Source organism: Ahaetulla prasina, chromosome 9, assembly GCF_028640845.1.
Source record: "Ahaetulla prasina isolate Xishuangbanna chromosome 9, ASM2864084v1, whole genome shotgun sequence".
NCBI lineage: Eukaryota > Metazoa > Chordata > Lepidosauria > Squamata > Colubridae > Ahaetulla > Ahaetulla prasina.
Genome location: NC_080547.1, coordinates 30274948 through 30347036, shown reverse-complemented (window position 1 = coordinate 30347036; position 72089 = coordinate 30274948). Strand labels below are relative to the sequence as shown.

General features: G+C 43.8%; 1 long non-coding RNA gene across 1 annotated transcript; it reads left to right on the top strand.

The window, feature by feature from the left end:
• The first annotated feature begins 12632 nt into the window (after positions 1–12632).
• Positions 12633–39149, top strand: LOC131203884 (uncharacterized). Its single transcript, XR_009156496.1, has 3 exons — positions 12633–12730; positions 13157–13258; positions 38581–39149. It is a non-coding gene; the product is annotated as an uncharacterized LOC131203884 (long non-coding RNA).
• The last annotated feature ends 32940 nt before the right edge of the window (positions 39150–72089 follow it).

The following is a 72089-nucleotide window of genomic DNA, read 5'->3' as shown; positions in this document are numbered from 1 at the left end:
GCACGACCATGAACACGAAGCCAAACAACAGAAATGCAGCTCACCAGCTCAAATCCCCCTGCAACTCAGACTAATCTGAGCACAACCAAGCCCCCACCCAAACAGGACATACCCCCAGCCAATCAGAGCACAAAAAAACCCCATCCAATCAGAGCACAGCCAAGCTCCCACCCAACCAGTTCAAACCCCCACTAGCAGTTAAAAAGGAAGAAACAGCTGCAATCACACATTGCTCCCAGAAGCACGAAGATGACGAATGAGACTTCGTCGAAACGTCGGCAAGACACTTCCAATTTTACGCGGGAGAAAACCCGAATAACCAAAGACCTACACACACACACACACACACACACACACACACACACACACACATATAGAAATGTTTTCTGAGGTTTTCGCGGGTGTTTGTATGTAGGTCTTTGGTTATTCGGGTTTTCTCCCGCGTAAAATTGGAAGTGTCTTGTGACGCTGACAGTCTCATTCATCATCTTCAGGCTTCAGCTTCATGCTTCTGGGAGCAATGTGATTGCTGGAGCTTCTGGGAGCAATCACACATTGCTCCCAGAAGCACGAAGCTGAAGCCTGAAGATGACGAATGAGACTTCGTCGAAACGTCGCCAAGACACTTCCAATTTTACGTGGGAGAAAACCCGAATAACCAAAGATCTACATATATAGATATATAGATAGATATATATGTGTGTGTGTGTGTCTGTGTGTGTGTGTGTACGTGTCACCAAGATACTCTCAACTTTACACGGGAAAAGACCCGAATATGCCAAGACCTACATACATATTTATGTATATATATGTATATGTATTTGTTTTCTGAGGTTTTCATGGGTGTTTGTATATAGGTCTTTGGTTGTTCGGGTTTTCTCCCGTGTAAAATTGGAAGTGTCTTGGCGACGTTTCGACGAAGTCTCATTCGTCATCTTCAGGCTTCAGCTTCATGCTTCTGGGAGCAATGTGTGATCGCAGCTGTTTCTTCCTTTTAACTGCTAGTGGGGGTTTGAACTGATTGGGTGGGAGCTTGGCTGTGCTCTGATTGGATGGGGTTTTTCTGTGCTCTGATTGGCTGGGGTGTGTCCTGTGTTGGTGGGGGCTTGGTTGTGCTCAGTCTAGTCTGTGCTGCAGGGGATTTGAGCTGGTGAGCTGCATAGCTGTTGTTTGGCTTTGTGGTGGTGCTACATCTTCATAGTGGGTGTCAGTCTGCTGCATGAATGGATTGGAGGGGTTTGAAATGGCTAATGTTGCAGCTGCGGTCTGGCTTCTGGTCCTTGGTCGTGCTTATGATCATTGTGGGTTTGGGTCTGCTTTCTGGGTGGATGTCGGTGGTGACATCCTGTGTGGACCTTGTGAGTGTGGGTCTGGTGTCATTCCTCGTGTTAGGGACTCGTTTGTCAATCAGGCGGGTTTCCAAATGGCTGGTAGGCGGAGGTGTCATCTCGTTTGTTCATGCTGTGTGGGCGTTTATCTCAATGGCTTCTCTGATTATTCTGTTGTTAAAGTGTTCAGTTTTGGCGATAGTTCTGGTCTTTTTAAAGTCAATATCATGTCCTGTGACTTTAAAGTGTTGGACCAGGGAAGAAGTTGGTTCCTCTTTTTTGAATGAGTTCTTGTGTTCTTCAATGCGTGCACTTATTCTTCTGTTGGTTTGTCCAATGTATGTGGTGGGGCAGGCGGTGCATGGGATTTCATATACTCCTTGATTTTCTAACTCAATTTTGTCTTTGGGGTTTCTTAGGATGGTGGATATTTTTCTGTTTGTGCAGAATGCTGTCTTGATGTTGTGTTTGTGGAGGATCTTGCTGATTCTGTCTGTGGTGCCTTTTATATATGGGAGGAGGGCTGTGCCGTTTTCTTGTTCTCTGTCTTGGATTTTAGTGGGGGGTTCTTTTTGGATTAGCTTGGTAATCTTATTTCTTTGGAATCCATTGGATGTTAGTACGTTAGTGAGAGTGTCTAGTTCGGGTTTTAGGTGTTGTTCATCAGCTAAGCATTTTGTTCTGGAGATGAGTGTCTTGGCTATGGAGTTGATCTGTGCTGGGTGGTGGAACCGAACTAGACACTCTCACTAACGTACTAACATCCAATGGATTCCAAAGAAATAAGATTACCAAGCTAATCCAAAAAGAACCCCCCACTAAAATCCAAGACAGAGAACAAGAAAACGGCACAGCCCTCCTCCCATATATAAAAGGCACCACAGACAGAATCAGCAAGATCCTCCACAAACACAACATCAAGACAGCATTCTGCACAAACAGAAAAATATCCACCATCCTAAGAAACCCCAAAGACAAAATTGAGTTAGAAAATCAAGGAGTATATGAAATCCCATGCACCGCCTGCCCCACCACATACATTGGACAAACCAACAGAAGAATAAGTGCACGCATTGAAGAACACAAGAACTCATTCAAAAAGAGGAACTAACTTCTTCCTGGTCCAACACTTTAAAGTCACAGGACATGATATTGACTTTAAAAGACCAGAACTATCGCCAAAACTGAACACTTTAACAACAGAATAATCAGAGAAGCCATTGAGATAGAAAACGCCCACACAGCATGAACAAACGAGATGACACCTCCCGCCTACCAGCCATTTGAAACCCGCCTTATTGACAAACGAGTCCCTAACACGAGGAATGACACCAGACCCACACTCACAAGGTCCACACAGGATGTCACCACCGCACATCCACCCAGAAAGCAGACCCAAACCCACACTGATCATGAAGCACGACCAAGGACCAGAAGCCAGACCGCAGCTGCAACATTAGCCATTTCAAACCCCTCCAATCCATTCATGCAGCAGACTGACACCCACTATGAAGATGTAGCACGACCACAAAGCCAAACAACAGCTATGCAGCTCACCAGCTCAAATCCCCCTGCAGCACAGACTAGATTGAGCACAACCAAACCCCCACCAACACAGCACACAACCCCAGCCAATCAGAGCACAGAAAAACCCCCATCCAATCAGAGCACAGCCAAGCTCCCACCCAATCAGTTCAAACCCCCACTAGCAGTTAAAAGGAAGAAACAGCTGCGATCACACATTGCTCCCAGAAGCACGAAGCTGAAGCCTGAAGATGACGAATGAGACTTCGTCGAAACGTCGCCAAGACACTTCCAATTTTACACGGGAGAAAACCCGAACAACCAAAGACCTGTATATGTATTTATATATATTTGTAAAAAGGGAGGAAAATTTATTGCTTTTTCTTTTCTTTTAGCATCCAGCCAGGGTGGATCCTACATGTTAAATGTTAAATTTAATTGATCACTTTTTTCTCTCTTTTTTTTGCACTAGTTTTTTCTTTTTTTGTTGTTAGAGTTGAATGTTTGCTTTTGTATGGTTTTACTTTATTTTTCTGTTTTATATTTTATTGTTTATGATAAAACAATAAATAATATTTAAAAGTGTTATAAAAAATAAAAATCTTGCTACATATTTTCAGTCAACTTAAAAAAATAGTTGTAAATATTGTGGTGGACTGCAGTGAGAAGGTGGAGGGGATGCATTCCAGAGGAGTAAGAGGCAACACTTCAGATAAGATATGTGAGAGAAAGAATGTGAAGACACCCCCTTCCTAATAGTTCATAGAATATATTGTATGGTAGATGCAGAGAGTAGAATCTTCAGTTCAGCAAGATCTTGTACAGGAGTGTGAAACAATAAAAAAATCTGAGCTTGGAAGTATTGCCACATGTAATTCTTGGTTTTGGGCCTGACAATATTTTTTTAAAAAAAACAAACAATAAAACCAGGCATTATGGATTTCTCCACAGCATTAATGCATATGTTGATAAGGGAATTTCAGCCTATCATAAATCCATCTGAGATGGAACAAGAGATTTCACTTGTCAGTTGGCTTACAAGTGAGAAGTTGGCTTATTTGCACAGGCATAAGAACAATGCAAAGCTTTTCTTGCCCATAGAGGCTGGAGGTTCACTTCTATACTTGCTAAATTTCATACAATTTGAATCCCACCCGCAATCCTACACATTCAGAATAGAAAGAAACCAGAGTGAAAGATTTTCAAATTAAGTTAGCAGTACTTACATAATGGTAACATTAGCAATGAAAAGTTTAATATTGTGTGCAAAGAATTGGGACTACACATCAAGTTCCAGTTAAGATTTATTGATCAGGCCTATTCACAAGAATCTAGTCAAGTAATAGTCATGCTATAATGGGGCTAGATAAGTGTCAATGCAATTCAACAGGAGCTGGACTTAGATTGTTTGTGGGAACATAATGACTCTAGGTTGATAACTCATTTGGCTGCACTTTGGGCCCTGTCTGCTCTTCTCCTACATTTAAGTCTATATTAATTTGCTTACATTTAACATACTACACCATGGAACAGTGATCAAATCCTGTTAAATACAAAGGCACAAAGACTCATAATCTTGTAAGATTGTGTCAGATTTACTGACACATACATTTACTCCTACAGGTTGGTACTTGATGCACAAAGCAATTTTTGATCCAATATGCAAATAATAAATAATCTGCTTCACCCCCCTTCTTCGCCCTTAATAATAATAACACATAAAGGAGCAAATGAAGTTTCCTAATACAGTACATCTCTTTGGAGACAAGAACAAGTTGTTGCTTGTTTTAATATTGTATTATTTTATATTTCAGTTTATTATAGTTCTCATTATTTCATTTGGTATTAATTTTAATTATAACTTTAGTTGTAAATTTTTACAGAGTGATTTTATGTCTCTATAACTCAATTTGTATTTTTAGATATTATTCCATAGATTGTATGTATTAACATTTATACTCTACAATTTTATAATGCTATACTATAGTTACCAAAACCCTAATATTTTAGTGGGAGCAAGATTTTATTTTGTGTTAGTAATTTTAACTTTCAGTTATTTTGCTGCAGTGTATAAGCTAGGCTGTCATGATTTACAATGAAATGTAAATTTCGTTGGTTAATATTACTTTATGTGAGTTAATGACTGAAAATAAAATTAGTACTCTTACGGCAAATTTGTTAAGAACTTCAACATTCTTGGAGAAATTTAGGGAATTTGGGAAGATTATTTTAGAGGCATTCACACAAAATATAGTTTATACCTACTATTTTAAAGATGGGCCAAATTAGGGATTAGGGAAAGAAGATTCTTTTTCAATCTCAAAGCTCAGAGAACCGCAGATGCACAAATGATTGTAACACATAGAGGGGCATTTAAATGCCGCTGGCTGAAATTTGGTGTCAGCGTGGCACCAGGACTATTTCAAAGCATAATGGAATGTGTTAGATTCGGGCAATAACGAGGCAGGAGACCAGGATAGTGACAACAGCTCTTTACTATATGGTGAACCCAGCGGCCAGGGCTGGGAAAAACCTCTCTTTATATACAGTTTAGCAGGCTTCAACCAATCAGCAACGTGCTATTTTCCAAAACTTTTAAAGATACATTACACTCCTTCCTCCCAGAAAACACTTTACCAATATTTACATGAAATTAACATCTTATTTGTCAACGTAATCACGCAAGTAGACTGGGCGTCTCCTGACTCTTCGGACCTGCAATGCATTTTCTGGGAGTGAGTCGAGCTGACCGGAGGGACTGTTTGTTCCTCTCAGCTCCTCCTCTAGCCATCCGGCCCTGGATTATTTGCAGAGTCGCCCCTGCTGTTTTCAGGAGGAACCGGTTGGCGTCGCTGGACCTCCTGCAACTCAGATAAGTCCTGCGCTTTGCCCGGGTTTGAGTCAGCTGTGGATTTATGCATTGAATAGTCAGGTCTGTTTCATCTGATTCTGCTTTACCGGTTATGCTTTCCTTATTTGATCTATGTGGGCGTTTCCATACCCGGCCATCCTCTATCTCTACTAGATATGATTTTGGTCCTGTTATTTCTAGGATTTTCCTGCTAACCAGGTCGGGCCCTCGCTGTAGTTGTGTGCCCACACTAGGTAGCCTACTGCCATCTCTCTTGTTTTACCGTGTGCCTTTGTAACCTGGTGTGTAGTTTGGGTTTAAACGGTCTAGTGGGCACCTAAGCTTCCGACCCATTAATAGCTCGGCTGGGCTGTGGCCAGTTGTTACACAGGGGGTTCTGTGTTGGACTGCTAGATGTGTATCAATTTTTGTTTGCCAATCGCCTGGCCTGATTCTGGACAATGCTTCCTTTGCGCTCCGAACGAAACGTTCTGCAAGGCCGTTCGTCGCAGGGTGGAAAGGCGCCGAGAGGACATGTCGGATGCCCTCCTCTGCCAAGTACCCCTCAAACTGGGTTGCCGTGAATTGCGGGCCGTTATCGGAGACTAAAGTGTCGGGCAACCCGTGGGTTACAAATAGGTGCCGTAGGACTGAAATCATGGCATCAGCTGTCATGGATCTCATGAGGATGATTTCCAGCCATTTGGAGTAGGCATCGATTACTACCAGAAAGGTTTGGCCGTGGAAGGGGCCGGCAAAATCGATATGGATCCTAGACCAGGGGCCCTGGGGTCTCTCCCATTCCCGAATCGGGGCCGTTTGGGGTAGCGGTCTGGATTCCTGGCATGCCTGGCATTTCCCTACCCTTTCAGCAATTTCTGAGTCCATTAGGGGCCACCACACATAGCTTCTCGCTAGACCCTTCATTCTCACAATCCCTGGGTGACCTTCGTGAAGGAGATCCAATACCTTTTTCCTCAATTTCTCCGGGATCATCACTCGATCCCCCCATAGCAGGCACCCCCCTTGAGCCGAGAGTTCCCCACGTTTTTTTACAAACTCTTTAAAACGCTCGCCCGGCGCAGCGGGCCAACCTCTTTGTACCCAACCAATTACAGTTCTAATTGTAATGTCCTTATACGAAGCCCGAGCCACCTCTTTGGACTCCAAAGAGTCAATTAGCAGAACTGGTATCCCCGGAGTGGGGTCTTCGATAGTCTCTGGTAACGGGCATCTGCTCAGGCGTCTGCATGCCTAATTCCTTTCCTGGCGGTGTAGTAATTTGTAAGAATCGCTGCCAGGAAGAAAGTCCATCGGCTCAGTCTTGCCGAAAGTGCCACGGCCGTTGGGCGCTCGCCTGCCAACAGACCTAGCAAAGGTCTATGGTCCGTGATGATTTCAAAATCACGACCAAATACATATTCATGGAATTTCGTTACTCCGGAGACTATAGCCAAGGCTTCCTTATCAAGCTGGCTATAATTCCTTTCAGTTGATGACATGGTTCGGGAGTAATATGCAATAGGGGCATCTGTGCCATTTGGTAACCTGTGGCTGAGCACAGCCCCACCCCATAGGGAGATGCATCGCAGCTTAACACTAATGGCAGCGTGCCATTGTATTGGATAAGGAGGCTATCACTCGATAGGAGATTCTTTACCCTTGAATGCCCTAGCTTCCGCCTTTCCCCAAGACCATGCAGCCGTCTTTGCTAGTAATTTATGCAGCGGCTCGGCTACTGTTGCCTTATTCCTTAAGAATACCGTAGAAATTGACCAGACCTAAGAATGCCTGTAACTCCGTTTTGTTCTTTGGAACCGGGGCCTTCCTGATGGCCCGTACCTTGCTCTCAGTGGGTGAATCCTTCCCTGTCTATCCGGTAGCCCAGGAATTCCACAGACTCAACCCCGATCTGGCATTTGTTCAGTTTAACTGTGAGACCGGCAGACGGAAAATGCCCAAAACTTTTCGCAGCCTTACCCTAATTCCTCTAGATTCTCAGCGGATACCAGTACATCGTCAAAGTATGGTACCACCCTGGTAGGCCCTGCAATAGCCGCTCCATTAGGTTCTGAAATAACCCTGGAGCCACACTAACCCCAAACTGTAACCGGGTACACTTAAAAGCCCCTCTGTGAGTCACAATTGTTCTGCGCTTGGCTGTGCTGCTATCTACGGGCAGCTGTTGATAGGCTTGGGCCAAGTCTAGCTTGGCAAAACTTGCCCTTGCCCCATTGAGTGCAGTAAGTGCTGTACCACCGGGACAGGGTAAGCACTCTTTGCAACGCTTTGTTGCGTTGCCTTGTAGTCAGCGCAATCCGGACCGACCCGTCCGGTTTGACTGGGGTGACTATAGGGTCTCCCACTTAGCATGGTCAACTGGCACTAGAATTCCCTGGTTTACTAGCTTGTCCAGTTCGGTCAATCCTGGGCTTTAGGGCGAACGGGACCCTCCTAGCCTTTAGACGGATAGGGGCAACTTGGGGGTCTAAGTTAAAAGAGATAGGGGTCCCCGTGTACTTGCCCAGGCAGTCTCTGAAAACGTCCCCAAATTCTTTCACGAGTGCGTCTTTGAGGTTGACTTCGTTTCTGAAGATTCCAGTCACTCCCATGCCCAATGCTCGGAACCAGTCCAGTCCCAACAAGCTTGGCAGGGTCCCATCGACTATGGTGATGGGCAGAGTTTTCTTGTATTGTCCATACTCGACGTGGACGGACGTTACCCCTCGAACAGGGATGCGATTCCCTTGGTAGTCTTGTACCTTTAATTTCTGTGGTTGCAGCTTGCGCTTTGCGATGGCGGGTAAGGCTCTCACGAGATTGTCCCAGGACATGATCGTGATCGATGAGCCGGTGTCCACCTCCAATCGGCACGGCACCCCCTCAATCTTTGCCTTTGTAAAGATTTTTTTCTCTAGGCGTGTTGATGCGTGACCCACTCTCACGACAGTCTGATTCAACTTCGCGCCTTTTTTAAACTGACCACTCGCGGGCCGCTTCGCCGTTCCCGCGCTCTGATTGGCCGGTTTGAATTTTTGGCGGGAAGGTTGGGGTGCTCGACAGGCCTGTGCTATGTGCCCTTCCCTTTCGCACCGCCGACACACCGCATCCTTAAATTTGCATTGTTGTCGTTGGTGTTGCCCTCCGCAACTTGCGCAGTCACCCGGTCTTCTTTCTCCGGCCTCCCGGTGTGGAAGACTCCTTCCTCTTCCTCACCGTCCGACTCAGCCTGGACCTCTTCATTGTGGACGGGGTTGATTTCGCACCAGCCGTTGGTGCGGCGGCTTTTTGTAGGGTTTCCGCCGCTTGGGTAGACATCTCGTGAGCCCTGGCCGTCCAAGGCGTTTGCCAGCGTTAGGTTGCTTTTAGACAGCAGCCGCCTCGCAAACGGATGTCCCTGACCCCCGGATGAGTTGCTCCAGCAATGCCTCATCCAAGTCTCGGTACTCGCAATGTTTTGAGGCTTTCCTCAGGGCAGCCATGTATGCGCTGATGGACTCGCCTCTTGCTGTCTGCGCTCCCGAATTCGAACCGTTGCACATACTTGGGCGTTGGTGCATAATGGGCTTTCAATAAAGTCTGCAGAGTTTGCCACGGTACCAACTGTACCGGCGTAGGCTCCGCCAGGGGTTCTGCGGGGTCGGAAACTTCTGGACCGCAGTGGCTCAGGAAATACGCTCGCTTCCTGTTGTCGGAGACTCCTTGAAGTTCGTTCGCCTCGAGGAAACACTCGAAACGAGCCATGTATGACCCCCATTTTTCCTTAGCTGGGTCGAATGGCGCTGGCGGTGTGTAGCCGGACATCGCTGCTTTCCGCCCCTTGTTTGCTGGGTTCGCGTCTTCCTGGTGAGTTCAGCTCTTTTCCTGGCGCTCTTAGCCTCGAGATCCCACCTTCGTCGCCAGTGTTAGATTCAGGCAATAACGAGGCAGGAGACCAGGATAGTGACAACAGCTCTTTACTATATGGTGAACCCAGCGGCCAGGGCTGGGAAAAACCTCTCTTTATATACAGTTTAGCCGGAGGCTTCAACCAATCAGCAACGTGCTATTTTCCCGCCAAAACTTTTAAAGATACATTACAGAATGCCTTCTACAGGACATTCTGGAGGTGGTACCATACTTTGATGATGTTCTAGTGTCAGCAGCCAATAAGGAAGAACTCATTGACCAGCTATGAATAGTTCTGAGTTGGTTTCAAGAGGCTGGGCTTAAAGTAAAAAAGGAAAAATGTCAGATAGCTGTACCAAGAGTCGAATTTTTAGGATATTTAATTGACGGCTTTGAAATACACCCTACCAAAAACAAAGTCAAGGCTATTAAGGAAGCCCCCACACCAAAAAATCAGACAAAACTCCAGGCATTCCTGGGCCTCTTAAACTTTTATAGTATTTTTCTGCCACAGAAGACGACAGTGGCTGAACCGTTACATCGATTATTGGACAAGAAGGCAAAATGGACTTGGGGACGCAAGGAAGCTGCTGCCTTCACTGAAGTCAAAAGACTGTTGTCCTCTGATAGCATCCTAATTAAATTTAATGAGACTATGCCGCTCATCCTGACTTGTGATGCCTCTCCATTTGGCGTTGGGGCTGTCCTTAGCCACTGGATGCCAAATGGAACTGAGATCCCAATTACATTCTACTCCAAAACTCTATCAACGCAGAATGGAACCACAGCCTGCTGGACAAGGAGGTGCTGGCTGCTGTAGTGGAGGGTCAAGAGATTCCATGAATATCTATATGAGAGAGGTTTTGAACTAAATACTGACTACAAACCGTTTCTGGGTCTCCTTGCAAGAGACTGGCTCACTCTGAACATTTGATCGTTGCAAATGATGAGATGGAAGATTTGCATGGTGGCATACAAATACTGGCTGATCCATTGGCTGAGCAAAGCCCTGGACCACGCCGACACCCTTAGCCGGTGCCCACTTCCAGAAATCATGGAAGACCCAGCCCTCATCACACCCATACTACTTATCAAGGATTTTGTGTCCGGCCCTATCACAGCAGCCAAAATAGCTAAATATTCTGCCAAAGACACAACTTTCGCACAAGTTCTAAACTGGGGGTGGAGGATGTGACCTATCGAGCCAGTGGAGGGTGACCTAAACCATTTCAAATGTGATAACATGAATTGTTGGCCCAAAAGGGGTGTCTACTATGGGGGGACTGAGTCATTGTACCTTATAAATTAAGGAAACAAGTGCTGGGAACTCTACACATGGGGCTCTACACATGGGGCATTGTCAGGATGAAAGCACTGGCCAGGAACTATGTATGGTGGCCTCACATGAACAGGGACATTACCGAATGGGGGGCTACCTGTACACCTTGTCAGGAATGCAGACCAGCACCCCACTCTGCACCAGCGCATGAATGGGAGACTCCCAGAGTACCCTGGTCATGGATGCACATTGATTTTGCAGGGACAGTCCAAGGCCAAACATTCTTAATAATCGTGGACACATAGTCAAAATGACTAGAAGTAATACTTATAACCTCTACAACAGCAGAAGCAGTCATTAAAGTATTATAGAAACTCTTCTCCACCCACGGAGTACCAGACATTTTGGTATCGGACAATGGGTCCCAATTTGCTGCAATTCAATTCGAAACATTCTTAGCAGAGTTAGGGATCCGACATGCTTTGGTCACATCATTCCATCCATTGAGCAATAGTCAAGTGGAGAGAACGGTGCGGTCAACTAAAGAAGCCCTTGCAAGAATGGGCCCAGGGGAAGGGTGAAATGCTACCGGTTCAGGCTGGTTTTGATGATCGTGCAGCACAGCTGATTGTTGCACAGCTGATCATTAGAACTTTTTTTTAAGCATTTTTTTTTACTACAGGTTCACCGGAACTGGTAGAAAAAAAATTCTAAAAAAAGAAAAAAAAAAGTTCTGTTGATCAGCTGTGCAACAATCAGCTGTGCTGCATGATTTAAATTCACTAGAAAGCAGGAAATCCTGCTTTCTAATGAATCTAAATCACGTGGCACACTGCTCTTCCCCTCGCTGTTCTACTTATCTTTGCAGACACAGAAAAGGCTTCTTAGCACTTATGGTGCACCTACAGTGCACATGTGTGCGAAGCGAACCGGTAGCATACTTCAGAGCATTTCACCCCTGGCCCGGGGGACTGGCAAGCAAAAACAGATAAATGTCTTCTGGTACAGCACAGCACACCTAGCACCACCATAAACTGAAGCCTGGCAGAACTACTAATGGGGCAAAAGCAGTCTGAATCACTGCTATAGGTCTAGCAGTGGGGGGCATGTCTAACATAACCTGTGATGTATAAACTTGCAAGTAGTTTGTTTGTTTGTTTATTTTGCCAAACAGAAATGAAAACAGGAATAATATAAAAATAAAATGACAAGGATGATAGGAACTTATGCACACCCTCTCTACGGACCTCTTAAATATGAAGTGAGGTCCACGGAAGTCAATTTGTGACTAAAACATAGTAGACATCATCACACATGTATCATCCAGGCTTTCTTCTAAAGCTAGGTGGGGTATTCTCCAAATCTCCAAAGGTTGTTGAAGTACATTTTCCAGCAGCTTTAGTCAGCCTGGCCAATTGTGAGGGAGCTGGAAGATACAACCCAGAAACAACTGGAGGGTCACAAATCATTCTGTCTGTTTTTAACCTATTGATAGTATACCTCCACTCAGACATCATTATTTCAAAACTCTACTTAGAGATACCTTGAACTAAGCCTTAATATACATTTTTATAAACATCTAAAGTGCTTTCCATTTTATTTGGTGGTATACAACCTGACATGAACCTAACTTGGCCAGCAGAACCCTATCTTGTAGATGGTGTTGAAACTCTTTCCCTTTTCCCCTGTTGCCACAATGCAAACTATCTGGAGCTGAGTGAGGGAACTCCAGATCTTCCTTGTCTCCTGTCAACAGAAAATATAAGGGTGTGGTAGCAGCCCGGAGGAAAACTTTGTCAAGTTGGTGATGAGGAAATACGGCTGCTCCTGAAAACAGTTTGGCCTACAGAAGAGAGACAGGTGAGATTAGCTTTCATTGTCTCAATTGTCAGCAGCCTCTTAAACCTGTTCTTTTTGACAAGGTGGAGGTGTGAGAAGGATTTTCTCTGATCCCACCCAGGTTTATGAGGAGAGTTTGGTTAGAACAGCTGGGAAGATCCTTCTGTTCTTGGAGAAGGATATGCTAGGCGTTGGCACAGCTTAGAGAGAAGCCCTGCTGCCTTAAACCAAAACTTCTTTCCTAGTCTAAAGTATAAAAGCACTGTGTTGCCTTATCTTACTAACGGTTGAAATCTGCCTTCCTATTTCCCCAAGAAATCCCTTTCAATTTTATTTAAACTCCATTTCTGTGTATGTGTGTTTAAAGGCATTTTTGTTGTTGGAAAATGGTGGAGGTGTTTTGTTTATTTTTTATGTATTAACCTGAATACCTTTGTTATTCTACAGCTTCTTGGTCCTCAGGAGATAGCCCTTCTCACGTGCTTCACAGTTACTCAGGAGCTTCTTTCTGTGCAAAAGAGACTGCTGACTTTCTATTTTATTTCTGAGGTACTTAATAATTTATTTTGGCAATGTTCTCTCTTTCCTTCCCAAATGCATTTTGATAACTGCGAAGCTTTCTAACTGCTCATTTCTAGTTGCTCAAGACTGCATACACAGGTAGGCACATTGACCACAACTGAGACTATGATTCAAACTTGGATCCAGTACCCTATCCTTCAGATTTTTACTAGACTCTAACATTACCAGAGTATTTCTTTTTTGAAACAGGAAAATGTTGAAAGCAAAATTTTTCCATAAATTCCAGTTTTAAGGAAACCTCTGGGGAGAAAAATACATGTGAATTGAGTGACATACTTGGAAGTTACTGGAAATTAACTGGCTAGTGTGCAATTTCAGATTATGCTTCTTGAATTGAATCACGCCATTGATAGTATCTGATGGCCCTAACTTTGAACTAGATAAATTTAAAGAGTGAAAGAGTAACCTCAAAACAACTGGATGTACCTCTCTCTCTTAACTCTCTTAACTCAAGCCAGTGTAACAGAAGGAACAGAACGAGCTGGCCTTCAGCCAGTGGATTCACGGCTCTTATCAGTCCTGGCAGAGAAATCGCAGCTGCCTGCCAAAGTTCAAACAAATGACTCACGTAGCAAGACTTTCAGCAAGACTTTCAGCTGTTTTTGAAACTGTTCAGCTAAACTTTTGCTTCCCATGGAGTGAGAGCAGTCCCAAAGCTCCTTATATATCCTGTGGATCCCTTTGATGATGTCGCCTTTCTAATCTTCTGAAGCGTGGGTCAATCCAAGCTTGATTATTATTATTGTCAGCTGGGTCTGAAGGCGTAGCCTGAGGAAGGGAGGAATCAGGGGATGACGGCCTCATTACGTCCTCTGACTGGCCTGGTTCTGGCTCCTAGAGCGGGGCCAAAGGAATTGGTAAGGTAAGCCTTACCGGCCCTTCCCCCTCACTCTTGGAGTCACTTTCGGGCATGGGGCCAGGTTTGGGGGCTGGAAACACAACAGTGAAGTTGGAGAAAGCACTGTATGTTTAATTTGAGAATTTCTATTAAACCCAAAAATGTAACTTTCATCCAACTAACCACATAATGTCTGAACAGAGAACCATCTAGATGCCTTATTTGGTTTAGTGGTTTGATTGGAACCACCAAGACAATTTTATATCTTTGGTATGGAGTCACTTGTTCAATATAGGTAGTTGTCAAGTTACAAGCACAATTGAGACTAGAATTTCCATCGTTAAACTAAGCAAGGTGGTTGTTAATTGAGCCACGCCTGATTTTATAACCTATTTTGGTTGTTAGATGAATTAATGCAGTTGTTAAGTTAGTCACATGGTCATTTGGTGAATGCAGCTTATTGCATTGACTTTGCTTGTCAGAAACTGGCTGGGGAAGTCACAAATGGGGCAACAGGACATGAGGACATGGCAACTGTCATGAATACATGCTAGTTGCCAAGCGCCTCAACTTTGATCATGTGACTGTCGGGATGTTGTGTCACGGAGGGTCATGTGAGGTTTGGTTGTAAGTCATTTTTTTCAGTGTTGTTGCTAAATGAGTGGTTGTAAGTTGAGGACCACCGGTATGAGCAACAAGCAACTCCTGTTATGCTGGCTAGCAATTTGACATATCAAAGGAATTGACTAGTTCAAGAATGAAGAAAGAAGAGCCGACTTTCCTTTATATTTCATTAATCTTGAAAAAAACCTGGCTTCAGCTTGACATGAGTTTTCAGTACAGAGAGAATCCTCAGCAAGCTTATAATTCATCTTCTGCCCCTTCACTGAAACTTTTGAACAGGAGGGACCACCCAACAGAATCTTCAAAGAAGAATGGTATTTATAAAGTGGGGGGGGGAGGGAACCAGAAGACGGAAAGTACTTTGCTATCCCTTGCTGTCCAACTCCTTTACTCTTCTGCTGCTGGGAAGAGGCTGATAAGCAACTGATGAGTCTACAGGTCTCTGCATGCTCCCGTGTCTTATACCTGTCTAAAGAGAAGATGGGTAGAGGGAAGGAGAAAGGAAGGTGTGCCTGACAGCCAAAGAAAAGGGTGCGACAACTAGAGCTGCGATCACTCAAGAGAACAGGCTGTCAGCTTCCTTTATTGAGTCGTATTTGAAGGACTGAATAGGAAACAGGTTGGGATGCTTTTGAAGTCAAATTTCTTTGTTGTGTTGCAAAGCTGAAGGAAATCTGGCAGAGCAATTATTGTTGGCGCAATGCTTTTTATGCAGATACATTGCTGGGCATCAGGAGAAGACTGGAAGGCAGACTAGAAACCTTAAAAAGTTCCAACGTTTTTCTCAATAATAATGCTAAGGTTTAACTGAATTGTGTCCATAGATGAATATAGACAGCATTCACAGAACACATCACACCATCATTAAAGACCCAGTGGCTGCCTCTGCACAGAGGCAAAGTTGGTTAGTTTGAACCTTGTTGAATCTTTTTCTCTTATGGGTATTATATAAGTTGAAAAAAATGGCCAGGTCGGGTTTCTGATAGGCAAATGTATTGCTAAAGTGAGAAAATCCATTAAAAAAGAATTCTAGCGATTGTCAAATATAAAATGCAAAGTTTATTTATTGCAAATTTAAAATCCAGCCTGTTATAGAATAGAATTTTATTGGTCAAGTGTGATTGGACACACAAGGAATTTGTCTTGGTGCATATGCTGTAAGTGTACATAAAAGAAAAGATACGTTCATCAAGGTACAACACAATTGATGGTCAATATATCAATATAAATCATAAGGATTGCCAGCAACAAAGTTACAGTCATACAGTCATAAGTGGAAAGAGATTGGTGATGGGAACTATGAGAAGATTAATAGTAGTGCAGATTTAGTAAATAGTTTTACAGTGTTGAAGGAATTATTTGTTTAGCAGAGTGATGGCCTTCGGGAAAAAACTGTTCTTGTGTCTAGTTGTTCTGTTGTGCAGTGCTCTATAGCGTCGTTTTGAGGGTAGGAGTTGAAAGAGTTTATGTCCAGGATGTGAGGGATCTGTAAATATTTTCACGGCCCTCTTCTTGATTTGTGCAGTATACAGGTCCTCAGTGGAAGGCAGGTTGGTAGCAATTATTTTTTCTGAAGTTCTAATTATCCTGCCCACATTGTGCAATGGGCTTGAGGTTTCCTACTTACATTGCCCTTTGCCATTATAATGAACTAATCTGAATTCAGGCCATTGGCTTCTGATGTTATCTGAACTAGTTTTCCAAGTTAATTCAATGACCCGGTCGAGAAGGTTGAATGCAATCAGACACAGAGGGATCTTCCAGATTTGGACACTGCATGCCTTGGCACTCGGTGGGAAACTTGAAATATTAATTCTGCATCCACCCAATGTAGGACATGGCTGAGATGCTGCTAGATGAGTTATGAGTTGTTTCCCTGTGCAAATTTTCCAGACATATGTGAACAAGATGGTTGAATCTAGTAAACATTTTTTTTAAATTTCAACTCACAGTTCTCTACCTTGCTTGCTAGAAGTCTAGACTCAAAGCTAAAACACCAGAGCTTATTATAATAAGTGGCTTGATCAGCACAGTGGTTGGAGGGTTGTCACATTTCTTTGTTGTGTTGCAAAGCTGAAGGAAATCTGGCAGAGCAATTATTGTTGGCGCAATGCTTTTTATGCAGATACATTGCTGGGCATCAGGAGAAGACTGGAAGGCAGACTAGAAACCTTAAAAAGTTCCAACGTTTTTCTCAATAATAATGCTAAGGTTTAACTGAATTGTGTCCATAGATGAATATAGACAGCATTCACAGAACACATCACACCATCATTAAAGACCCAGTGGCTGCCTCTGCACAGAGGCAAAGTTGGTTAGTTTGAACCTTGTTGAATCTTTTTCTCTTATGGGTATTATATAAGTTGAAAAAAATGGCCAGGTCGGGTCTCTGATAGGCAAATGTATTGCTTAAGTGAGAAAATCCATTAAAAAAGAATTCTAGCGATTGTCAAATATAAAATGCAAAGTTTATTTATTGCAAATTTAAAATCCAGCCTGTTATAGAATAGAATTTTATTGGTCAAGTGTGATTGGACACACAAGGAATTTGTCTTGGTGCATATGCTGTAAGTGTACATAAAAGAAAAGAAAAGGAAAGAACAACAAAGAAAAGGGTGCGACAACTAGAGCTGCGATCACTCAAGAGAACAGGCTGTCGGCTTCCTTTATTGAGTTGTATTTGAAGGACTGAATAGGAAACAGGTTGGGATGCTTTTGAAGTCAAATTTCTTTGTTGTGTTGCAAAGCTGAAGGAAATCTGGCAGAGCAATTATTGTTGGCGCAATGCTTTTTATGCAGATACATTGCTGGGCATCAGGAGAAGACTGGAAGGCAGACTAGAAACCTTAAAAAGTTCCAACGTTTTTCTCAATAATAATGCTAAGGTTTAACTGAATTGTGTCCATAGATGAATATAGACAGCATTCACAGAACACATCACACCATCATTAAAGACCCAGTGGCTGCCTCTGCACAGAGGCAAAGTTGGTTAGTTTGAACCTTGTTGAATCTTTTTCTCTTATGGGTATTATATAAGTTGAAAAAAATGGCCAGGTCGGGTCTCTGATAGGCAAATGTATTGCTTAAGTGAGAAAATCCATTAAAAAAGAATTCTAGCGATTGTCAAATATAAAATGCAAAGTTTATTTATTGCAAATTTAAAATCCAGCCTGTTATAGAATAGAATAGAATAGAATTTTATTGGTCAAGTGTGATTGGACACACAAGGAATTTGTCTTGGTGCATATGCTGTAAGTGTACATAAAAGAAAAGAAAAGGGAAAGAACAACAAAGAAAAGGTCAAAAGTACAAAAGTAAATGAAAAGAAATTAAAAGTAGTTGCTTCCAATTTCTTTTAGAACAAGTATAATTACAAATCTCAAGTACCTCTTATTCTGTGATTACAAAAACAAACACTTTTTTCTATTAGCTATTTTTTCTAATCATCAATACTATAAGCTATAAATTCATATTCTGCTCTTTTATTCAAAAGGTCTATAAAGGGCTTCCAGTCAGCAATGGACATAGATATTGTCTAATCAAGAAAGTCATTTAGCCATCTCTACAGATCATCTTCACCAGCCCATTTCTCCTTTGTGGGTAATGTTGAGTCTTTCCACTTTTGTGCATATACCGTATATACTCGAGTATAAGCCGACCCGAATATAAGCCGAGGTACCAAATTTTACCACAAAAAACTGGGAAAAACTATTGACTCGAGTATAAGTCTAGGGTGGGAAATGAGACTCGAGGAAAGCCCAGGGTTGCCCGAGCATGAAAAAGCAAGAGAAGATAGTAAAGCAATAACCCAGTTCTCAAACCGCTTGTTCCAGCCTAAAGTATAGGGTCAACTAGAAGAGCGATCCGGAGAGAGAGCTCTGAGGACTGGGGCAGGGAAAGGCCGCTGAGGAAGGAGGATTCCCAGCTCTAAACAAAGGGAAATCCCGGAATGCCAGCGCGAAAGGCGGTGCTCGGGGTCCTCCTCCTCCAAAGCTGACAAGTCCGGGGTAGTTCATTCCAGAGGGTGGGGGCCCCACAGAGAAGGCCCTTCCCTGGGTGTCGCAGACGACATTGCCGCGCTGACGGCACCCTGAGGAGACCCTCCTGTGAGAGCGCACGGGTCGGTGAGAGATATTCAGTAGCAGTAGGCGGTCCCGTAAGTAACCCGCCCAATGCCATGGAGCGCTTTAAAGGTGGTCACCAGAACTTGAAGCGCACCCGAAAGCCACAGGTAGCCAGTGCAGCCTGCGAGGATGGGTGTTATACGGGAGCCACGGGGCTCCATCTATCACCAGCAGCCGCATTCTGGACTAACTGCAGCCTCCGGATGCCCTTCAAGGGAGCCCCATGTAGAGAGCATTGCAGTAATCCAGGCGAGACGTCACGAGTGCGTGAGTGACCATGCATAGGGCATCCCGGTCCAGAAAGGCGCAACTGGCGTACCAGGCGAACCTGGTGAACGCTCTCCTGGAGACGCCGTCAGATGATCTTCTAGAGACAGCCGTTCATCCAGGAGGACGCCTGTTGCGGACCCTTTCCATCGGGGCCAATGACTCGCCACCGATGGTCAGCCTGGATTTAGCTGACTGTACCGGGATGCGGCATCCACAGCCACTCTGTCTTGGAGGGATTGAGCTTGAGCCTATTTCTCCCCATCCAGACCCGACGGCCTCCAGGCACCGGGACAGCACTTGATAGCTTGGGGTGGTCCGGTGTAGAAAAGTACAGCTGGGTGTCATCCGCATACAGCTGGTACTTCACACCGAAACCACTGATGAACTCACCCAGCGGCTTCATGTAGATGTTAAACAGGAGGGGCGAGAGGATCGACCTCGGCACCCCACAAGTGAGGCGCCTCGGGCTGACCTCTGCCCCCGTCAACACCGACTGCGACCGGTCGGAGAGATAGGAGGAGAACCACCGATAAACGGTGCCTCCCACTCCCAATCCCTCCAACCGGCGCAGCAGGATACCATGGTCGATGGTATCGAAGGCCGCTGAGAGGTCTAATAGGACCAGGGCAGAGGAGCAACCCCTATCCCTGGCCCTCCAGAGATCATCCACCAACGCGACCAAAGCCGTCTCCGTACTGTAACCGGGCCGAAAACCGGACTGGAACGGGTCTAGATAGACAGTTTCATCCAGGTGCAAGGGAAATCGATATGCCACCATACTCTCTACAACCTTCGCCGCGAAGCGAAGGTTGGAGACCGGACGATAATTACCTAAAACAGCCGGGTCCAAGGACGGCTTCTTAAGGAGGGGCCTCACCACCGCCTCTTTCAACAGAAACAGTCTAAAAGTGCTAATGCTGAGTGCTATTGCTAAAGACATGGAGAGATATGGCAAATAATATGAATGTAAACTAATTTTAAGTATGTTTCCTTTTTCATTTTCATAACTTTGGGTTATTATTTTTATTTCTTTTCTGTGCTCTGCATAACACTGATACTCCAAAAGGGAACATTGTATCTATGAATAATTTTCACAGATAGCATTTGCAAACTTCTTCCCATACAGCAAGGAGAGGGTTGGCCAGTTCACCCAAGGCAGGTGATATTCTTATTTGGAATCACAATTCTCTGACCTTTAAGGTCTGTGGTTATTGACTTCTTGGCTGGCTGAGTCAATATTAACTTTTTAGTCCAATGGATAGCATAAATAGAAGAGGAAAAAACAAGCAATGCATGGTTAGTATTGAGATATCTATATATCTTTATTTACCTCTCTCTCTCTCATCTCTACCCCTATCCCTACCTTTAATACTTATAAACAAAATATAAAAAGTAACAAGAACTAAAACAAAGCAAAAAGAAAAGAAAAGGGAAAGAACAACAAAGAAAAGGTCAAAAGTACAAAAGTAAATGAAAATAAATTAAAAGTAGTTGCTTCCAATTTCTTTTAGAACAAGTATAATTACAAATCTCAAGTACCTCTTATTCTGTGATTACAAAAACAAACACTTTTTTCTATTAGCTATTTTTTCTAATCATCAATACTATAAGCTATAAATTCATATTCTGCTCTTTTATTCAAAAGGTCTATAAAGGGCTTCCAGTCAGCAATGGACATAGATATTGTCTAATCAAGAAAGTCATTTAGCCATCTCTACAGATCATCTTCACCAGCCCATTTCTCCTTTGTGGGTAATGTTGAGTCTTTCCACTTTTGTGCATATAATAATACTGCTACAGTTGTCATACATAAAAACAAAGTTCTGTGACTTTTTCCTCAGCTATTTGAAACCTGTTTCATTCATCAATTCTATTTCATCTTGTATTTTCATATTTCTATTAATATCTTTGTATTTTGATTATTAACCTTAAGACCTAACTGTGCACCAATTGTTTTTTACTTTAACCATTAATTTAAAATCCCTTTAAAAGATCTTCCAAAACCAACACCAAGTCATTTGGCAAAGCCTTTAACTTGTGAGTTTCTTTTTAAATCTTTATTCCTACAATGCTCTCATCTTGTCTGATATCTATATTCAGTATTCCAGGAACCAAAATAAACAGAAAGGACAATGGGCAGCCTTGTCTTGTTCCTTTTTGTATCTCACATGGTTTTGTAAGATCTCCATTTAAAATAATATATGCTTTCTGTGTAGTATAAATGGATTTTATAAAAATTATCTCCCAAATTCATATCTTCCAAAATGTTAAATCTGAAACTATTAAACAAGGTTGATTTATGATTATTTCAGTGTTTTTATTTATTTTTATTTTTATTTTATTTATTTATTTATTTTTGTCACAACATCATATAAAAAGGATTATATATAAACATATATATGAGTAAATATTAGGCGGTATAAGCATCAATATATATATAGGAAGAAGAAAAGAAAAGAAAAACAATAGGACAGGAACGGTAGGCACGTTTGTGTGCTTATGCACGCCCCTTATGGTCCTCTTAGGAATGGGGTGAGGTCAATAGTAGAAAGTTTTTGGTTGAAGCTTTTAGGATTATGGGAAGAGACCACAGAGTCAGGTAAAGTATTCCAAGCACTGATGATTCTGTTACAGAAGTCATATTTTCTGCAATCTAGATTAAAGCGGTTAACATTAAGTTTAAATCTGCTGGTTGCTCTTGTATTGTTGCAATTAAAGCTGAAGTAGTCTTTAACAGGAAGGACATTACAATAGATGATTCTATGAGTTAAACTTAGGTCTTGTCGAAGACGACAGAGTTCCAAGTTTTCTAAGCCTAGGATTTCAAGTCTGGTGGGATAAGGTGTTTTGTTGTTTTCAGAGGAATGGAGAACTCTTCTTGTAAAATATTTCTGGACTCGCTCAATTGTATGATGTGGTGAGGGTTCCAAATAGGCGAGCTGTATTCTAGAATTGGTCTAGCAAATGTTTTATATGCTCTGGTTAGTACTGTAGTGTTTTTGGAAAAGAAGCTACGCAGGATTAGGTTTACAACTCTTAGAGCCTTTTTTGCTATGTAGTTACAGTGGGCTTTGACACTTAGATCATTTGACATGAAAACTCCAAGGTCTTTAACGGGGTGGGGGTCATTTGTAAGGTAATGTCCATCAAGTATGTACTTAGTGTTTGGGTTCTTTTTTCTAATATGTAAGACTGAGCATTTGCTGGTTGAGATCTGGAGTTGCCAAGTTTTAGACCAAGTGGTTAGATGATCAAGGTCTTTTTGGATGATAGATGCATTGTCTGTGGTGTTAAATAGTTTGACATCATCAGCGAAGAGAACACAATTACTTGCGATATGGTCACAAAGATCATTAATGTATAGTATGAAGAGTGTTGGTCCAAGGATGCTGCCTTGAGGAACGCCACTCTTGACAGGAACAGGATTTGATTGAGCATTGCCAATTTTGACCACTTGTTGTCTGTTGGACAGAAATGCAGAAATCCATTTGTGAAGGGGTCCTGAAATGCCATAGGATTTTAGTTTTAGGAGAAGTTATCCTGTACTACTGAGTCAAAAGCTTTGCAGAAGTCTATGTAGATTGCATCTATTGTTTTGCCTTGATCGAGATTTGTAGTCCATATGTTTTTACAGTGAAGAAGTTGTAAGTTGCATGATAATTTTTTCCTGAAACCAAATTGTTTATTGGAAAATAGGTTGTTAGTTTCTAAGTGTGAGGTAATGGATTGGTTGATGATTGATTCCATGACTTTGCATGTGACGCAGCACAGAGAGATCGGTCTGTAATTTTCTACTAAGCTGGGGTCTCCTTTTTTGAAGATAGGGATGACTGTGGCTAGTGACCAAAGTTTGGGAAGGGAACTGGTTGTGAAAGCTTTGTCAAAGATTATGCTTAGGGGTTCTGCTACATTAGTGGAAAGTTTTTTTAAGAAGTATGCGCATAGTCCATCAGGTCCAATAGATAGCGATGGTTTCAAGTTATGAAGAGCTTTTTCAACGTTATCTTCTGTGAAATCTATATGGGTTAAGTCATCATATTCAATGCTAGTGCGTTTATGGAATGTCGGATATGTGTTATTGCTGTTAACAAAAACTGAGCCAAAGAAACTGTTGAAGAGGTTAGCTTTAACAGTTTCGTCATTGTATTCTTTGTTGTTAGAATCTTTTAGTGGTGGGATGGATCTTGAGTCTTTAAGTTTATTGTTCACAAAATTATAAAAGGCACGATTGGAATTTGTGCGCAAAAGGTTCTCTTCTTGCTTGGTGTGATAATTTGTGCATTCAGTTTTTATTTGGTTGCATATATTTTTGTAGCGGTTTTTGAAATTTGCTACACAGCCTTTTTTGTTTCTTTTCGAGAGGGATTTTTTTTTTTTGATTGAAGCTTTTTTATTGATATGGGTAGTTTGCTTTTCCTGGTCATGGTGGTCATTTGTGATACATATAGTTTAATGACTTTATTGATTTCAAGTAGGAAAACTCTATAGTGGTCTTCAGCGGTTGTGCAGGTTGCAAACAGATTTTGCCAGTCCAGAAATGAAAGATCGTTGTTTATAAGATGGTAGTTGGCTTTTTTGAAGTTGTAGCTGGGAATACTATTGTTATTATGATTTAAGTATGGACGTATATTGAGATGAAAATCAATCATGCAGTGGTCACTGTTGGAAAAAGGTTCTTTAATTTGTAGTCCATAAATTGAGTTGGAGTTGTTGCAGAAGATGAGATCAAGGCAGTTGTTGAGTCTTGTGTTGTTAGTTACAAGTTGTTCAAGACCTAGGTTTGTAACAGTGTTGTATAGTGTAGTATGGATTGGATCGGTTGTACATTCATTAGTTATCCAGTTTATGAGAGGTAGATTTAGGTCACTCAGGAAGATGAGAGGATATGGGCAAGAGGTAGCCCATGTTAGCAGTGAGGTTAGCATATTTGCATGGGTAATGTCATAGTCAGGGGTTCTGTAGCATAGTAAGAATCGAAGAGTAGTGTTGAGGGATAGGTCGCATACAATAGTTTCAGGAAGAGAAAGTTTTTGTGCAACTTGGATATTTTTTAGATTCAGTGACTTTTTGTAAAAGATAGCCACTCCACCACCTCTTCGCTTTTCACGATCTGATCGATAAACTTGATATTCTTTGTTTGAGATAATGGAGTCAGGAAGGAATGAGTTCAGCCATGTTTCATAAACAAAAATAATATCTAATGTACCACTGTTTAACAAGAGGATAAATTCAAGTAATTTGTTAACAATGCTTCTTGCATTTATCAATTTGCATTTGAGATCTGTAATAATTGGTTTTGTAGAGGTAAGGGGCGTGCATACCTAGTTTTGGATGTTTGTAGGTTGGGGGATGTGCACAATAGGTGGTTGAATAGATGGTTGGATGGGTGGTTGGATGTTTTGTATTGAGATGTTTGGTTGAATGGTTGGGTGGGTGGCTGGTTGGATGGTAGTTTGGCTGGTTGGGTGGATGGCTGTTTGGATGGCTGGTTGGGTGGATTGTTGGATGGCTGTTTGGATGGCTGTTTGGATGGCTGGTTGAATGGCTGTTTGGATGGCTGTTTGGATGGTTGGCTGAATGGATGGTAGGGTGATGGGCACTTGGTTGAATAATGGGATGACTGGTTGATTGTTATGGGTGATGGGGGGTTTGGAGGTGATTTTTTGATTGAAGGTTTTATTTTTTATGCAATCTGCATGGTAGTCGATGTATAGGTTGGATTCGCCATTGTCTTGTCTTCGTTTAAGTTCTGTGCAAAGTTCACGAGAACGTATCCGTTGTAGAAAAGATAGATCAGGACGTGATCTAAGTTTACTGTAGGCGGGATCGGTTTTAGCAATTGAGTTTATGGAATTTACATTTGCTGTCCTCATTTATACATGTGACTCTACAAAATATTGGTGCTGTTGACCCATCACTGTTTTTATATTCTGGTCCATCTCTGGAAACAGCAATTATTTCATTTGGGAAGATGGTTGATGAGTTATATCCAATGATGTTTTGAATCTTATTGATATCAGGTTCGTTAGTGTTTTCTAGTCCAAATAATATTGCATTGTTTATTTTTTATCCTCTGTCCATAGCATCTCTGATTAGTTGGTTAGTAGTTATTTGTTGTTTAGGTTGTGTTGTATTTATTTGTTGTCTAGGTTGAATTGTAGGTTGTATATTAGGTTGTGAATTGTGTAATGATAGATGAGTTGGGAAGAGATTTAGTTCATTTGAGTTTTCATTTTTTAGTGTTGAAATTTGTTTTATCAAGTTAGTGAAACTTTGTTTTGCATGACTTTCTCACACACAAGCCAATTTTCACAAGCAATTGTGAAATGCTCCTTACAGCCAAGAAGCAAACAGGAAAATAGTTGTGTTCCAAGATTAAAAATACAATCCAGTACTTCATTTACAGAAATTGTTATGGAAAAGTGGGCAAAGATTTATAAGGCAATATTATTTATTGGCCCTGTAATGATTTCACACAATTTGGAAAAGGCTATTGTTCTGTGGTTGAGTAGGTCCTTTGTACAAATATAGCATATATTATAAATATTGCAAATACTGAATATTGCATCCAGTTTTGGTCGCCACAATGTAAAAAAGATGTTGAGACTCTAGAAAGAGTGCAAAGAAGAGCAATAAAGATGATTAAGGGACTGGAGGCTTAAAACATGAAAAACAATTGAAGGAATCGGGTATGGCTAGCTTAATGAAAAGAAGGGCTAGGGTGACATGATAGCAGTAGTCCAATATCTAAGCGGTTGCCACAAAGAAGAAGGAGTCAACCTATCTTTAAAGTACCAAAAGACAAGACAAGAAACAATGGATGATAACAAATCAAGGAAAAAACCAACCTAGAACTAAGGAGAAATTTCCTGATAGTTAAAACAATTAATCAGTGCAACAACTTCCATCCAAAAGTTGTGGATGCTTCAACACTGGAAGTTTTTAAGAAGAGATTGGACAGCCATTTATCTGAAATGGTATAGAGTTTCCTGCTTGAGCATGGGGTTAGACTAGAAGACCTCCAAGGTCTCTTCCTACTCTCTGTTAATAATGGGATAGGCAACCTGTGCCTATAGACTGCAAGCCAAAGGTACCCATGTGAAGAGAGGGGCAAAGGAGAGGAGTAGGCAGCCAATGACATCATCATGCAAATTTTTCAATTTACATCCTCCAATCAAACATCAGGGTGCAGGTCTGCAATGACAGCATTTGGGTGATGATGTCATCATGTCCATGTCATTGATTTGGGGAATTTCAGAATTGCTGTGTAACTTGTTGCTTCAAGCAGCCCTGAACCCCAGCTTTTTGTTTCCTAGACCAGGGGTCTCCAAACTTTGCAACTTTAAGATTTATGGACTTCAACTCCCAGAATTCCTCTGAGAGTTGAAGTCTACATGTCTTAACGTTGCCAAGTTTAAGAGACCATTGCCCTAGACCACAGATGTCAAACTTTCCATGTCACGTGGCCATCATGTGATGTTTCCCCCTTCATGGAGCTGGGTAGGTGTGGCCTGCACGTGATGTATCTGGCCCACAGGCCACCAATTTGATACCCCTACCCTAGACCCTCCCTCCAGCTGAACTTCATACTGCCAAATGTTAGTTTCAGTTGCTAACATTCTATCAAGGATTTTTTCCCTATGCTTTTGAAGAATAAATTGTAAAACAGTTGTATCAAACTTCCAGAGATTTAACATTCCTATTTTGTTTAATCAGTCTTGATTCCCGATTCCCTTAAAAAAGCCAAACGATTTCTTCTCCTTTGATGATGTTATTACATTACTACACATTCCCTGAAGGTTTTGGAGACTGAAAAATAAAATCAAAATGTATGCTCATGGGTATATAAATGGCCACCTGCTTCTGATCTACACATTAAATTAAATTAAAATGTCACTAATAGGAGCAGCAGCAGCAACAACACCTTTAGGGAGATGGCTAGAAAGCCAGCTTGGAGAGGAATAAACTATGATTTGATCTGGTTCTATTTGCAAAGCAAACTGAATACCTTCATCCTTATTGGCTGTAGTTATCCTTTGATTTCTGTACTTCTACAATGTTTGAAATGTTTAACTTTGTCTCAAAAGGCAAAGAGAGTGCTCCTATATTGTGCTTTCTTCAGATATAATTTACAAAATGCTGTATATTGACGCAAAGAATATACAAACAGGTCTATTTTGTGAGGAAAATTCTAAAAATTGTGCATATTTTTGGAAGAAGGCAAGAATATTGGCATTCCTCTGGAGTTTTCGATTGGACCAAAGGCAATGGCCAAGGAAAAAATGGTTAGGGATAGAGTTCCAGATGTGCTTTTTCAAAAGGTAACTGTACTTTCTTTGTTTTTACTTGAAGACATTTTGCTTCACATCAAAGAAGCTTCTTCAGTTCTGAAATTTTGAAAAAGCTGAGAATCTCCATAGACATTTAGGGATAGAGTCCAAAATATGTGGAAGATGTCTCAATGCTTGCCTACTTCTGATATATAGTCACAGAATACTCCCCAATTAAATGCATCATCCCCAATTAAAAAGAATGCACAATCCAGGTGCATCTCTCTTCACTGGGCTGGGAAGAAGGCAAAGGCAATGTTGTAAGGACATAGTCCTTAAAAATGGTTAGAGAGGTGGGATGGGATGAGAAGATGTGCTCTTAACATGTTGTGGGAACCAGACTATCATGCTAAATTATATTGTGGTTTATTTGCTTGGAGACAATGTGATCCAAAAACATAGCAGCTGTAATTTTAGGGTTTGTGCATATTTGTAAATCTAGTTTTATAACATCTTGTTAAATCATGATCCTATTACTCATTAGTGAACTTACATACTCAAAAAAACTCTCTCTCTCTCTCTCATACACACACACACACACACACACACACACACACACACACATGCACACAAACACACAGACTATCCTTCTCTGCCCCCATCTCGATGTTGTTCTTGCAAAACGTCCAGTCAATCCAAAGCCTCCTAGTTCTCAGCCAAGGAAGCCATGTGCTGATAGGGTCAGAAGGCCTGTCGCCAATATGGATCATAGAATGTGACATATTAATTCAAGCTGTCAGAACTAATATGCGTGACTGCATTTTACAGATGCGCAGGCGCTACTTCCTAAAAAGCAGAAAGAAGGGTAACATTTCACAGATTCCTGGGCAACCAACTGGGAGGCATGTGACCTTTGAGTTCTCTTCCTCCTACAGAAAAAGAAAGAGATTGTTGAAATGGTTTATGAAAGTTTGTAAAGGCTGCAAATTAGCTGGATGAATATGATTGGAATTCTCTGCTCTCCTCCCCTCTCCTCCCCTTCCAGTTTCACAAAATTTTTGTACAGATTTAGACAATGCTTATATTCTCCCTAGCTTTTAAATTTCATAGCTCACTGACTGACATATTAGCTAAACTGCAAAATGGCAGGAAATACATTTGTGCATGGGAATCCTTTGATATTCAACAGGCAAACTTTCATCAGGCTGGAGCAGTTCAGCATCTGGCAGGAAATGACCCCAATTCCTGTTTCCTTCAGAGTCACAAAGATGCACATCTAGACAACTAAACCTTTTGTCTCCCCTGTCTTGGTTTGATTTCCCCATCTAGCTTAGATTGTTAAGATTTGGCCATATATGGTATATAATGCCTAAATTTCATTGGCGTCTGTATGTATGTTCAACTATTCAGAGTAGGAAGGGTAGATATTTATATAATTCATAGTTTAATATTTTGATATGCTTTCAAAACAAAATGCCAATTGATACTTGGTTATCTTTTGAAATTTGTACTTCTCTGAAATTTTAAATGGACATCTCCAATAAAATACCTACATAATGTTAGGAGAAATCACTTGCAAAAATTTGCTAGCACTTAAATGGTGTTGAAAAAATAGAGAAATGGCAGAACAATGGCAGAAATAATTGTAAGGCGTGGTGGTTGCTTTATATTATTTAAAATTCAGGTGCAACTATCATTGAAAATATTGTGTAGTACTTGAGCACAGTTAACAAACATTTCCAACAAAACTAGTAATTATCTGAAATTCAATCATGTTTCTTTGTTATTAAACCTGCTAGCTAATTTGTTGTGTTAACGCCTTTAATTTTTAGATAAACTTTTATTTCATTCCTTAGAAATAAAAGTCTATTTCAGAACAATCTGTCCAACTGTCTCTTTGTACCCAATTTGGCACACAATTTTCAGTTCTGGCTTTGCACTACTGCAATATACTTGATCTCTAATAAACTATACCTTTCTCAACAAATGGAGCCAAGGATCATTTTTATTTAGAGATTTAACTTGTGGCAGGTCCAATACTGGATGAGCTTTTCATGTGACCACAGATAGAAATCAACTACATATTTATCACTACATTTTTTCCTGCTTTGTATCCATACCATCATTCTCAGCAACATATCAAACAAGTTGGGGCTATTCATGGTTTGTTAATCTAAGGTTCAAAATAAGTTTTGGATCAGTTTTAAACTGATTGTTTTCCTTTATTCCTCACCTGTTATCTGAGTCCTTTATGCAACATACAATCAGTTTGATGAAACAAAACTAAAAACACAATACAAGTGAGACAATATATTATTATGAAGAAACCATGAACAGGAATGGGTGGGGATGGAGGGAATTACTGGAAAATATATATGCAAATATCTCTACCTGAGAATATCCTTGAAAATTATCCAGAGGCTCCACTTGGTACAAAATACTGTAATTAATTTTCAGACTGGTGCACGTTACTTAGATTTTCATGATACTAATTTTATCTTGGGATGCAGGCTGTCTCTATAAAAATGTCAGGAGAATGGATTTTAACTGTTGTTTGGAATAATGACAGAAAGATCAAGAACAAGGAGTTCCCTATTAAAAAACTCTAATTTGCACGCAACTTTTTTGTAAAAGCAATTTCAGATTGATGCAGAAATGAAATGAATATAAAAGTAGGGAAAGTGAGAGAGGCCGAAATGGATATGACTCATCCATTCCTACCTCCAGGTGAGCACTTTTATTTTGGAACATGTGTTGTGTACACCATTATCTTTGAGAGGCACACATACAATTTCTCCTTCCAGTTTTATTTTCTACAAGTTCAATTTCCTGAATGCTTTTGATTTTTTCTCCCCCAAAGAATAAGAATTGCAGTGCAATTCATATAGGTGCCCTGTGCTATTCTTGCTGTCCTTAAAGTTGCAAGATATCTGAAGAGTTGGTGTAAATGTTCTGTCTTTCATTGTGCAATGAGTTTTCCAGAGGTTTACAGCCTCTCTGATTTCCCACTCATCAATTATATCCCTAGGAAGAGAGCCAGTTTGGTCTAATGCTGAAGGCACCAATCTAGATACTAGGAAACTGAGTTTAGCCCTGCCTTAGGAATGAAATTTGGCTCTCTCCCCCCCTCCTCTTCTCCCTCCTTCCCTCCCCCTCTCCTTCTCCCTCTCTCCCTCCCCACAACCTCTGGCTTGGGCAGCAAACAATTCAGTCAATCACTATTACAGATAATGCCTCAATCTTCAGTTGATCTAAAAAAAAAACCAGTCCTTCCACTAGTAAGAAAATGCTAGGGAGAAAAAGAAAGAAGAAAAAAACAAACAACTCCCTTAGAAAAACACCATAAGATAACTTCAGATGGAGAATGGTAGGTAGACAAGGAGGCTTCAGAGCAATGGAAAGTTGTGTAAGTGAAAAAATAAAACCCACACCATCAGCAGGAACATCTTTCAACCATCAGAAATGCACAAAAGCACCACTCATCTAGAGAAATGGAAAAGGAATTCTCCAGTATCTTGAGAATAATATAGAAAAAAGCAGAAGGCTCTTTTTGCAAGGGAAAACCTACTGAAAAACTGTAAGGCAACTGACTTCAGACCCAAAGACATCCCTTGCCTTTGCCAAGAAAATGTGCACAGACACAGAATCATGACTGAATTATTCTGTGGCAGACAAATCTCAAGATCTGAGCTATCCAGACTCCCTTATCTTTCCCCACTCAAAGAAACATTTCAATAATTAATTAGCCAAATAGAAGCAAAGAAATTGTTCCTCTCTCTCTTAAAAGCTGTGTATTTATAGTTCCTTCTTCCCACAGGGTCCCTGAGTCTGTGGTTGATTAATTTTAATTAATATTTCATCTAATCTGATAATATATCGAAAATGCGCAGTGTAAGTGCACTTCCAAGTGGATATAATTGAAATTTACTCCCACTTTAAGTGCTATTTATGCAGCCAGTTCTGTCTAAGGTGGATTACATATAAGCTGATCTGTGCAGAGGAGCATAAGTTTTCAAGCTAATATAGAGAAGGTGCTATTATTTTTTTTCCAGATAGACCTGACCCTTGGCTGATGATTTACTGTGCCTTGCAGCTGCTTTTATGCTTTTAATACAAATGTTCCTGTGTACAGATTATATTTAAAGGTGATTGGCTTCTTTAGCCAATGAACCAGCACAAAAGTAAACTAACTCAAAGCTGGCCATCCTCACCACCAAGAGGTAATTTTTCTATTCTGTCAATGCTGACATTTCCATCTGCTGAATTTTAAAAGTCTTCCCTGAGTTCTAGCCTATATTCCCTTTTCTCCATTAGAAACTCTAAGAGAGTTTCAAAGATGAGGGCCTAGAATGTGTGGCTTTCCAGATGTTGCTAAAGCACCAGTCCCAGAATGCTCCACTGGCCATGCTGATGGGGCTGCTGGCAGTTGAGGTTTAGCAATACTGGAAGGAGCAGAAGTTGTTCATATTTCTTTTTGGATCAGTCCAGTACACTCAACTCTTTCCATTTCTTTTCCAATCATATTCATACTGAGCCACTGGAGCAGGAATTGGTGGGATTGCCTCTAACCATGTCATTTTACTTCCTTGTAAACCTGATCCATGTTTATTTAAGGAATGACATAGTCTGCTTCTTCATGTCTGCCTTCAATCTTGCTGGAACTCAAATCACGATGCTTTCTTATCCATTCTTTGCAGCAATTGCATTCTGAGCTAATTTTGTTTGTTTTAGCCTCTGCTTCTGAAAACAGAACTGTTGTAAAATGTTGTTATCTAAATTAGGCAGAACCAGGTCAGATGTATTCCACTATCTCCCTGGGATCTTCCTGCCAGACCACCCACTGATTTTCCCAGCATCTTCCCACAGTTGCCGCTGATATTCCTGTTGGTCTGCCTTCCTTTGTATATTCCTTTTCCTCCTGTTGACCTGTCCAACCCCCATCTTCAGATAAATGTTTTACATAAACATTGGAAAAGTCCTACATTTTATTCAATTTCACATGGAATGGAAAACTACGAGATGTATCTTAACATACATTAATGATCCCTTCCCATGACCTGGATTTAAGTATATAAGTAACTCCTCTGGGACAATGGCATGTGCGAATTCAAACCTAACTCCAATTGAACTTGTTAGACATCTTCTTCCAAAGAAAGTCCTTCTGAAAAGGTGTTCTAAACATTGCACTGCTGAAAAATGAAACCTGATTATAAAATCAAAATGGAGATACAGAGATCAAAAGAGCCTTGTCTGAAATTGGTATATAAAAGAAGCTCAAGTCCTCATTTGTTCTGTTTCTCCTGATCTTGTCTTGAGATGCTGCACCCACGGGCTGTTCTCACAGTATTTATTACTTAGCCCAAGGGCTTGGAAGTGCTGAGGTTTCAAGAGAAATCTTGTATTTGGTCTCCTTCCCTTCTGGTTTCCAAGCTTATGTACTAGTGGAACAGCTCTCGGTAACTTGGCAGCAGTTCTGAGGAATGGTGTGCCCATCAGCAGTTTCTTAAGTACAGCTGGCCCACAAACACCAAAACCCAAGCTTCAAACTTGATTTACTTGTTGCTTCCTGTTAAAATCAGTTTTGATTTATGGTTTTAATCAGGCGACTGTCAGTCAGCCTCATTCTGTATCACTCAGCATAAACACAGTGCTTGCCAGGAAAAAAAAAGAAAAGAAATGGCAGTATTAAATGATTTTATTACATTAAACTGAAGAATGAGCAGTGCAAATACAGGTGCTGCAAGAGACAGTTTCCTTTTATCTTCATCCAAGCTCATTGAGACAATGCAGGAGGCAGGACTATGGTCTGTGCATAAGGAGGGAAATGTGCTCTGTCATCAAAGCCAATCCATAAGCTCAGGATAAAGTTGGTTCAGTTTATTCTGCATCTCTTCAGAATGCAAGCCAGTGGTGATGGGGAAATTGCTCCATAACACAAATCATTACACAAGTAAATCCTATTCTCTTTTTCTGAGATAGTTGCTGTTTATAAGACAAAGGAGAACATCAAGGATGGAAACATAGCCTCAGGCTAGGTGGACTCAGCTGTTTCTGCCATCCCCTGATACTCTGAGAATCTCAAGGAGGCCCATTTTTACACCTTCTGGCTGCAAAAAGATGTAATAGCATGATTTGTTCCATCCCCACCAAATAGTAAAGAAGAATTGGTAAGTAGGTCTGTATAAGATGGCTGTGCTTTGCCACGATGTGATGCTTCATGCTACGGAAGTAATGTGATTCTACTCACTAAAATGCTACCTGTTTCTTTAAGGTCTTATCCAGCAGTTCTTATAGCAGTAAGAGATGTCTGAAGATATGCAATGCATACACAACAGTACTTCCAGAAAAATTGTGGCTGAAGGGGACAGAAGTGACCGTTCAAAGTTATAACGGCACTGAAAAAAGTGATTTATGACTTTTGTTCACACTTATAACCATTGCAGCATCCCTAGGGTCATGTGATCAAAATTCAGATGCTTGGCAACTGACTCTATTTATGAAGGTTGTGGTGTTTTGGGGTCATGTGATTATCTTCTGTGACCTTTTGACAAGCGAAGTCAATGGAGAAGACAGATTCACTCAACAATTGTGTTACTAACTTAACAGCTGCAGTGATTCACTTAACAACAGTGGCAAGAAAAGTTGTAAAATGGGGCAAAACTCACTAACAACTGAATCACTTAGCAACATAAATTTTGGGCTCAGTTGTGGTTGTAAGTCAAGGAGGTAAATCCCCTCTGATTGTAGATTGGTACACATGCATAAAACCATGGACACATGAAATGCAAAGCACAATCCAAGGCACAACTTGATTTCAGAATCGTGGGATAAACCTTGATTGAGAATGTCAGATTGCCAAAGTACAGGGTGATTGTTGTTTTTCATCTGTTCAAGGTTGAAGGAAGGGGGAATATGAACAGTGGATATTAGTCAACATGTTGCTCAAGTAACCTTTTTTCACATCCAGTTCTTGGTTTCAGTACCATTAGAAGCATAGAAGATAAGTGTGAGTGATAGAACCTCGTTCTGTGAGGTATTAAAGAATGCTTTGTGGAGTGAAACAGATCTGGCTCCATTTCTCTTCACTTCCCTTCAGGCCATAACAACATACCGGTATCTTTCTACATACCTTCATGGACATCCTTTTTTAACAGCAATGAAGTGATGCTACGATGTGGTTTACATTTCTGTTTGAAGGTATGGGAGCTTTTGTTTGACATAGAGCAGACTTCCTTAACCTTGATCTCTTCCAATCATGGATTCCATTCCCAGAATTCTCCCCCCCAGCATGGCCTTGTTGAGAATTCTGACAGCTGAAGTCTACATGACTGAAGGGTGCTTATACTGGGAAGACCGTCATGCAACACAGTGTACAGAATAGAATGTCTAATTGTGAACGGGGACTCCTATTCAACCACAAAGTGTATGGGATGATTTTTGTCCAGTCAGCCTAATTTACATAATAGTTTTATTATGAATTTATACTACATTTATGTTGGAGGTGGGAGAAAATTATTATTAATTTTCATCCTCTATGGAAAAGAAGAAGGAGGAGGAGGAGAAGGAGGATATTTGAAGAAGAGGAAAAAACAATGTACAGCACTATGGATCTTTCAAAGATTAGTATGCAGTAAAAGAGAGACAAATCACCCCTCCCCAGTGCTGGGGGAGTAGGGGAAAGAGTGAACACAAATTTGATGAGTTCCTGGTACTGTATTCAGAAAACCAGTCAGGAACAGATTCCATCTGTTCAAAAGCCAAATACAGAGGCCCTTTTAAAAATAAATCTTCACTTTTAACTCTGGAGATAAAAATAGTGTAGAAAGGACAGTCCTTCATCTCCGTCTTCTCCTCAAATGCTTGAGAGCAAAAGCTCCCTCCCCCACCATTTTTTATCTCCCTCCCCCCCCCCATTTTTTTTTTTAAAGATTTCATTCTGGCTTTGATTCCTGTGAGTTTACTGAAAGATTACTTCATTTTAACTCAATGGCTTTTCTGTCTTTAGGGAGGCATATTTCTAAGTATCATATTTATCAAAAGAGTGGTGCAAAGGCAAAGTCCAGAACTGGGGCATTTGTTGATTCCCCCAGTAACTAGTACAACAATAAATTTTTCCCAGAACAAAAACACAACTGGGGAGCTTTTATGTTAAACTTTGGAAACAAGGTTCCCCCATTGTCATTTGCAATTCTTTTGCATTGGAGCTCTCTCCCTTCCTCTCCCTTCCTCCCTCTCTCAACTCTGCCACCTCATTCCCCGACCCCACCCTGTGCTGAAATAGCACATCTGGACTCACTTCTAATGCTGGTCTCCCAACTCCCAGGGGTGATATTCTGCTCCCCTCCAGCTCCATAACTTTAAATCAGACCAGTGTTTCAATAAATCACAGGGAACACTTATTTATTGGACACAGTTTTGGGTCTCTTAAAGCACGGAAAATAAATTTAATGGAGCACTTGGAGCATTCCTTCAATCTTTTGAGGGATTACTTGGGGAATTTGTCAATCCCGCCAAGCACAGCAGCTTGATCCAAAGAGATGGGAAAGAAATTATGGGAGATACTCTACAAAGGCCCAGGTGTACCTTAAATCACATCAACAAAGATTAATGTCAAAGGATCACTGCCAGCAGACTTGATTGGCAGCCTTGCTGTTTACTTAATAAACTATCGCTTTAGCCAGAGGGTGACTTTAATCTGAATTACATTTTCTTGTTTTGTCATACACTGTGCCAAGCGATTTATTGAATAGTGTAGCGTACTTCTTAACCTCCAACGTACGAAGCTGGGGATGAGGGGTGGGGTGGGGGATGAGAAAGAATAAAGCAGGACTTCAGATCTCTGGGAAAGCCTTGAGACAGTTAAACCGGCTTTGAGAACAAAGGAGCGGCTTTGCTGCTCAGGCAGAAGGCTGCATGCTTTTTAAGCTCTGGTGGGAACACGTGGGAGTAGAAGCACATTTAATGCATGCAGAGTGCAAGATCCAGATCTTAAGCAATGGACCAGCCACCATTTAAGAGCCATCCCATTTTATCTTGGTTGCTGATTATGTACTTATTGTTGTGATGTTGATTAGGTTGGATTTTAGCCACTGTTAGCCACCCAGAGTTATAATGATGAGAGTGGCAGCTCTTATAAATTGAAATAAATACGTACATACATGCATTCTGACATTAATTTGATTTGGGTAAAAGAGAGGAAATTAAAGTTTAAGGAAGAAAGGTCTTGTTCCACTGTTCAGATTCTCTCTCCCCACCTTGTCCTCCAAGCCTTCACCAACCTTTCTTTGTCTCACCACTAGCAGAAGCACAAATAATAATAAAGTTGGATGGGACCTTGGAGGTCTTCTAGTCCAACTCCCTGCTTGAGCAGGAGATGCTATATCATTTCAGATAAATGATTGTCCAGTCTCTTTTTAAAAGTGTCCAGTGATGGGGCATCCACAACTTCTGAAGGCAAGCTATTCCATTGGTTGATTGTCCTCACTCTTAGGAAATTTCTCCTTAGTTCTATGTTGCTTATCTCCTTAATTAGCTTCCATCCATTGTTTCTTGTCTTGCCTTTTGGTGGTTTGGTTCCATTCTCCTCATTGCTGGGTATGCTCAGAATAGGACTGGCTATGATTTCTACGAGGTAGGTCTGTTCAGATAGGCCACTGCAGCTGCTGTTACCTGGCCTGCCTGCTGGCCTGACCCAGCATCTCCGGAATGACCAAAGTGTGCGCAGCACCAACAAGGGTCAGAAGAAACACCCGCAAGACCTAGCAAGAGATGAGGCATCGTAGTGCTTCCTGGATGTGTGACCTGCTCTTCAGGCTCAGAGCTATAAGCTGTTTCTCTCCACTGCAGTGCTGCCCAGATGCGGCTTACAGTGTTGTGTCTTGCCCGCCCTCAGAGCAGCCGGGGCCTTCTTACCTGCTCCCGAACACTGAGGAATGTATGCCTCCCGGCCCAAGTCCTGGCTCCATGCCCACACAAACTGCAGAAGAAGGAGCATCTCCCTGCCCCAGCCCTGACTCCATGCCCAGGCAAACGGAGCAGCTAGACCCCTCCCCCTCCTCCACAGCATGTGAGCCTGAGGAGGGTTTATTCCCAACAACAGCTGATTGGAGTAATCCTCGCATCAGAAGATTGGAGAGGCGGAGGCAACAGAAGGAAGGGAGGGGCAGGCCTTAATGAGTGCTGAGTCATGGAGCCACACCCCATGGCCTATATAAAGGATCTACTTTCTGGCAGTCTCTGAGTCAGGCAAAAGTCGAACTTATCTTGCTGAAGTCACTTACTGGTCTCCTGCCTGCTCTGAGGACTTTGCTAGGACTTTGGGCAGAGCTGCAGAGGCAAGCCTGATTCGGATTTCCCTGACCCGGCCGTCAGCGGAGGAGTGGGACACGACATACAGCTCCAAGTCCAAAGAGCAGGTCGTGCATCTCCCTGAGCGACTAAGGCACTAACAAAGGCAGGAAGTAGCTGCCCGCCATTTCCTGCTGCACTCTGTTGGGCAGCGAGAGATCCAGCAAGAGATGAGGGAGCCCCGGCTACTTCTCTATGCTGTAGTGCTTCCCGGATGTGGCTTGCAGCTCTGAGCCCAAAGTGGCAGGAGGTGAGGGCTGCCTTGAACGCAAATGTAGTGCAATGAAAGCGGAATGCTGTTGCTGAGACTGAGGCAAATACAAGGGTTCTTCGCTCCCACACTAAAGTTCTGACCATCGCCACCGCCACTTCAGCTGCCTTGCTGCAACAGCATCATTATCCCACTCCAGCCGGTGAAGGTCTGCGCTATTCCTTGCACCACTCCTTGTATCACCCTTTACGGCGGAGATTTCCATCCCCACCCAGAGCGAGTCTCCCTCCCCCACCATCACCCTTATCTTCTCAGACCAGGTGAGGAGTGACTGGGAGGGGAGGGGGGAGGGGCCGGCCAGCATTTTGCTCCCATACTAAGGCTGTGGCCACTGTCTATCTGCGCTGCCCCATCTTGCCGTGAGTGACATTGAGTTGGCCACGCCCACTCAGTCACCTGACCTCCCTAGCCACGCCTGCCCAACCGGAGAACTGGTTGTTAAATTATTTGAATCCCAGCACTACTTATATAAGAAGCATGACAATGTGGTAGGAAAAGTTGCATCTACAATTAGTAATCCTCACCTCTGGATTTATTTTTTTCAGAATGCAGGATTACACTATACTACAGTTTGAAGAAAAACTTGGAAAAAGAAATGTATGCATGGTTAAACATCCCAATACACCTTTTTTATGATTTCTGTACTTTAATGTCCTTTATTCTTTTACTCATTTGGCAAGGACACAGCTAACACAGTCCCACAAGATTGTATATAACCCACCCTGTAATTTATATACGTTAACTACATTATATATTTTATATGTGGACCAAGACAGTTCCCCTTCATTCAGTGCAGCTGAGGCAAGCCAAAAGCTTGGAAACCCATGTTCTAGGAGAAATGTCTACACCCTTTTTTTACTGATATGGAAGAATTTTTACACCAAAAATGATGTCAGAAGGAAAACTGGGTCTATTCCAAACTGTTTGAAAGAACACAGGACACTTGCCTGAAGCAGAGTAGATGTTTGTTTCTGAAGGTACCAAACAAGCAAAATGCAAGATCAACTCTTCAAAGGTGGACACATGTCAATTTCCCAGGATACTTTCTTTTATGGGAAAACCTTTCTATTGTTCCTTGAAACTGGCCCTCTATGATTTCTTGGAAAGTGCAATTAGCCAGCCTGCCAAAAGGGAACACTCTGTGGTCAAGCACCTTGCTGGTTTTGTGGCTTTGTATTATGACTCAAGGTGATGGCCTTGGGGAAAAAAAAACCCTGTTTATGAAATGGGGAAATTAGTACAGTGGTACCTTGGTACTCAACTGCTTTGAAACTCATCAAATTTGGTACTCAGTGCATTTTGACATGAAAATTTTGTCACATGTTTGTTTGGTACTCATTTGCACAAGCTAGAAGTTTCAGTATCAGCTGCCTTATGAGTCACTTTATTATTCCTTATGGGAAAAAAATTGTTTGCTACCCATCATTTCTGGTACTCATTGCACCTCCCCGAACCAATTAACAATGAGTTCCAAGATACCACTGTATAAGTGTAATCTAATCTTTTGTAATTCTAATTGTATAAGTGTAATTCTAATCTTTTGCCCTGAAATTGGCTGAAAGTTTGGATGATGAAAAGTGGTGGAAGACTGAATGGCTGAAGATTGAATGGTTGAGGAGGGGAAGGTTTGACTTCCTTCTGACAGTGAATGAACCATTCCCTGCAAATATATTTGGGAAAATATATTTCTAATATATTTAAAATATATTTTAAGGATCTTGGAGTCCTAGCTGACAATTCACTTAAATATGAGTCAGTAATTTGTGGCAGCTGCCAAAAAGACTAGTGCAGTCCTAGGCTGTGTTAACAGAGGGATGGAATCAAGATCACACGAAGAATTAGTCTTACTTTATAATACCTTGATAAGACCACACTTGGAATACTGCATCCCATTTTAGTCACTGTTAGATTCGGGCAATAAAGAGGCAGGAGACCAGTGAGTGACAACAGCTCTTTAGTTTATAGTGAACCCAGCAACTGCCGTCTGGAAAAACCCATCTTTATATACAGTTTTGGCTGAGGCTTCAACCAATCAACAACGTGCTTGTTCCCGCCCAAGTTTCCCTCCAAAACTTTTAAAGATACATTACACTCCTTCCCTCCCAGAACGCATTGTACCCACATTTACATAAAATTAGCATCTTATTTCTCTACGTAGTCACGTAAGTAGACTGGGCGTCTCCTAATTCTCTCGGACCTGCGCAATCCATTTTCTGGGAGTGAGTCAAGCTGGCCGGAGGGACTGTTTGTTCCTCCTAGCTCCTCCTCTAGGCCATCCGGCCCTGGATTATTGGCAGAGTCGTCCCTGCTGTCTTCAGGAGGAACCGGTTGGTGTCGCTGAACTTCATCGGACTCAGATAAGTCCCCCGTTTGTCCCGGGTTTGAGTCAGCTGTGAATTCAAACATTTGGTAGTCAGGGCCTGGCTGATTTGTTTCTGTTTGACTGGCTATTCATTTTCTTATTTGGTCTATGTGGCGTCTCCAGACCCGGCCATCCTCCATATCTACTAGATATGATTTTGGCCCGGTTATCTCGAGAATTTTTCCTTTTAGCCATGTTGGGCCCTCGCTATAGTTATGTGCCCATACCGGGTCGCCCACTGCCATTTCCCTTGTTTTACCGTGTGCCCCCTTGTACCCATCTGGGGTGTAGGTTGGGTTTAGTCGGTCTAACGGGCACCTGAGCTTCCTTCCCATCAGCAGTTCCGCCGGGCTACGGTCAGTTGTCACACAGGGGGTTCTGTGTTGGACTGCTAGGAAGGTATCGATTTTTGTTTGCCAATTGCCTGGCCTAATCCTAGATAATGCTTCTTTTGCGCTCCGAACGAAACGTTCTGCAAGTCCGTTCGTCGCCGGGTGGAAAGGCGCCGAGAGGGCATGTCTGATGCCCTCCTCTGCCAAGTACCCCTCAAACTGGGTTGCCGTGAATTGCGGGCCGTTGTCGGAAACTAGGGTGTCGGGCAACCCATGGGTTACAAATAGGTGCCTTAAGACTGAGATCACTGACTCAGCCGTCGTGGATCTCATGAGGATGATTTCTAGCCATTTGGAGTAGGCATCTACTACCACTAGAAAGGTTTGCCCATGGAATGGGCCGGCAAAATCGATGTGAATCCTAGACCATGGCCCCTGGGGTTTCTCCCACTCTCTGATTGGGGCTGTAGGGGGTAGTGGACTCTTGGCAGGCTTGGCATTTCCCTACCCTGTCGCTAATTTCCTTGTCCATCAAGGGCCACCACACATAGCTCCTCGCTAAACCCTTCATTCTCACGATCCCCGGGTGGCCCACATGCAGGAGTTCCAATACATTTTTCCATAATTTTTCCGGGATCACCACCCTATCCCCCCATAACAGACACCCCCCTTGAACCGATAGCTCCTCTCGTTTTTTCACAAAATCTTTGAAACGCTCGCCCGGCGCAGCGGGCCATCCCCTTTGAACCCAACCCATTACAGTCCTTATTGTAATGTCCTTGTAAGATGCCCTAGCCACTTCCTTGGACGTGACTGGGCCAGAGTCCAAAGAGTCAATTAGCAGAACGGGTGCCCCCGGGGTAGGGTCTTCGATGGTCTCCGGTAACGGGCATCTGCTCAGGGCGTCCGCATGCCCTAAGTCCTTTCCTGGCCGGTGAAGCAATTTGTAAGAGTATGCCGCCAGGAAAATGGTCCATCGGGTCATTCTGGGCGAGAGGGCCACGGGCGTTGGACGGTCGCCCGCCAATAGGCCTAGCAGGGGTCTATGGTCCGTGACTATCTCGAAGTCACGTCCGAAAACATATTCGTGGAATTTCTTTACTCTGGAGACTATAGCCAAAGCTTCCCTAACTAGCTGACTATAGTTCCTTTCGGCCGAAGACATTGTTCGGGAGTAATACGCTATAGGGGCTTCTGTTCCGTTTGGCAATCTGTGGCTGAGCACAGCCCCCACCCCATAGGGAGATGCATCACAAACTAGCACTAATGGCAACGTGCCATTGTATTGAATTAGGAGGCTATCGCTGGACAAAAGGTTTTTTACCCCTTCAAATGCCTTAGCTTCCGCCTTCCCCCATGACCACACAGTCTTCTTTGCTAGTAATTTGTGTAGCGGTTCGGCTATTGTTGCCTTGTTCCTTAAGAATACCGCATAGAAGTTTACCAGGCCCAAGAATGCCTGTAACTCCATTTTATTTTGTGGGGCTGGGGCCTTCCTGATGGCCCGTACCTTGCTCTCAGTGGGTGGATCCTTCCTGTCTATCCGTAGCCCAGGAATTCTACGGACCCTACCCCGATCTGGCATTTGTTCAGCTTAACTTAAGCCCGCAGACCGGAAAATGCCCAAAACCTTCCTCAGCCTTACCCCAATTCCTCTAGATTCTCAGCAGATATCAAGACATCGTCGAAATAGGGCACCACCCCGGGTAGTCCCAGCAATAGTCGCTCCATCAGGTTCTGGAATAACCCAGGAGCCACACTAACCCCAAACTGTAACCAGGTGCATTTGAAAGCACCCCGGTGCGTGACAATTGTTTGCGCCTCGGCTGTCTTGCTATCAACGGGTAGCTGCTGATAGGCTTGAGCCAAATCTAGCTTGGCGAAAACCTGCCCTTGTCCTAACGAGTGCAGCAAGTGTTGCACTACTGGGACGGGGTATGCGCTCTTCTGCAATGCTTTGTTAAGCGTTGCCTTGTAGTCAGCGCAAATCCGGACCGATCCGTCCGGTTTGACTGGGGTGACTATAGGTGTCTCCCATTTTGCATGGTCGACGGGCACTAGTATCCCTTGGCTTACTAGTTTGTCCAGCTCCCGGTCAATCTTAGGCTTTAGGGTGAATGGAACCCTCCTAGCCTTTAACCTGATAGGGGCAACTTGGGGGTCTAGATTAAAAGAAATAGGGGTCCCCTCGTACTTGCCCAGGCAGTCTTTAAAGACGTCCTCGAACTCCTTCATTAGTTCATCCTTGAGGTCGACTTCGTTCCGGAAGACCCCAGTCACTCCCATGCCCAAAGCTCGGAACCAGTCCAGTCCTAGCAAACTCGGTAAGGTTCCATCCACTATGGTGAGTGGCAGGGTTTTCTTGAACTGTCCATACTTGACTTGGACGGACGTTACCCCTCGAACAGGGATTCGATTCCCTTGGTAGTCCTGCACTCTCAGCTTCTGGGGTTGTAGCTTGCGCTTCGCGACGGCTGGCAAGTCTCTCACGAGGGTGTCCCAGGACATAATCGTGATTGATGAGCCGGTGTCCACTTCCAGTTGGCACGGCATCCCTTCAATGTGTGTCTTGGTAAAAATCTTTTTCTCTAGTCACGTCGATGCGTGGCCCACTCTCACGGCGGTCTGGTTTAACTTCGCGCCCTTTTTGAATGGACCAATCCTGGGCCGCTTCGCTGTTCCCGCGCTCTGATTGGTCGGTTTGAATTTTTGGCGGGAAGGTTGGGGGGCTCGACAGGCCTGTGCTATGTGACCTTTCTTTTCACACCGCCGGCAAACCGCGTCCTTAAACTTGCAGTGTTGTCGTTGGTGTTGGCCCCCGCAACTCACGCATTCGCTCCGGTCCCCTCTCTCCGCCCGCCCGGTGTGGAAGACCTCTTCCTCTTCCTCACCTTCCGACGCGGCCTGGACTTCCTCATTGTGGACCGCCGACCCTGCTGGCTTGCCGGATTGCTGGCTTGCCGGATTGCTGGCTTGCCGGATTGCTGGCTTGCCGGATTGCTGGCTTGCCGGATTGCTGGCTTGCCGGATTGCTGGCTTGCCGGATTGCTGGCTTGCCGGATTGCTGGCTTGCCGGATTGCTGGCTTGCCGGATTGCTGGCTTGCCGGATTGCTGGCTTGCGGGCTTGCGGAAATGGACAGCGGCGACCATTTTGGGGTGCGGTTCAGTGCTCCTGAAGATGGACCGCCGACCCTGCTGGCTTGCGGGCTTGCGGAAATGGACAGCGGCGACCATTTTGGGGTGCGGTTCAGTGCTCCTGAAGATGGACCGCCGACCCTGCTGGCTTGCCGGATTGCTGGCTTGCCGGATTGCTGACTTGCGGGCTTGCGGAAATGGACAGCGGCGACCATTTTGGGGTGCGGTTCAGTGCTCCTGAAGATGGACCGCCGACCCTGCTGGCTTGCCGGATTGCTGGCTTGCCGGATTGCTGACTTGCGGGCTTGCGGAAATGGACAGCGGCGACCATTTTGGGGTGCGGTTCAGTGCTCCTGAAGATGGACCGCCGACCCTGCTGGCTTGCCGGATTGCTGGCTTGCCGGATTGCTGGCTTGCCGGATTGCTGGCTTGCCGGATTGCTGGCTTGCCGGATTGCTGGCTTGCCGGATTGCTGGCTTGCCGGATTGCTGGCTTGCCGGATTGCTGACTTGCGGGCTTGCGGAAATGGACAGCGGCGACCATTTTGGGGTGCGGTTCAGTGCTCCTGAAGATGGACCGCCGACCCTGCTGGCTTGCCGGATTGCTGGCTTGCCGGATTGCTGGCTTGCCGGATTGCTGGCTTGCCGGATTGCTGGCTTGCCGGATTGCTGGCTTGCCGGATTGCTGGCTTGCCGGATTGCTGGCTTGCCGGATTGCTGGCTTGCCGGATTGCTGGCTTGCCGGATTGCTGGCTTGCCGGATTGCTGGCTTGCCGGATTGCTGGCTTGCGGGCTTGCGGAAATGGACAGCGGCGACCATTTTGGGGTGCGGTTCAGTGCTCCTGAAGATGGACCGCCGACCCTGCTGGCTTGCCGGATTGCTGACTTGCGGGCTTGCCGGCCTGTTGGCCTTCCGGATTGCCGCTTTGCCGCGAGTTACATCGGCGGCATTGCGGACATAACTGTTATCTGTCCGAGGTAATTAAACTCGAATATGGTTGTCCCTTATGGTGATTGCCTGGTAGCGGTGTCCGCTAATTCCATCAGTGGACTTCGGACAGTTCGATCCCGATTGATACATCTTAAACAGACAGTGGGGTCCGTTTTATTACATCTGCAGTGATCTTGCCGGCTTTATTTTATTTTATTTTATAATCCCAAAAATTTGTTAATTAATATTGACAGTGTACTATCTAGTTCTTTAAGTTATATATTGTACATTTTGGAATACTGTTATATTTATAAACTAATAAATCTATCATCTATCTATCCGTTATAAGACATGATTAAATAAAAATTATTAAATTGGACTTTCTTAAAATCCCATCAATCTCAATCAAATGGTATTGGGATTATGATTTAATTTAAGAGTATTGTAAGAGGAGTAAAGCAACAAATGTTTGTCTAACAGTTTATGCAGCACACTCTTAAATTGCTGTCACTTTAAGAGAACCAGTTTTAGCATATTGCTTTTCTAAAGTACTCTTGTATAAACACTACACTGGAACATTTCATTAGCATTTAGAGAACAATAAAGAAACACAGTTTAATAGGGTAATATGTTTTAGTGGCCTTAGCAGAACCCTACTTAACACAGTGGGATTTTCTGCAGCACAGAGACATAGGAAACTGTTCTGTATACATTTACTGTGTGGGACTTCCTCCTTCTGGGGAGCATGTGGTTTAGAGCAAAGGAAAATAACTTTCCTCCTGCAGTTTACCAATGAAAGAAGCATTTTAAAATACAGTGTCTGAGAGTGAGATCTAAAATTGTCCATGGCAGAATTATAGAACTCTGTTGTATTTGTAAAGATGCTTTGATTATTAAGGAAAGAAACAAAATTAATTAGTTATTTTATGCATTTTGATTTTATATCAAAGCATTATGGTGACCATTAAAGGAATCTATATTTAAAGATTATGGTAACTGTTAAATTCGGGCAATAACGAGGCAGGAGACCAGTGAGTGACAACAGCTCTTTAGTTTATAGTGAACCCAGCAACGGCCGTCTGGAAAAACCCCTCTTTATATACAGTTTTGGCTGAGGCTTCAACCAATCAACAACGTGCTTGTTCCCGCCGAAGTTTCCCTCCAAAACTTTTAAAGATACATTACATTCCTTCCCTCCCAGAACGCATTGTACCCATATTTACATAAAATTAGCATCTTATTTCTCTACGTAGTCACGTAAGTAGACTGGGCGTCTCCTAATTCTCTCGGACCTGCGCAATCCATTTTCTGGGAGTGAGTCGAGCTGGCCGGAGGGACTGTTTGTTCCTCCTAGCTCCTCCTCTAGGCCATCCGGCCCTGGATTATTGGCAGAGTCGTCCCTGCTGTCTTCAGGAGGAACCGGTTGGTGTCGCTGAACTTCATCGGACTCAGATAAGTCCCCCGTTTGTCCCGGGTTTGAGTCAGCTGTGAATTCAAACATTTGGTAGTCAGGGCCTGGCTGATTTGTTTCTGTTTGACTGGCTATTCGTTTTCTTATTTGGTCTATGTGGCGTCTCCAGACCTGGCCATCCTCCATATCTACTAGATATGATTTTGGCCTGGTTATCTCGAGAATTTTCCCTTTTAGCCATGTTGGGCCCTCGCTATAGTTATGTGCCCATACCGGGTCGCCCACTGCCATTTCCCTTGTTTTACCGTGTGCCTCCTTGTACCCGTCTGGGGTGTAGGTTGGGTTTAGTCGGTCTAACGGGCACCTGAGCTTCCTTCCCATCAACAGTTCCGCCGGGCTACGGCCAGTTGTCACACAGGGGGTTCTGTGTTGGACTGCTAGGAAGGTATCGATTTCTGTTTGCCAATCGCCTGGCCTAATCCTAGATAATGCTTCTTTTGCGCTCCGAACGAAACGTTCTGCAAGTCCGTTCGTCGCCGGGTGGAAAGGCACTGAGAGGGCATGTCTGATGCCCTCTTCCGCCAAGTACCCCTCAAACTGGGTTGCCGTGAATTGCGGGCCGTTGTCGGAAACTAGGGTGTCGGGCAACCCATGGGTTACAAATAGGTGCCTTAAGACTGAGATCACTGACTCAGCCGTCGTGGATCTCATGAGGATGATTTCTAGCCATTTGGAGTAGGCATCTACTACCACTAGAAAGGTTTGCCCGTGGAATGGGCCGGCAAAATCGATGTGAATCCTAGACCATGGCCCCTGGGGTTTCTCCCACTCTCTGATTGGGGCCGTAGGGGGTAGTGGCCTTGACTCTTGGCAGGCTTGGCATTTCCCTATCCTGTCGCTAATTTCTTTGTCCATCAAGGGCCACCACACATAGCTCCTCGCTAAACCCTTCATTCTCACGATCCCCGGGTGGCCCACATGCAGGAGTTCCAATACATTTTTCCGTAATTTTTCCGGGATCACCACCCTATCCCCCCATAACAGACACCCCCCTTGAACCGATAGCTCCTCTCGTTTTTTCACAAAGTCTTTGAAACGCTCGCCCGGCGCAGCGGGCCATCCCCTTTGTACCCAACCAATTACAGTCCTTATTGTAATGTCCTTGTAAGATGCCCTAGCCACCTCCTTAGACGTGACCGGGCCAGAGTCCAAAGAGTCAATTAGCAGGACGGGTGCCCCCGGGGTAGGGTCTTCGATGGTCTCCGGTAACGGGCATCTGCTCAGGGCGTCCGCATGCCCTAAGTCCTTTCCTGGGCGGTGAAGCAATTTGTAAGAGTATGCCGCCAGGAAGATGGTCCATCGGGTCAGTCTGGGCGAGAGGGCCACGGGCGTTGGGCGGTCGCCTGCCAATAGGCCTAGTAGGGGTCTATGGTCCGTGACTATCTCGAAGTCACGTCCGAAAACATATTCGTGGAATTTCTTTACCCCGGAGACTATAGCCAATGCTTCCCTATCTAGCTGACTATAGTTCCTTTCGGCCGAAGACATTGTTCGGGAGTAATACGCTATAGGGGCTTCTGTTCCGTTTGGCAATCTGTGGCTGAGCACGGCCCCCACCCCATAGGGAGATGCATCACAAACTAGCACTAATGGCAATGTGCCATTGTATTGAATAAGGAGGCTATCACTGGACAAAAGGTTTTTTACCCCTTCAAATGCCTTAGCTTCCGCCTTCCCCCATGACCACACAGTCTTCTTTGCTAGTAATTTGTGTAGCGGTTCGGCTATTGTTGCCTTGTTCCTTAAGAATACCGCATAGAAGTTTACCAGGCCCAAGAATGCCTGTAACTCCGTTTTATTTTGTGGGGCTGGGGCCTTCCTGATGGCCCGTACCTTGCTCTCAGTGGGTGGATCCTTCCTGTCTATCCGGTAGCCCAGGAATTCTACGGACCCTACCCCGATCTGGCATTTTTTCAGCTTAACCTTAAGCCCAGCAGACCGGAAAATGCCCAAAACCTTCCTCAGCCTTACCCCCAATTCCTCTAAATTCTCAGCCGATACCAAGACATCGTCGAAGTAGGGTACCACCCCGGGAAGTCCCTGCAATAGTCGCTCCATTAGGTTCTGGAATAACCCAGGAGCCACACTAACCCCAAACTGTAACCGGGTGCATTTAAAAGCACCCCGGTGCGTGACAATTGTTTGCGCTTCGGCTGTTCTGCTATCTACGGGTAACTGCTGATAGGCTTGAGCCAAATCTAGCTTGGCGAAAACCTGCCCTTGTCCTAACGAGTGTAGCAAGTGTTGCACTACTGGGACGGGGTATGCACTCTTCTGCAATGCTTTGTTAAGCGTTGCCTTGTAGTCGGCGCAAATCCAGACCGATCTGTCCGGTTTGACTGGGGTGACTATAGGTGTCTCCCATTTTGCATGGTCGACGGGCACTAGTATCCCCTGGCTTACTAGTTTGTCCAGCTCCCGGTCAATCTTGGGCTTTAGGGCGAATGGAACCCTCCTAGCCTTTAACCTGATAGGGGCAACTTGGGGGTCTAGATTAAAAGAAATAGGGGTCCCCTCGTACTTGCCCAGGCAGTCTTTAAAGACGTCCTCGAACTCCTTCATTAGTTCATCTTTGAGGTCGACTTCGTTCCGGAAGACCCCAGTCACTCCCATGCCCAAAGCTCGGAACCAGTCCAGTCCTAGCAAACTCGGTAAGGTTCCATCCACTATGGTGAGTGGCAGGGTTTTCTTGAACTGTCCATACTTGACTTGGACGGACGTTACCCCTCGAACAGGGATTCGATTCCCTTGGTAGTCCTGCACTCTCAGCTTCTGGGGTTGTAGCTTGCGCTTCGCGACGGCTGGCAAGTCTCTCACGAGGGTGTCCCAGGACATAATCGTGATTGATGAGCCGGTGTCCACTTCCAGTTGGCACGGCATCCCTTCAATGTGTGTCTTGGTAAAAATCTTTTTCTCTAGTCGCGTCGATGCGTGGCCCACTCTCACGGCGGTCTGGTTTAACTTCGCGCCCTTTTTGAATGGACCAATCCTGGGCCGCTTCGCTGTTCCCGCGCTCTGATTGGTCGGTTTGAATTTTTGGCGGGAAGGTTGGGGGGCTCGACAGGCCTGTGCTATGTGACCTTTCTTTTCACACCGCCGGCAAACCGTGTCCTTAAACTTGCAGTGTTGTCGTTGGTGTTGGCCCCCGCAACTCAGGCATTCGCTCCGGTCCCCTCTCTCCGGCCGCCCGGTGTGGAAGACCTCTTCCTCTTCCTCACCTTCCGACGCAGCCTGGACTTCCTCATTGTGGACCGGTGTTGTTTTCGCCCCGGTCCCTGGTGCGTTCGGCTTTTGCAGGGTTTCTGCCGCTTTGGTAGACATCTCGTGAGCTCTGGCCTCGTCCAGGGCTATTGCCAGCGTCAGGTTGCTTCTAGACAGCAGCCACCTTCGCAATCGGATGTTGCTGACCCCACAAATGAGCTGGTCGAATAAGGCGTCCTCCAAATCTCTGTACTCACAGTGGTTGGCGGCTTTTCTCAACGTCGCCATGTACACACTTATCGACTCGCCCTCACGCTGTACCCGCTGCCTCAACTCGAACCGTTGGACGAACTTTGAGGGTACTGGTGCGTAGTGTGCTCGAAGTGCCATTTGCAGTGTTTGCCACGGTACCAATTGTACCGGCGTCGGCTCTGAAAGTGACTCCGCGGTATCAAAAACCTCTGGACCGCAGTGGCTTAGGAAGTACGCTCGCTTCCGATTGTCCAAGACTCCTTGGAGTTCGTTCGCTTCGAGGAAACACTCGAAACGAGCCATGTACGACCCCCATTTCTCCTTTGCCGGGTCGAATGGCGCTGGCGGTGTGTAGCTGGACATTGCTGCTTTCCGCCCCTTACTGTCTGGGTTCGTGAATTCCTGGTTACTTCAGCTCTTTCTTGTGATCTCGCTGCCTCGGAATCCCACCTTCGTCGCCAATGTTAAATTAGGGCAATAACGAGGCAGGAGACCAGTGAGTGACAACAGCTCTTTAGTTTATAGTGAACCCAGCAACGGCCGTCTGGAAAAACCCCTCTTTATATACAGTTTTGGCTGAGGCTTCAACCAATCAACAACGTGCTTGTTCCCGCCCAAGTTTCCCTCCAAAACTTTTAAAGATACATTACAGTAACAGTCCAGAAGATATGTCTGTGGTATATATCATTTGTGAAATCCAAATTATTTTACTACGGGTTCTGTGGGTGTGGCTTGGTGGGCGTGGCAGGTGAAGAATACTGCAAAATCTCCATTCCCACCCCACTCCAGGGGGAAGGATATTGCAAAATCTCTGGAGAACCAGCAAATACCACTCTGGTATCCTGGTTAGGTACAGAATTCACATTGTGTCCATAAGTATGAATATTAAAGTGAGTGTGAAGAGAGATGAAGAAGTTTATGTTTACTTAGGGCATGAACCATGAATTTTGGCTCTCTAATCCCATAAGGCCATGATGGCGAACCTCTGGCATGTGGTGCCAAAAAGTTTTGCCATCACTGCCATAAGGCATTTTTCTTTCAGCAACTTATTTTCCTTTTAAAAATGAGCCTGTTTTTTTGTCTAATTAAGCAATGATGGGTTTTCAAAATATGTGCAAAATGTAGAAGATTTATGAAGGCTGGGTATCTTTTCATTCATCTCAACAAAAAAGTGGCTTCAGTTTTTAACATATTTAACTTTTAAGCTTAAAGAAACTTTTTCTAAATTGTCTAGCTTGATTATTCGACAGATGAGTGTCCCAAGATTTTAACCTTTGTTATTTATTTTCTTTGGGGTTTAAAGATGTGTTAAAATTTGGAGTGACAATTAATATTTTAAAAAGTTCACAATTTGCAAAATTCTTCCGTAGACCTTAAAATTCTGCTTCCTTGTTTCCCATGAAGAATCAAAATTATAAAATCAAATCATGTACATTTTCATGCATTTTAATTATTAAATGTTTAACCAAAAGTGAAACTTTTGACATATGGCAATGAGACATTATATGGAAAATTTCAAAGTAGGAAGGCAGTTTGTTGTTTCATGGAGAGCTATTATATCAGGAGTGAAGGCCCAGAGGTTCCTTTTCAAATGAGCCATCATGAATTGAACATGTTTAGCTTCTGGTTGATTAAATACCATGAGGGACCTGAGATATGTTAAGCCTCAGGGATCAAAAGTTTGTTTTCAGTTAGACAATGTTTCAGTCAATGAAAAAAAATGGTTGGCTTGCATTGGGCTATGTAATTGAGAAGCCTTAGGTTTGGCTGGGGCTTCAACCAATCAACAACGTGCTTGTTCCCGCCCAAGTTTCCCTCCAAAACTTTTAAAGATACATTACAGATCTGATTCAAGTAAATGATGGCCCTACACACACAGGGGGAGGCACACTAGATCTGATTTTTATCTCTGGACAGTGGATTAATGATCTGGAATTAGGAGATTTAGTGATGGAACCGTGTCATGGTCAGATCATTTTCTCCTTTGCCGGGTCGAATGGCGCTGGCGGTGTGTAGCTGGACATTGCTGCTTTCCGCCTTACTGTCTGGGTTCGTGAATTCCTGGTTACTTCAGCTCTTTCTTGAGATCTCGCTGCCTCGAATCCCACCTTCGCCGCCAATGTTAAATTAGGGCAATAACGAGGCAGGAGACCAGTGAGTGACAACAGCTCTTTAGTTTATAGTGAACCCAGCAACGGCCGCCTGAAAAACCCTCTTTATATACAGTTTTGGCTGAGGCTTCAACCAATCAACAACGTGCTTGTTCCCCAAGTTTCCTCCAAAACTTTTAAAGATACATTACAGATCTGATTCAAGTAAATGATGGCCCTACACACACAGGGGAGGCACACTAGATCTGATTTTATCTCTGGACAGTGGATTAATGATCTGGAATTAGGAGATTTAGTGATGGAACCGTGTCATGGTCAGATCATTTTCTCCTTTGCCGGGTCGAATGGCGCTGGCGGTGTGTAGCTGGACATTGCTGCTTTCCGCCTTACTGTCTGGGTTCGTGAATTCCTGGTTACTTCAGCTCTTTCTTGAGATCTCGCTGCCTCGAATCCCACCTTCGCCGCCAATGTTAAATTAGGGCAATAACGAGGCAGGAGACCAGTGAGTGACAACAGCTCTTTAGTTTATAGTGAACCCAGCAACGGCCGCCTGAAAAACCCTCTTTATATACAGTTTTGGCTGAGGCTTCAACCAATCAACAACGTGCTTGTTCCCCAAGTTTCCTCCAAAACTTTTAAAGATACATTACAGATCTGATTCAAGTAAATGATGGCCCTACACACACAGGGGAGGCACACTAGATCTGATTTTATCTCTGGACAGTGGATTAATGATCTGGAATTAGGAGATTTAGTGATGGAACCGTGTCATGGTCAGATCATTTTCTCCTTTGCCGGGTCGAATGGCGCTGGCGGTGTGTAGCTGGACATTGCTGCTTTCCGCCTTACTGTCTGGGTTCGTGAATTCCTGGTTACTTCAGCTCTTTCTTGAGATCTCGCTGCCTCGAATCCCACCTTCGCCGCCAATGTTAAATTAGGGCAATAACGAGGCAGGAGACCAGTGAGTGACAACAGCTCTTTAGTTTATAGTGAACCCAGCAACGGCCGCCTGAAAAACCCTCTTTATATACAGTTTTGGCTGAGGCTTCAACCAATCAACAACGTGCTTGTTCCCGCCCAAGTTTCCCTCCAAAACTTTTAAAGATACATTACAGATCTGATTCAAGTAAATGATGGCCCTACACACACAGGGGGAGGCACACTAGATCTGATTTTTATCTCTGGACAGTGGATTAATGATCTGGAATTAGGAGATTTAGTGATGGAACCGGTGTCATGGTCAGATCATTTTCTCCTTTGCCGGGTCGAATGGTGCTGGCGGTGTGTAGCTGGACATTGCTGCTTTCCGCCCCTTACTGTCTGGGTTCGTGAATTCCTGGTTACTTCAGCTCTTTCTTGTGATCTCGCTGCCTCGGCATCCCACCTTCGTCGCCAATGTTAGATTTGGGCAATAAAGAGGCAGGAGACCAGTGAGTGACAACAGCTCTTTAGTTTATAGTGAACCCAGTAACGGCCGTCTGGAAAAACCCCTCTTTATATACAGTTTTGGCTGAGGCTTCAACCAATCAACAACGTGCTTGTTCCCGCCCAAGTTTCCCTCCAAAACTTTTAAAGATACATTACAGTAACATCAATGGCAGGGTAATTGATAAATAGGCCCCATTGATAAATTTGTTACAAGGTGAGGGAGTGACAAATTGTATGTTATTTCAATTCACTTTTGTATTTAAGCTGCAGCATGCTTGAGTTGTTATGAGTGTATTGAAATTCAATCAGAATAGAGCTGGAAGGGATCTTTGAGGTCTTCTTGTCCAACCCACTGCTCAAGCAGGAGACTCTGTACAATTTGAGACAGATGGCTGCCCAGTCTTTTCTTCAAAACCTCCAGCAATAAGCATCTACAATTTCTGAAGGCAAGCTGTTCCACTGGTTAATTGTTCTCACTGTTATAAAGTTTCTCCTTAATCCCAGGTTCCTTCTTTCCTTGATTAGTTGCCATCCATTATTTCTTGACCTGCCCTTTGATGCTTTAGAAAATAGATTGAACCTCTCTTCTTTATGGCAGCCCTTCAATTACTGGAATATTACGATCCTAGCCCTTCTTTTTTCTAGATTAGCCATACCCAGTTCCTGCAACCATTCATATGTTCTAGTCTCCAGCCTTTAATCATGAAAACATTGAAAACAAGGCTTTTAATAATCAAAGCAAACATTGAAAAAAAGGGAAGTATTTAAAAAAGGAGAGGTTGATAAATGAAGAAATGGACCAAGAGAGGTGTCTCTCTCTTTGTCTCATGAGATCCTTGGCATCTGAAGAGCTAATGAACAAAATAGAGATAAAACAAAGAGGAGAAAGTGTATGGAAGTCCAATTAGAGTCATGGGGGAAGAGGATGAGAGAATGAAAGACCTTATGCACTAAATGATCAGGAACAAAAAAGAGGTGCTGGGTCAGGGGAAGGTCAAAAGGAGACCTTGCTGGGCCCTCAGTTGTCATCTGCATGCTCAGTGGCTTGACTGATCTGCTTGGCTTGTCATGCTGGCTGATCAATTGATGCAGCTTTCATGACCAGAGGTGCTTTAAGATGATTACTCAATGGCCAGTTGCTTTTATCTCAGAGTAATGCAGAAGAAGGATGAGATTCAAATACAATGTGAATGAATTGTATAAGCAATGAATTCTAATGCCATATGATGTTCATGTCATAAACAAGGCTTGCTGGAGGAAACTCAAGACCAACAGCAGTTCCGAAGGTGAATTTTAAATTATATTAAATGGTTTACTGGAGATAATGGAAGTTGAAATCTAGACAAGTGGAGGTACCAGTTCAGAGAAGGTTGTATCAAATGTTTGGTATACAGTAAGTGCAAAACAAAAACAAAAGTGGTCACCTCTTAGGACTGGGGATTTTCAATCAGGGTTGGGACCACACAAAGCTACACTGCTTTTTGTAAATCGATTAAGGGCATTTGCATTTATTGGAAGATTTGTTTCTATATCCACACTGATCGATATTCTCCTGTTGTCAACTAGTTTCTGCCTTGGCTGTCAAAACAGGGGCCAGTCCCTTTTGCTGAGACATCTTGTTAATTTTTTCCTCTTGATTAAACCTGTATTTTGCTTGGCTGTGTGTCAAACCAGGAGGTGCTGTACTCAAATGAACTAATCTCCAAACACTTGCAGGCAGGCAATTTGATCAGCAAATTTGGCACATGCCCAGTGGAGAATTTAAGTAAAGCTGAGCAATAAAGAAGGAGAAAAACAATCCTCCAGAATTGCAATTAGATATTCATGTTGTTTAACTCAGTAAAGACACAGTCCTTTTTCATTCATTCTAGGAAGCAACCAAACTGATCTCATGCCCCTATCACAGCACCCAATCTGATGACATCACTGTCACTGCCACTACATGACCTCTGATTACGTTGGGGTAGTGGCAATGATTGTTTAAAGGGTAAAATACTTAAAGCCGATTTGTCTCTTAGCCTTCCATCTGTTCCAAACTTTCAGAAATGCGTTAACAAAATACCATGTTTCCCCAAAAGTAAGACCCTGACTTATATTTTTTTGAACCCCGAAATAAAAATCTGGCCTTATTGCCATGCGCTCAAAATCCTGATTGGGCTTATTATCAGGGGATGTCTTATTTTGGGGGAAACATGGTATTACCGCACTACCTGTTTCATGGTATGTCTTCACATTCTTAACTGCAAAAAGTTGCTCCATCCAGTTCTATAGTTTAGCAAAATGTGTGTCTCAGCAAATTGTGGATGGCAAGGATATGCAAGGATGAAGAGTTTGAAAGTGGGTACAGGTTTGAAAAAGATGCAATATTCTTTTGTTTCCTTTCTTTTTGGCTTCACAGCCTCTGGCTGACATAAGACCCTCTACTTTCCATTTGTGTATGCTAATTAAATTTCAGTGAGATGATTTTGGTCTCTTTGGATGTATAAAGGCAGTTTGCTTAAACTTTAGACAATTCCATTTGACCCTCATGCCATGTTATCCTTAAGGTTAACAGCAAGTGATGAATGCTAAGTTAATGGAGTTCTCAGATTCTAATTTGAGGTGAGCAGTAGGCAGTTAGAAAAATGGTCAAAAAATTCAAATCAATCCAAGGTTTGATTTGTTTTGCAGACATATATTTACTAGGTCTAAAATTGTCCAGGTAAAAAACATCAAGGCCTATATTGACTTTAACACCAATTGATTGACTTGATGGAGAATGGCTAGTCATCTGTACCTGGGGCAAGTGAGACCGTTTGGGTTTGGGGACAGAATAACGGCCCCATGGAGCCCTGGAAGTCCACGGTTCATCTCGCCAGCCAGGGAGCCTAACCTTGCTATAATAACCGCGCTACAATAACACCTTGACATTTTCACCGGCCTGGATGGACTGCTGACCGTTTTGTATTTGTATTTTTATTTACCTATGCGAAGATTTTCAACCGCGGACCTTCTTGCCCTGCGAGACTCCCCTCTCTCGCAGGTCTGGCCCTCCACATTATCGAGGGCACATCTTGAGGACGGGTTTTGGAACCCCGAGAGATGGCATGCAAATCTAGGAGGCTTAGGGATTTTAATGAACTCTTTTAGTCGTTTTTATTGGGGATTTTAAGGAAATTTTAAGGGGAGGAAAGGGCGGGAGCTGGGGGTAGCCCGTCGAGGGTGGGGCCAGTCACTGCGCATGTTTGCGGTGGAGTGTTAATCGGTCCGAAGGTTCCGGGGGAGGGTGATGTTCCAGGTGACAATTGTGGTTCCATCTGTGTGGTTAGTGGGAGAGGCAGATATGGCGGAGGGGGGGGCGTATCGAGACCTGGGAGCACGTGTTCGATGTCTGAAGGCGATCACGTGCTCCGGCCCCTCAGTTCCTACCCGTTCCTCAGGAGGCCATGATCCTCAGAGCTTGGATCTTCGGCTGATGTTATGTAATGCCCGGTCCGTGGCTAATAAAGCTCCCCTGATCTGTGATCTTATTCAGGGGGAGTCCGCGGACCTTATGGGCATTACGGAGACCTGGTTGGGCCCGGAGGGGGGGGTGCCCCTTGTTGAGTTGTGCCCTCCAGGTTTCCGAGCATTTCATCAGCCGAGGGCCCAAGGTAGGGGTGGGGGGGTGGCGGTTGTTATTAAGGAAGATCTAGAGCCGAGGGAGGCCACTGTTCCTCAGATTGCCGGCTGTGAATCCCTCTATGTGAGGTGGGGCCATAGGAATCAGTTGGGCTTGTTGATCGCGTACCTGGCTCCTTGCTGCGTGACCACAGCCCTGCCCGAGCTGTTGGAGGTACTCGCTGCTGTGGCGGTTGAGACCCCCAGACTTATAGTCATGGGGGATTTCAACTGCCATCAGTTGGCTTGGCATCGACGGCAGCTCGGGAGTTCAAACTTCCATGACGGCCTTGGACCTGATTCGAGTAAATGATGGCCCTCGCACATGGGGGAGGCATGCTGGATCTGATTTATATCTCTGGACAGTGGTTAAATGATCTGGTATTAGGCGATTTAGTAACAGAACCAATGTCATGGTCGGATCATTTCTCCTTCGCCTAGACTTCGAACCGCCATTCACCACCGCAGGGAGGCGGAACCTATACGGTGGTTCCGTCCCAGGCGCCTGATGGACCCTGTGAGGTTCCAGACGGGGCTTGGGCCATTCCCTGAGGATCTGGCCCACGGCACGACTGAGGAACTGGTCGTGGGCTGGGAGCGGGCCACGGCCGGGGCCCTGGACCGTGTCGCGCCTCTGCGGCCTCTGACCCGCGAGATCTCGTCCGGCCCTTGGTTCTTCGAGGCTGAGGGAGATGAAACGCGGAGAAGACGCCTAGAGAGCACCTGGAGGTCCAGTCGCTCCGGCTGATCGGACACTAGTTAGGACCTATTCTAGGACCTACCTAGTGGCAATGAGGGAAGCGAGCGCTCTCGCCTCCACCCTCATTGCGTCGGCAGATAACTGCCCGGCCGCCCTGTTTGGTGACCCGCTCTCTCCTACATCAGGAGGTGCGGGATGACCCTTTGCAGGACGAGCCGAGGAGTTTAGTGGTTATCTATCGATAAAATCGCTCAGCTGAGGGACGGTCTGGACCGAATTTGGGATGATCCAAGCGAGGAGAGGAGGCACGTCTTGTTGAGCACATTTGGGATGAGTTTGACCTGTGGCTCCGAGGGCGTGGACAGGCTGTTGGGGAGGCTTCACGGCACGACATGTTTACTGGACCCGTGTCCTTCCTGGCTGGTACTGGCCACTCAGGCGGTGACACGAGGCTGGCTCCAGAGGATTATCAACGCTTCTTTGTTGGATGGGGTTTTCCCTGCCGCCTTGAAAGAGGCGGTGGTGAGACCCCTCCTTAAGAAGCCCTCTTTGGACCCAGCTATTTTGGGTAATTATCGTCCAGTCTCCAACCTTCGCTTTGTTGCGAAGGTTGTAGAGAGTGCCGTGGCGCGACAGCTGCCCCAACACCTGGATGAAGATGTCTATCTAGACCCGTTCCAGTCCGGCTTCCGACCCGGATACAGCACGGAGACAGCTTTGGTCGCATTGGTGGATGATCTCTGGAGGGCCAGGGACAGGGGATATTCCTCTGCCCTGGTCCTATTAGACCTCTCAGCGGCGTTCGATACCATCGATCATGGTATCCTGTTGCGCGGTTGGGGATTGGGAGTGGGAGGCACCGTATATCGGTGGTTCTCCTCCTATCTCTCTGACCGGTCGCAGGACGGTGTTGACAGGGGGGCAGAGGTCGACCGCGAGGTGCCTCACTTGTGGGGTCCCACAGGGGTCGATTCTCTCGCCCCTGCTGTTCAACATCTACATGAAGCCGTTGGGTGAGATCATCAGTGGTTTCGGGGTGAGATATCAGCAGTACGCTGGCGACATCCAGCTGGACTTTTCCACCCCAGACCACCCCAATGAAGTTGTCAAGTGCTGTCCCGGTGTTTGGAAGCTGTAATGGGTCTGGATGGGGAGAAACAGGCTCAAGCTTAATCCTCCAAGCCGGAGTGGCGGTGGATGTCGGCACCCCGATTCAGTCAGCTGCAGCCGCGGCTGGCTGTTGGAGGCGAGTTACTGGCCCCAAAGGATAGGGTGCGCAACTTGGGTGTCCTCCTGGATGATCGGCTGTCGTTTGAAGACCATTTGACGGCCGTCTCCAGGAGGGCCTTCCACCAGGTTCGCCTGGTTCGGCAGTTGCGCCCCTTCCTTGATCGGGATGCCTTATGCACAGTCACTCATGCGCTCGTTACCTCTCGCTTGGATTACTGTAATGCTCTCTACATGGGGCTCCCCTTGAAGTGCGCTCGGAGGCTTCAGTTAGTCCAGAATGCAGCTGCGCGGGTTATGTAACACCGCTCCTGCGCAGACTGCACTGGCTGCCTGTGGCCTTCCGGGTGCACTTTAAGGTGTTGGTTATGACCTTTAAATCGCTCCATGGCTTAGGACCTGGGTACTTACGGGACCGCCTGCTGTTACCACACGCCTCCCACCGACCCGTACGCTCCCATAGAGAGGGACTTCTCAGGGTGCCGTCCGCCAAACAATGTCGGCTGGCGGCCCCAGGAAGGGCCTTCTCTGTGGGGCTCCCACACTCTGGAACGAACTTCCCGGGTTTCGCCAAATACCGACCTTGGACATTTCGTCGCAAACTCAAGACTCATCTTTTTATCCGCGCAGGGCTGGCTTAAATTGGGATTTTAATGTTTAAATTTATTAATTTTAAACGGGGTTTTCTTAGTATGGTAAATTTTAATTATTGGGCTAATTTAAAATAAGTTTTTTAAATCGTATTTTAAATTTGTATATTGTATTGTCGGTTTTATTATGCCTGTACACCGCCCTGAGTCCTTCGGGAGAAGGGCGGTATAAAAATCAAATAAAATAAATAAATAAAATAAAACCTCAGCCAGGAGCATCTTCTCTGGAAGTAGAACCAAGAATCAAGACTTGGTCACTCTTGCACTGGAACTTTCTCCAAATTGACACCTTTGGACATATAGAAGTCAACCTTCAAATCCTTAACAATGTGTTGAACATTCTGGGAGTTGAGGTTCACATATCTGATAGGTCAGTGATGGCGAACCTTTTTTTCCTCGGGTGCCGAAAGCGCATGCACATTTGCGACAGTGCCACACATGTGCCAATACCCATAATGCAATGCCCCTGCAGGCTCCACTTGCATATGCACATGTGAACCCGTGCATGTGCGCACGACTCCTGTTTTGGTGCTAGCAAGCCTCCCTGAAGCTTCCTAAAACCAAAAACGAGGCATGGGGAGGGGCGCCGCAGCCCCCTGCGCAGGTGTGTGCATCTTCCAGTAGAGACCCAAAAATTAGCTGGCTGGCAGGAAGCATGCAGGCATGAGCTATCTGGGCATCAGCTCGCATGCCCGTGGAGATGGCTCCGCGTGCCACCTGTGGCACACATGCCATAGGTTCGCCATCAAGGTGATAGGTGAAGTAGATGGAAATGTTTACTCTTTATTCTCATAGTTCTGATGGTTCAGTACAGCTAGTAGCAGATGTAGGCCCTGCCTGTGGTCTCAAAATGTAAAAGCTTCTGTTATCATCCAATCTTTTAGGATTGTCCCTGCTTGTGTCACTGGGCACTGTCTCCCAACATTCTCAGGAAACATTGGTTAGGGTTGATGATAATTGGAGTCTAATAATAACTACCATGCATTTCCAATTGCCATAATTCACTCCATCTAATATAATATTGTTAGTAGAGGAAACTTCATTTGGAAAATATGAAGAGGACACATGTAGGTGCTAGAATCTATTCCAGAAAGATTGACAAATGAAATCTGAAAGAAAACCTCAGTATGCTCTTTTCCCCCAGTGTGGTCTTGGCGGGCACAAGCTGCCACAAGCTTGACTTCATTCCTTGCCAAATAATGCCACTATGCATTGCCAGAATTAATCATGATTCTAGGTAAGCATTGTGGCACTTTTATGGCAGCTGTGAATCTAATCTGTCATTAATGCTTTCTGGATTACCATGATTTCTTACAATTGTGATTCATTAACTCAGGTACTTACGGAATTAGTATTAAACATCTCCTGTAGATTTCTGCCTCAACATGTCGGAGTTCCAAAATCCTTTGATTACATTGATTAAATGTCGTGTCAAGCACATTGTGTGGTCCAGAAGAGGTCATAACACTGCTGTCTGAATCAAAATATCACAATGCTCAAGACTTTTTTTTTTGTATGTAACAGAGCCTGATCTTGACCTCAAGGGGCCTCAAACTTTACTAGATTTTAGAAGCCAAGTTCAGACCAGCTGAATCTATATCAGTGAAACAGTTCAGATCCAGGAGCAATTCTATGATTTTGGGGAAAAAGTTGGGGCCTAGAAGTATAGAAGAAACTTGACATGGATTCCTTGGAGAACAATTTACTAGGCATACCAAAGCCAACGCTTCTGCGATATGAGCTCTACATTTGTATCTTTGTCTGGAGCCCCAAATTCATGGAAAAGTATTATAGATGCACAAAATCTTTAAAGAACATGCATGCTTATTTTTGAAAGGGTGCATACCAAAAGGGATTGCATATAAATATTTTTATTGTATAAAAATAAATAAGTATAAAATGCTTACTTTGCTTATATTACTTTTATGAAGCCCTGCATGATTGCACTGAAACCCAAATTCTATAACAAAAATTAATTCAAGGAGATACTCTGTTCATATTAGGAGAAGATTCCTTTGAAAATTTAGTTAAGCAACTTTGTACGTTCTATACAAAATCTCTACAGGTTACAGAAAGTTGTGGATAAACATGGATGCAGCATTTCATGACTTATTATTACAATTCGTTCGCAACCAGTTGAAGTCATAGCTGCCAGTTCTTAAGGTGGTGTTGGCCATTGTATGCACTGAATTCTTCCCAAGAACCTAGGATGTTGTAATGTATCACCATAATATCTTGTAATATATCACCATAATAATTGCAGGGTGGTCTTTTGCAATTGACAGATGGAAATTTTGTCAATGTGCAGATTTTCTAAGTGCTGTCCAAGATGTTTTAGCATGGGCCAATTATTATTATGGTTGGTTGCACAGTTAGTCAGATGTTTAGACTGGATCTGGTGTTTTTATCCACCTATCAAATTTTTCCCAAATATTACTCTAGTTCAGGATATCTCTTCTAAAGCCTAGATTTCTTGCTTAGATTAATAAGGTTCCTTAAAGTAAGATGAATTAGAAGCTAATGGAATCATAACCAGATAACTGCGGCCTATAGAGCCATTGACAGTGTACATTAAATTTGGGTGGATACGGAGTGGTATATAATAAATAATGGTAATAATAGTGGTAAATAATACTGAATATGCCAATTGAATCCCAACAATAGCCAAAAAATTGATCACTAAGTGGGGTCCTAAATGTGGGCCAGTGTTAGAGAAATAATTTACATTTGCATCACTTTGTTCATTTTCAGATTATCTGATGTTTCATTTAAGTCATCACAACAACAAAACAAGGGCTGGGGTGGATCTATGATGGACTGCATCTCAGGCCTTATGGACAGAAGATGCCATCCTATGTTTACCTTCATGGCAATTGGGCTCAAATTCTATTGGAATAAATCAGGATTGAAGTCATTTGTTTCAGCATACACTAAGCAAAAGAATGGAAGCTGGGTTGCTTATGGGTGACGGACTTGCTTAATACTTATGGGTGACGGACTGGCCATTCTGGTCACCATCTACTCTTCTCATAAGAATGGTCAGAAAGCTGACATAAGGAGGGATGAAGATTCTTTATAGCAATTGGGAGAGAAGATACCACACATTTCTTGGTAGGGCTTGTTCAAAAAACCCTGGATGTTCTAAGTCCCATGGTCATATGCAACTCCTAAAGTCCTCTAAAATTTGTAATTTTTAATGAGCCAGAAGATGCCATAGAGATGCAAAGAGTAGGCATGCTCTGTCATGAGATAGCACTTTGTGCCAAGGATACAAATGCCACAATGCATTGATCAGAAGGGCAGATGGGCCATCACTATTCACATAACTAGACACCTTGCTTCAGTTCATGAAAAATAATATTTCCTTTGCAGAGCAACATAAAACGTGCTTCAAGGATTTGACTGAAGTGAAATATCCATCTGAGTTTTACACACCCCTAAACATTAATAAGGATATGATTGGAGAATAATTTTAATACATTTCATTTTATGACCTGGTTATTGAATATAATAAAATAAACTTAACCAATTTTAATTTGATATAAATGAAAATATAATGAATTTTAGTTTTTGTCTTGGACTTGCCTATGATTTTTGCAAATGGGCTTTTACTATTGGTATGTCACGATGGATAAATGTACTTAGTCTTGTCTCTGTTGAAAACTCTACTGAGTTAGAAAGACCAGTATTCAAATTTGGTATAAGAGAACAACACATCAGGGAAAATCCTGAACTGAAGTATCAACTCTTTCTCTGTATTAATAGTTTTCCCAGGGAAGGAAGTAATCAAGCATTTCTTAATTGTTTGTGTCAGTTGGAATATGTTCATGTGTTGCACTGAAAAGTGTTAAAAGACAATTTATATATAAAATAAGCATGTCACAGAGCAGGGGTGTAAATGAAAAATACATAAATAAAAAAAGCATGTTTCCATCAATGGAGAATCTCTTATAATATATACAAAGTGAATAATATTTACAATATTTGTCTTTTCCCTAAAAAGGAAAAAAAGCTATACAGTATATATTTGAGGAAGTAATGCACACCTACAGAAGATCATGTTATTAGAAAAAGTTGTATTATAAAAAGTATAACATGGGGGAGTCATAGTATCATCTATTCAGTTGAATGAAAAACTATGTTTCCTAAGAAGTGTGGAGTGAAATTGGACATAAGATGAAAAAAAAAAGGGAGAAATGTATATTTCAGAATGCTGGGTGCTACATAAAATGTAGATGTTTTCACATTTTTATAAGCAACAAATTTGAAAAATGGGGGAAGAGGTGTCATATTGATTCCAACTCAGTTTAGACTGTACCACCTACATGAAAAAAGAAAGAAAGAAAGAGTTGAATGAAAAGTAGTTAATTATTCACAGAATAGACAGCTTTCCACTCCATTTCATGTTATATCCCAACTCAAGCTATGAAAACTGGTGAATTTGCTTGAGTTTGCTGTCTCTGGATTTTTTTTTTAGAAGAGAGAGAAATTCATGAACTTCTGGTCACTTCTCTGAACCTGACTTCCCAAGCTTTTGAAGTTCACCCATCCTGACCTCAAAAACCATATGGAGAAGCCATCAGCTAGGAAAACAGAGGTGGAGAACATCAAAGCCATAATTGGAAGCAGCTGTGTAAATTGTCAGGGAAAGGGTTTGGAGAGATACGTACCTATGTGTTTATCTACTTAAACCCTTAACCTGTTGGGTGCATCTCAGAGTCCTTCTAGAACTCTTTCTAATGAAGCTAGCATTCACTGGGCTTTTGTCTTCCTTAGCATAGCCCTTAAAAGAAAATGTAACATCTTTTGGCCTTTAGTAGTAAAAATCCTGAGTTTTGGGGAGGAGGGGGAATGGGGCAGATAGATGGATAAAGTTCTCTATAAAGAAAGGTCAATCTTGGGGCAAGTGCTTGATGGATGGCCTGTAAAACTGGAAAAGAGGAAGAGGTCATGCAGAGGCTGTGAAAGGTGGTTTGTGCTAGTACCAGCATCAAAACGGAAGGCATGCATGTTTGACTGAAGGTTGCTTCTCCTCTGGCCTCCTGTTCATGGCCATCAATCATACCTCGTACTGGCAACTGAATAATTTGTTAGCCTCTGAGTTGACCTATGCCCCATTCAAGTGCTGAGCCTGTGTGCTTGCATGAGCTCCTGGTTGATGGATGATCCTTTGCCAGCTCCCTACTGCCAGTGGGTTTTGGAGTCCAAATCATAGAACCAAGTTCAAAAGTGGTGAGAGGTAGGGTAATAAAGAGACAAGGCAATCATGGGAGTGAAAGCTTAGAGAACAAATCTCAGCAGAGTTTTTTTTTAACGGCTAAGAAGATCCCAGAAGGTGGTATTATCTGGGTTGGATTAACATGATTCTAATTCTTCAGCACTGATGAAAGAAAAATGGGCACAAAAGTTGGTTGAGCAAACATGAGCTTTATAGAGAACCACGGAGCAGTCAATGTAGCAAAGGAGCTAAAGGGCCATACAGTTTATCTTATCTCAACTGAGGGTCCCAATCCTGAGATGGCTTTACTCCTTTTGAGGAGGAGCTTGATCCTCTGTCTGCAACTTGAACAGGAATAACAGAACAACAGAGTTGGAAGAGACCTTGGAGGTCTCTTAGTCCTCCAAACAGGAAACTCGTTATTATTTCAGACAAATCACTGTCCAATATCTGCACAAATTCCTTGTGTGTCCAATCACACTTGGCCAATAAAAATTCTATTCTATTCTATTCTATTCTATTCTATTCTATTCTATTCTATTCTATTCTATTCTATTCTATTCTTTAAAACCTCCTGTATTGGAGCACCCTCAACTTCTGGAGGCAAGTCCTTCCACTGATTAATTGAACATTCTGTGCCTTTATCTGTGAGGAAGTATGACATTTAAAGAGAAAAGGGTCTAATCATTTCCTTACTGTGCAAAAATAGGTTTGCTTTCCACTGTTTATTTATTTGTTGATTCAGCTTATATACTGTATGGCTCCATTCCCAACAACTTCAAGTATCATTTCCAAAATTTCAGATGTGCCATTGCTGCTCTTTCTTGTCTTATCCAGACTAATCTTCTGGATGATTGGCTTAAAAATGCAACTATTTATAGACTTTGTCAATATTACATCTGTCAGATTCACTGAGTGGAACACCCCCTCTGCCTCAAGAAAAATTCTATGAACAACAAAAACAATAAAGGACCTGTCCTCTGGATACCGATATTGCCATTAACTTAGTTCAAGTTTTAAAAGCACTTGAACTAAGGATTCCAAGTTAAATTTCCTTGAAGCTGATTTAAATAAACTGGAATCTATCAGACCATTAACATTTCCTGCTGGTAAAATAAGCAAGACCGCCTCCCTCCTCCTCCTCCTCTTCCTCCTGCAGTGGATATATATATAATATTACTCTCTTAATATATTTCATTTGGTCCTGTTTATGTATATGTGAATATGCATGCACACAGTGCTTTAGTTAAAGAGACAGCTGAAGAGAGAAAGAAAGAACAAACCAAGATTAACTTTTTTAAAACACAATTTAGCCAATATTTTGCTTCGTTTCCCTGCTTTGCTTAAATCGCTTATGTTGACAGAAAGGGACTGTAATGCCTTTCATTATTCTTTGTCCTTTAATAACATTTTTGTAATAAATAACCAAGGATTTTCTATGTTCTGTTTGTTCTTTCCCCAAGTTTACTTTGCCTTGTTTATCTGCTTTAATACTATTTGATAAATCTGTGTATTCTTGCTTTATTTTTGAGTTCTTTGCAGCTTGTACAGGCTTTGTATCCTGCTAACTCAGCATTCCCCAATGCTACCACTCCACATAGGTGTTAGATTATAACTCCCATCTGCCCCAGCCTGCATGGCTAATATCTTCATGGTTAAAGATTATGGTTTGCAATCTGGGAAAGAATATCTTTTCCCTCCATTATCTTTTGCTCCTTTATTTTGCAAATCTTCTGCAAGTTTATATGAAAGAATGGTCTAGATATTAGATGCAACCATTATTTTTAAATAAAACAGGAGTTGAAGTTCACAGGTTTTAAAGTGGCCAAGGTTGATGAACATTGTCTTAGAGTTTTGTGACAATCTAGCCATAAAATTCTCAGTCTGAAACCATGACTTGCTAAAATCAGTGGAGACATCATAGCTAAATTTTATTTATTTATTTATTTTATTTATTTATTTATTTATTTATTCGTATTTGTATACCGCCCTATCTCCTGAAGGACTCAGGGCGGTTCATAGGCAAATAAAAAACATTTATGTACAAATTAAAATAACCATTAAAAAACTTATTCTAAAAGCCAAATTATTAAAAATAATATAAATATTAAAACCAGTTTAAAACCCCTATAAATTTAAAATCTAGTCCAGTCCTGCACAGATGAATAAATGTGTTTTAAGCTCGCGACGGAAGGTTCGGAGGTCCGGAAGTTGACGAAGTCCTGGGGGGAGTTCGTTCCAGAGGGTGGGAGCCCCCACAGAGAAGGCCCTTCCCCTGGGCGTCGCCAGACGGCACTGCCTAGCTGACGGCACCCTGAGGAGTCCCTCTCTGTGAGAGCGCACGGGTCGGTGAGAGGCATTCGGTAGCAGTAGGTGGTCCCGTAAGTAACCCGGCCCTATGCCATGGAGTGCTTTAAAGGTGGTTACCAAAACCTTGAAGCGCACCCAGAAGGCCACAGGTAGCCAGTGCAGCCTGCGCAGGATAGGTGTCATACGGGAGCCACGAGGGGCTCCCTCTATAACCCGCGCAGCCGCATTCTGAACTAACTGCAGTCTCCGGATGCCCTTCAAGGGGAGCCCCATGTAGAGAGCATTGCAGTAATCCAGGCGAGACGTCACGAGGGCGTGACTGACCGTGCATAGGGCATCCCGGTCTAGAAAGGGGCGCAACTGGCGCACCAGGCGAACCTGGTAAAAAGCTCTCCTGGAGACGGCCGTCAAATGATCTTCAAAAGACAGCCGTTCATCCAGGAGGACGCCCAAGTTGCACACCCTCTCCATCGGGGCCAATGACTCGCCCCCAACAGTCAGCCGTGGACTCAGCTGACTGTACCGGGATGCCGGCATCCACAACCACTCTGTCTTGGAGGGATTGAGCTTGAGCCTGTTTCTCCCCATCCAGACCCGTACGGCTTCCAAGCACCGGGACAGCACTTCGATAGCTTCGTTGGGGTGGCCCGGTGTGGAAAAGTACAGCTGGGTGTCATCAGCGTACAGCTGGTACCTCACACCGAAGCCACTGATGATCTCACCCAGCGGTTTCATATAGATGTTGAACAGAAGGGGCAAGAGGATCGACCCCTGCGGCACCCCACAAGTGAGGCGCCTCGGAGCCGACCTCTGCCCCCCTGTCAACACCGTCTGCGACCGGTCGGAGAGATAGGAGGAGAACCACCGATAAACGGTGCCTCCCACTCCCAATCCCCCCAACCGGCGCAGCAGGATACCATGGTCGATGGTATCGAAAGCCGCTGAGAGGTCTAATAGGACCAGGGCAGAGGAACAACCCCTATCCCTGGCCCTCCAGAGATCATCCACCAACGCGACCAAAGCCGTTTCAGTGCTGTAACTGGGCCGGAAACCGGACTGGAACGGGTCTAGATAGACAGTTTCATCCAGGTGTAAGGGAAACTGATATGCCACCATACTCTCTACAACCTTCGCCGCGAAGCGAAGGTTGGAGACCGGACGATAATTACCTAAAACAGCCGGGTCCAGGGAAGGCTTCTTGAGGAGGGGTCTCACCACCGCCTCTTTCAAGGCGGCCGGGAAGACTCCCTCCACCAAGGAAGCGCTCGTAATTGCCTGGAGCCAGCCTCGTGTCACCTCCTGAGTGGCCAGCACCAACCAGGAGGGGCACGGGTCCAGTAAACACGTGGTGGCATTCAGCCTACCCAACAGCCTGTCCATGTCCTCGGGAGCCACAGGGTCAAACTCATCCCATAAAATGTCACCAAGACCACCCTCAGCCGTCTCACCCGAGTCACCGCAATTTTGGTCCAGACCATCCCGAAGCTGAACGATTTTATCGTATAGATAACCGTTAAACTCCTCAGCACGTCCCTGCAGCGGGTCATCCCGCTCCCCCTGGTGAAGGAGGGAACGAGTCACCCGAAACAGGGCGGCTGGGCGGTTATCTGCCGATGCAATGAGGGAGGAGGCGTAGCTACGCCTCGCTTCCCTCAATGCCACTAGGTAAGCCCTATTATAGGACTTCACTAGTGTCCGATCAGCTTCCGAACGGCTAGACCTCCAGGAACTCTCTAGGCATCTTCTCCGGCGCTTCATCCCTCTCAGCTCCTCGGAGAACCAAGGAGCCGGTTGGGACCTGCGCCGGGTCAGAGGCCGCAAAGGCACGACACGGTCTAAGGCCCCCGCCGCGGCCCGTTCCCAGGCCGCAACAAGTTCCTCAACCGAGCCGTGAGCCAGCCCCTCAGGAAGTGGCCCAAGCTCCGTCCGGAACCTCTCCGGGTCCATCAGGCGCCTGGGACGGAACCAACGTATCGGCTCCGTCTCAGTCTCCCTGCGGTGTTGAATGGCGGTCAGAAAGTCCAGGCGAAGGAGAGAGTGATCTGACCATGACAAAGGTTCAATGACTATTTCCTTCAAGTCCAGATCTCTCGACCACTGACCAGAGACAAAAATCAGGTCCAGAGTGCCACCCCCAATGTGAGTAGGGCCATCAACTACTTGGGTCAGGTCCAAGGCCGTCATGGAAGCCGTGAACTCCCGAGCTGCTGTCGATGACGAGCCGGAAGATGGCAAGTTAAAGTCCCCCATGACTAAAAGTCTGGGGGTCTCAACTGCCACCCCCGCAAGCACCTCCAGGAGCTCGGGCAGGGCAGCTGTCACGCAGCAAGGAGCCAGGTACGCGACCAGCAAGCCCATCTGACACCTATGACCCCATCTCACAAAGAGGGATTCGCACCCGGCAATCTGAGGTACAGTGGTCTCCCTCGGCTCTAGGCTCTCTCTAATCACAACCGCCACCCCCCCACCCCTACCCTGAGCCCTCGGCTGATGGAATGCACGGAAACCCGGCGGGCACATCTCAACAAGGGGCACGCCCCCTTCCGTGCCCAACAAATAAAAAACACACCAACTAAATTATAATTTAATATGTCATATGAACCCAGCCTTTGTGGTTCCAGACCATAGTTTAACCTGGTTCATGAAAAAATGCTTACCTTTACAGAAGGGTGCTAGAGGCATCGGAACAAGGCAAAAAAGAATACAAGAAGAATAGAAATATCTGTTTGTATTCATTTTTACTTGTTTTCAAAACTTTCAGTAAAATTATATTTAAAAAAAACATATGCTGGTTTAGCAAATCAACTGATACTTGAATATAGCCATTTATTGCAACAAGGAAGTAGCAGGGCAGTTAGAATGATAAGGAATCTGGAAATCAATTTCAAGGAGGAACTGCTGAATGGTAGATCAGAGAAGCTTAGAGAACAGAAGATTTAAGGAGAAAATTTATAATTATCTTCAAATATCCAAGGGCAATTATAAGGAAGAAGGAGCAACTTTGTTTGGTCAGGCATCAGAGGATCGGGTTTCAAAATAGCATCAATTGAGTGGAAGGAAAATTGTTCATTTGTGCTAGTTATGAAGACAAGCCTGCCCCAAGACACAGTGTGACTTGGGGAGGGCTAAAATATTCCATGGACAGAACTGGGTTGGTCATTCTTATTTCAGTAGAAATGTAGGAACAGCATCCTCCACTAGGCCTGAGGATACAGATCCTAAATTTGTCCTCCAACATGAAATACAATGAATTCTCAACTTTCACTATTTGCATCTCTTTATCCAAAAGTAGGACTGGCTGTGCATTAGGAGGAAATTCTCAATAGGGTTGGCAGAAAAACAAGCAACTCTCCCTATGAAGATTTCTCCATTTCTGATGATATTCAAGAAGCTGGTTAGTTGATTATCTAACAGGAATTCTACAGGCAGAAGAGAAAGCGCCTTCTTGGACTTTTCTAAATTGGACAGTGGGCAGTCAGGGAACTTTCAGAATGATGAGAAGATACATTCCAAAAAGCAAAACTAATAGCATCTCCATCTATCTTCCATGATAAAATCATCCAAAAAGTGTCACCAAGAGAAATTCCAAAGAAATTCTCAAACAGTCTGAGAATAAGATGGAAAGAGAGAAAAATGTTTGCAAAATGACAAGGTAGATGTTGTACAGGGTTAGTTTTCGTGCTTTTATCTTGATAGAATATGCAAGTAGTATGATCAGAGCAGGACTTCAGGGTGCAAGTCCAGAGCCCCACTCAGCGAAATGAATAATCTCTCAAACCTGGAAGGATTGATTTCCACCCTTATAAGTAAGTTAAATAAAACATATTGCAATCTAAAAAACCTACTTGGTCATGGGTTTATCAACATTAACATACCAACAAGACTTTCTCATGCAAGCCCTTTATTGGAATGCAACAATTTGTAACTTAAGTACCTGCAATATCCAGGAAGGAGTATTTTTGAATCAAATTGATTAGAAATTCTTGCTTTTTTTTGTATATTTATATTTATACGTATATGTATGTATACACACACACACACACCAGTTATAGGATAAAATACAATAATTTAATACATAAATATTATGTATTAGAAATTCTATCCTATCCTATCCTATCCTATCCTATCCTATCCTATCCTATCCTATCCTATCCTATCCTATCCTATCCTATCCTAAAATAGAATAAAGTGACATATTTCTGTATCATTCCTGCAATCTACTCCAAATTTATTTTAAAACATGACATGGAACCAAGCAAAAGGACTCACAGAATATATCATCCCCCCCCCCTCCCAATGCACAGGAAGTGTAGATTGCTTTCTCCTCCCTGAAACTCATGTGTGTCTTTTGTTTAAGAAGAGATGAAGGAAAGGGAGAGTGAGATGGTCATGGGACAGTGGTCAGCACAGAAGAAAGTCTGTGCCTGTTGAGGGGGGGGGGAAAGCTTTAATTAGGGTGGCTTGAACACTAGCTTTAACCAAAAGCCAGTGGGAGTTCTGTTTGATCTTCCTGTGGGTCAGGCTGTTTGATTCAGCTTAGATCTGTTGAGGGGGATGGACACCTGCCCATCACATGCTTTTTATTCTGCAATGAAGCTTTGATCTCTTGAGGTTATATGGGAGACGGGTCACTGAAGGGCGTGTTTCAAAGCTGTATTCATGCCTTGCTAGCAGGGCAGCCAAAGGGTGGGGAGGAAATCTCACATGCAGACCCCTCTGGATCAAATGTGCTCCAAAGATACGAAAACCTAGTGGAGTTCACCAAGAGGGGAAAGTTCATTCATAATCTAGTGGGAGGGGATACCTCACATTCCTCAAATGACCAAGAAGAGAGTGGGGGCTACAAGCACAGACTCTTTTGCTTTTTCAAGGACCAGTTGAAGGCATTCCTGGGGTAGTGAATGGTTACCTATATGCATTCCTTTCCTTTAGCTGTTCTGCATTATTAGCCAGAGTGAGCTTCATTTTTCTTTGGTGGAAAGGCAGACTATAAATTCCTCAACTGATAGTCATGATAGATGGCAGATAATTATGACAACAATGATGAAGTTATGCATAATTCATCCCCCTTTACTGGACATTTCAAA